This window comes from Chondrus crispus, genomic scaffold (genome assembly GCF_000350225.1).
Source record: "Chondrus crispus Stackhouse genomic scaffold, scaffold_200, whole genome shotgun sequence".
In the NCBI taxonomy this organism is placed as follows: domain Eukaryota; phylum Rhodophyta; class Florideophyceae; order Gigartinales; family Gigartinaceae; genus Chondrus; species Chondrus crispus.
The window spans coordinates 47553-108500 of NW_005179073.1; the positions used below are offsets into that span (position 1 = coordinate 47553).

Consider the following 60948-nt stretch of genomic DNA (forward strand, 5'->3'; position numbering starts at 1 on the left):
GTCAACAGGCATGCAGTCAAAAGTATCTTACAAGCGACGCAGCGATCCCACCCATCGATTGGCACTGCCAGCAGTTTGCCGCCCTCGCCTTCGACACGCTGGTCCCAGCGCTCCCAGGAGCAAGCTCCGCCGGCACTAAACTTTATGCTTACCCTTGAAATCCTTGCCCGCAAAAAGCTCACCGCAGCCACTGCGCATGTCTGAGGTACAGAGAATAGTAATAAAACAAATGCACGACGTTTGCGTGTATCAGTCATTTCTGACACACTCCTCGAGACATGGTCCGCAAAAGAACACATCACTTTATCCCGCGTCCTCCCGGGCTGTGCAGTCGTCTGTTGACGCTTTGATGCAGTCACTGACGAGATGCAATCACAGAAAGTGTTCCATAGCGGACAGCCATGCCGGGGGGTTTTAGTTCTGAAGCTTAATTGAGACACTTGGCTAAATACAGGCCCTTTGCTGCATCCCATTTGTGGGCTACGTGTACCCAAGGGTAGTGTCTTTTGCAGTTGGCGCAATAATCCCTGGTCGTTGCATGCGGATTTTGCATGAGGGCTTCAATGAGAAAAGAAAGCTAAAACTCTGTTCCAAGTAAATTAATTACCTGTTGTGCACAAGCACTGGATGCACGCCCTCCCTTGCTCAAAGTAGCATGCAGGCATGGAGGATATGCACATATCCGAGGACGCGGACAAAGAGGCTGATAATATACGGCAGTTGGGGTATGAATCTTGTGCTTATCAACCGGGTAAAATGGAATTGATTGAAATATCTGAATCCGGGGAGCATAAATGCAACAATGTGCGATAAAATAAAGGAAGCAAGCACAAATATGAGGCACTGCAGAGCCCAGTATTATGCACTGCTCTGCCTGTACAGTATCTTGCACAAGACCGTGATAAGTGATATCGCATCCGGCACAAGACGCAGATATATGATATCGCCTGGCGCACAAGACGGTGATATACAATATCAGACTACATGAACGGCAAACAGTGTCAAAAGGAGACCTTCTTTCTTCATTCCCTACGGGGCCCGGGAAGGGGAGGACGGGGATGCTCAGGGATGCGGCGGCGGCGCGGACGGGGGCGTCGTCGCGGAGGTGGGAGTTGACGAGGACGGCGGCGACGCGGGCGTCGGAGAGGTAGAACTGGAAGTGATCGGCGGTGTAGGCGGGGTCAAGCGGGGCGGCGACGAGGTTGGCGGACGTGCAAGCGAGGAAGGAGAGGACGAAGTGGGAGGAGTTGGGGATGACGATGGCGACGACGGACTGCGGGGCCAGCCAGGCGACGAGGGTGCGCGAGAAGGTAGCGATGCGCGAGCGCAGGGTGCAGTGGGAGAGGCCTTGGGGCGTCGAGGCGCAGGGCGGCGCCAGAAAAGTTAGGAGGGCGGGCGTGGAGGTGGTGAGGGGGACGTCGCGCAGGGTTTGGGGCGCCGGGGGGGTGTAGGGGGACATGATGGGATGGAGAGGGAGGGATCGTGGAAAGGGCGGCGACGACGGAGGGGGAATGACACGTATCGATTCAATGAGTTTTGCAAATCAAAACTGTGGCCCAGGAGATGTACTTTAATTCTGGATTGCAATATGATAAGGAGATATAAGTATTAAATTCCAGGTCCGGATGATAAATGCGTTATCACCCGGCCACGTCAGGGCCTCCTTTAAGACAGCATGGACAGCCATGTTTGGATGTATATGTTTGCGATTTTCAAAATATTACATGTCCAATAATTTAATGTATTGTGTCAGCGCGCCGTGATCCGTAAATTGGCTCAAGGGGTGCATCATACCGGGCTATCGATAGGGAAGCGAACGGTCTTTCTGAGCAGTGATGCAGGGAAGTGGCTGCAAAAAAGCCGCAAATCTCATTATCTTACAGTGCCTGGTTCGATATAGTGCCGTTTTCGGCCCACTGACAGAGGGAGGCACTATATCGCGATCCCCGTGTCCTGGCATTCAGGGACGTCAATAAAATGATTAAATTGAATTTTAATGTATGCTAAATTGGATCAATATTGAATTCAATCGCACTTATGCGGTAGGTGACAGCCAATGGTGTGCTCTCGTATGGCACGTTGGTAGCGACAGATTCCATTATTTTAACTTTGTGTGCGCCATCATACTGTTAAGAAAAGTATTAAATGGACCAATCAGGTGCACGCTGACGTCCATACATGTCCAAACATGCCCGTCCATGCTGTCTTAAAGGAGGCCCTCAGTGTGATAACGCTCGAGAGCAGTTATCACACCGACTATAATATTGAGCACTCGGCTATGCCTCGTGCTCATATCATAGCTCTCGAGCAGCTGATAACTCGAGAGCAGTTATCACACCGACTATAATATTGAGCACTCGGCTATGCCTCGTGCTCATATCATAGCTCTCGAGCGTTATCACACCTCGTAGCCGGGTGATAACTCCTATGTGTGCTCTCAGTCCAACGGCTCTATCTCGGGGCATGCGATATTTTGTCATGCTACAGTACAAGTATGTAGCCGCCACGCAGCGTAAACCTTAGAAACCCTAGTCTAGCCCCTGACGTCGCACGCCATCGATGCTCAGCGACTGTGTGCAGGACGACGTGTTCGGAAGCAAGGAGGACAGACTGCCCGCGCCCTACATGGCAAGACATTCACATATGCGGTTCTTTATTTCTGAACCCAGGTTAATATATAGACCAAGGTTAATTGCTGTGATCAGGTGTAGTTTGCATTACCCTTCGATACCCTAGGGTAAAGTCTTTACGTATCGGAGGATATCGCATGAAGACTGTCATGAAAGCCATACGTGCACACGTAGCACACGCATGACAGCGCAATTAGATCATCTTTATTCACCGCCGTATCACTGATCCCTCCCATTCCCTTATAAGGTAGAGACACGATAGGCATCAGTAAACGGACGGTATCGATCTTGCACCACAAAGACATGTCATTGTGTGGAGGAGATTGGAGCGCAGCGCTAGGGTGCGACAGCGATGCTCACGCCCGACTCTCCACCTCTCCACCTCTCCACCTCTCCTCTCGTTCGAGGCATGCGCATCGCGCCGAAAGCCCCCGCGATCTTAACACCGCTGCTGTGCGTTTGTTACACGTTACACGTTCGTCCCTCTCCCATCCATTTCTACGCTACAGCCTTACTACATCTGTAGCTAACGCCCACAACCGCGTCCACCACACCATTGACATTGACGTCGTCCTCACTGTTCATGCCCCCCCCCCCCCCCCCCCCCCACTGCCGTGTCCTCAACAGGTTACTCAACCTCTGCCACCATACCATTCCAAGTGCCAGTTCAGTCCGTGAGCCGGCAAATTGCCTCAGTTGTACGTTTCTGCACCATCATCAAAGAGACGCCCACTTTTTTCCCCCTGCGAGTCAAAGAAGAGCCTTGCTTTCACGCACGAAAACCATCGCCCTTGGCGTTGGAAAATCCCCCACGCCGCAATTATACTTCTTCGGAAACTACAATTGTGCAGGGCGTGCCAACGTCTGAATTTACTGGCAAAAACTGTTATTCACCTCTTTCACGCCACCGCTCTCACTCAACAATCACATACTCCTCACTGTTGATGCGCTCGAAGTCACGTGCAAGGCTCTTCATGTCAGTATTGCTGATGACAAGCACAAGAGCAATGTCCCGCATGCTTGTAGGCGCGCTCAGGCGCTTGCCCGGTACCGCCCTCCAAGACACAGAGGATATGGTTGAATCCAACTTGGGAATTTGCATTCTTTTCACTACCCCGGCCTTGGGCGGATGTATCGAATACGCTGCGTAGCGCCTCATCTCGGTGCTCTTGAATTTGTGCAGTGGAGTCTTATGTCCCATTTGCATGAGTAGACTGGTCTCCTCGAGTGCAACGCCGGAACACTCCTCGATAACCTTACCCACAGCGCCTCCTGCAGCACGAGCAGCGACTTCCATGAGCACCGGCTGCGCGGTGCCACTCTCCAAAAAGAAATCAATGTTGAAAACGCCATAGTCCTCGCAGTAGTCCCGCAGCTGATACAGCACGGCTTCCGAAAATTCCTCAAGCTTGGCGTACAGGGCGTCCGTCGGGGGCACGATAATGTTTCCAAGCTGGTGGCCTTGTAGGTATTCGTCGTTGGGGCGGTTGTGACGCATGGCGAAGAAAAGGCTGCTTCGTCCATCCACACGGACAACGCTTGTGTTGAACAGCTCTCCCGCAATGCGCTCGTCAATCTCAAAAATCGAGTCCGAGCATGCGTTTGCCTCGCACCACTGCAAAAGTTGGACGCTCCCATCCAGGCGCCAGGTTTTCTCGCTGCCCGCACCGACCACGGGCTTGATGAAGAGCTTGTGTCCTACAGTATCCATTACTTCTCGGACATATCCGTCCGGGTCAGAGCGAAATTTCTCAGGACTGAATACCACGTAGTTGGGGATGCGCACGGGTCCATTCTGTCCAATGGCCTTCTTGGTGGCATTCTTATCGAAGAAGGGCAGCATACAATGAGAACCAGCCCCAGGGATTCCCAAGGCATCGCGGACTTGTCCAGACAACAGGATTGAGTACTCATCGTTGGTTGCAATTCGGCATTTGTCCGGACGAAGTGCGCATGAGGAAAGGATTTCACTGACTGTTGCGACAAGAGGTTTCAGCGCGTACGAGTCGACGACACGGATCAAATCAAAATGGATAAACTCATGGGCAGGGACCTTTGCCACCCCACGCCGACTAGAAATCAAGACTAAGTTATGCTTCATGAATCGAATCTTTTCAATTTGCGCCCTGAAAGGCAGCATGTCGTGCAGTAGAAACGTAGTTGGACGGCTGGCGTCCAGCTTTTGTGAGATATTGTCAACATGGGGCGTATCATGAAACATTTCTTGCACAAGACTGACGACCTTTTCAGCACAACCCCAAGACAGGGTGACGCCAGCACCACCATGGCCGTAGTTGAGTACAACGTTGGTGCTGGGGATGCGTTCGAGAAGAACGTTCGTGCTTGTAAACGGATAAAGGCCAGTGCGAACATTTTCCTTGGGATCAAGCTCAAGGGGCCTGAGAGCTGGAAGAAGATCAAGACAACCCTTGTACATCTGATCTACGATTGGGTCATCGAGGGAGAGATCACGGTCCCACTGATTCGGCTGAGCCAGTCCTCCGAGAACGACGTGGTCCTTTCCTCGCGGAACAATGAACACGATGTCTTGTTCTGAACTGGAGCCCTCCTCGTGGCTGATGCAGTGAGCCGCCCTAGCAGCTCCGTTAGGTTGTTTAACCCAAACAAGGGCTCCCCGCAGAGGATACATGTGAGTGTCACCAACGATGTCGATGGCCCCAAGACCAGGAGATACGACGATAGCGTCGGCCTTGTAGCGCTTGCGGAGTGTGTCCTCCTCTAGAAGCACATGACTGTCGATGCGCTCTTGCAACAATATGCAGCCCTTATCCCTAGCCTGCTGCTGTAACCACGGCATGTATTTGTCCGTGTCAACCATGGGCGCCATGTGTTTGTAGCAGTCCTTGATGTTGTTTTCCACGAATTGTGGATCAACGCCCTCTGGGACGATGTGCATACCTCTTGCAAAGCCATCAACCTTGTCCTTGAGCTCGTTCATCTTCTCGAGATTGAAGCAACACTTGTCCACAGAAAAACGAAAGTAGAAGAAGACATCTTGCAGGTAGACACCGCATTCACCCTCTCCATAAGTTGAATGCAACTCTTTGAACTTGTCGTAGCTGACCATACACCAGTGCTTGGAGGATGATAGCGAGCGAGGGTCTCCATGCTGACCGCAAACAGCTGGGGGCCATTCCCAGAGAGCGCCCGCTACGTTCGATGTGATGTTTTCGTAGTGCTCAGCAACTACGGTTACGTCAAAACCTGCTTCACGCAGACCGATGGCGGAGGTGATCCCGACGACTCCGCCGCCAATCACCAACACGCGATGGGGCCTTTCGTTGCGGGATTGATGCGTTGTATTCGGGTGGGTCAACGTCATCCTGTGGGTCCGTTTTGGGTATGGATGCCTGCAGCGCAAGAGGCAGGGACATTTCCCTGGCTCTCTACAGTATTGGGCGACTCCGAAAAACATAAAAACACATTTTGTGTATGCGCAAATCCGCCGATTTTGATTGAGTCGGAGGTGTTTGTGCATACACAAACCGCCGATTTGCTCTTCGTTCCCCTCCCGATGTAATTGTTTGTGCACAGACACAAACGCACATCCGCACCCACCTATACCACCCTATATCATACCATGTGCTCAAATATTTCTCTGCGATCTGTCCGATCAACCCATCCCACCCCTCGGCAACCTCATTCCTATTTCGATCTGGCCTCCCTCCACACTTTCCCTCCGTCGTATCAGCCGCTGTCCAACCCCGCAGCCCAACGTCTACATGGCTCATGTTGCCGACTCCGACGAGGAGCCAGCACCCGATATTTGTCCCCAAGCCGGCGGCTCCTTCGTCCCAGCAACAACCCCTCCTACCACTAGCAAATGGAGATGTAGAGGGGTGTTACAATGCACTCCTTGTTATCCGCCTGTCTCGTCGTCTTCGCCCTTCCGTGTTGAGGCGGTGACGAAAAGTGATGGTGCGTTGCCTTTTTGCGCGTTGCAACAGCAAAACAAGGAGGAGATTTCTCATTTGGGTATCATAGGATAGGGCGTGAAGGGGGTACCGCAATCCGTCCGCCGACGTGCTGACACCTCACTGAGGGTGAATTGGCATTAAATGTGTCTTACACAAATTTTTGTTCACATGCATTTCCGTGCCAAGGCACAAAATACGACACACATACACAAGGAAATTTGTGTGTACACAATTTATGTTTTTCGGAGTCGCCCATTTGTGTGCATCAGTACCAGATGCTGTACCCTTCCCCGAGGGGGCAATTTGGTAATTATTTTGACGGAGCCTAACCCTGTGCTCCTTTTTTGTGACGGCTATTTTTTGCCCCAGTCGGGTTATTTTCTTCCTGCTTCGGTCTTGTTGAGCGCTACGTCCCGAGAGTAGGTTCGTTGAACGCAGAATTGTGTTGTCGTTAAGAAGATATACGTTTTGTCTCCAGGAGACCCGTACTTTTCGAGTAGTGTCCTCCCGAAAAGTGTGGGGTGGTCCTATTTTGTGATCGGGGCATAAACTTCACAAAATTCACACAAACGTCTCAAAGTTCTCACAAGTTTTGTGAATCTCGCTTTGTTTTTGTGAATCTCACTTTATTTTTGTGACGTCAACATCTCGAAGTGCTCTTTGTTGACTGTTTTGTGATTCACACACAAATTGTTTTATGACTCTCACACCATTGTCTCACAATCATCTCCAACATCAACAAACCATCACAAACCCATCTAAAAACCATAGCTGATAGCCTTGTTCTTCAGACATTTTACGGCCTTCACTCTCGGGCTTGTAACGCCTGCCTGTAGCCGGCGGTGCCCGACTGCGCAACTACTATATTGGTTTTACATTGCTGGATAGACGCAATCGTAGGACATTGCTGGATAGACGCAATCGTAGGACATTGATGGATAGACGCAATCGTAGGACATTGCTAAATTGAGCGCCTCTTACCTTGTAGGTATTACAGTCCGTACTCTTACATTCTCGCGAGCTCGTGGGGTTTGGATAAGCCCGTGACAGTGAACCCCTCTGTCTCGCGGACTCGTGGAGTGTAGACAGGTCTGCGACAGTGAACCTCCCTCTGTCTCACGAACCCTTGGAGTTTAGATAAACCCGCGACATGGAACCTCTCTTTCAAAAAAAGGACATCGAACAGGAACAGAAAAAGGAAAACAATAGAAACATCGAGTGACAAAGTAACGCATAGGCTAGAGGCCAGTCTTAGCCCGCGTAGTCGCAACGACGGAGAAAAGGAGAAGCAAATAGTAAAGGCAACAGAGCCAGAGAAACGTCGCAAGACAGATGCCGACAACGTCGCCGAAGTCAGAGGCTTGTCTTGACCCGCGGTGTCGCACCGTGGAAGGAAATCCGTTCTCAAAAGATTCTTGACTGTTTACTGTCACTGCCCGGCGCCGTCGCTTAAATAGGCGAGGTCGCGGGGTCTTGGACATTGTCCATCCTACTGTACTACTGTACTATATTCTGTAATGCACTGTACTATGCCATTACTACTGTACCTTGTCATATACAACCTTCCGGGCTGTAATGTACACAGTATGTCATCGGCCTGTAATGCTCACGTGTAGTTCGTCCGCCTGTAAGGCACACGTGTAGTCCATCCGTCTGTAAGGCACACTTGTAGTCCATCCGCCTGTAATGAACCCGCGGCGGTGGGTGCTGTACAAATTACAAATCCTGGCTGTGATACCACACAAAACTCCTTCAAGGCTGCGTTGGAGGTACTGTCGATGCGCGCTCAGTACTTCCGGGATCTGACGGATCAAGGGGTTGAGATGGCAAGACAGATGTCCTTTTTCGTCGAACAGGGACAGGATGCGGTGTCCTCCGAATCTTACCGTGTGAAACCAGATATCCTGATTGGATCAGTGATCGGGTTTCTGTAAATGAAGGTACACGTGCGAATCGACTTGCACTCAAGAACATGTCGACGTACCTGAATACGCAGGAACTTTCGCTATGGAGACGAAAGGGCATATGCGGCAGCGGCAATGCAATATGGGCGAATGCAATCCTCTGCTCGGAGGAAAGGTAGCAACCTTGACCAGCTCTATCAGCGGGATAAATAGAGTGACAGCATGCAAGCAATGAACATAGCGAGAAGCTCGAGCTCTGCTTCAATTAGCAATGCACCGGAAGTAGCAAGTGCAACGCGCAGTAATATGGCATAGACGGTAGATGCGGCAGCAAAGAGACGCGAGAAATCAGTACTTAAGCAGCGAACTAACGTAGTAACAAAAAGATAGCGGCAGCAGCCCAGCGTTCATGCTGATTACTTTGCCACCTAGTTCCTGCCTTTATCGCAGCCCCATATCAGTATCCCTACATCAGCCACGTCAGTCTGATCCTTGATCCAAATATAGCCAATGATCCCATAGTTATGCGCCCAGTCCTACAAACTGCACAAATATCGATGCTCAACCCCCCGGACTTATCGGAAGGCACCGACAAGTACCAATGGCGGACGGATGTAAAAACATGGGCGCAAATTGTTAAACTATAGGCAAAAGGAGGCGACAATCGAGCGAAAGGAATGCTAAACGCGTTGGGTCTAACCCTTTGTTTGTCATTAAAACGTGATCAACGCAGCATAATTGACCACGCACCCCAAAACCACACGATCTCACTAAACTTAGTTGATGAAGAAATTGCGGAAAACATGGCCGACGCAGTGAAGACTCAATTCAAACTCGTAGAAGAAATTGTTCAGTTAGTCGCTAAAGACTCACCTACAGATAGCATCAGACGACTGGTGAAGATTTCACAGAGTATCCATCAGTGTACACGTAGAAGAGGCGAGAAACCTGATGTCTTCGCGAAAAAGTTCCAAGGTATTGCAAAGAAATATCTGAATATGTGCAACACTTCCCAAAGCGTTAACGAGAGCCAAAACTTCGCGATTCTATTGCTCGAGAACGCAAACCTCCTATCAGCTACATTCAACAACATTGTCACTCAACTTATCACCAAGTCCGCATCGAAAAATGACTCAAATTTTACATCTAATGTCCTCATACCTGCGATGACTCTCGATGCGTTTGCGTCTCAAGCCACTACCACCACTGCAGCGATCACAACATGGGAGAGATGTTCAGACAAAGATTCCGAAAACGGCCATTTGCAGATTATTATCGATAATACCAAACGCTTGGTACACAAGATAAAAACAGCGACAGATAATGCTCACAAAGCTTGGGAAACCCACAACAGTAACACATGCCAGCATTATTCAATTAGTCTAGATGACGCGGTGGAAGCATTTTGCGATATTAAAGCCGATGAAGATACACCGGACCATAAAAGAAAATTGGACGGCGAAGTCGATCGAAGAGGATCCATGATGACCAAGCGTAGGGACCGAGATGAAATTGATTCACATCCACAACGCAAGCGGTTCGCTTCATACAACGCCCCAGGGACCGGAAAGAAAAGGGAGAGCAAATGTATATCATGCAGGAAAATCGGCCACTGGAAAGGAGATTTCATTTGTGAGAATCACCCAATGCATCACCGATGGAAAGGCAACAGGAATGAGAAAAGGGTTAGCTTCGAAGATAATCAGGACCAAAATCTTAAGAATGATACGTATTTTCAGTAAAGGGATCGCTCACGCTCCAGATCGACCCCAACCCCATCATTGATGAAGGAGCCCCATCCTCCACCGGAGGTATCCTAAACGCTACTACATTATGTGACCTTCTCGGCATCCATTTCGTCCTGGAAGCACCACGTGAAAAATACGAACACGGCTGGGGACAGGATTGTCATGACGCTCGCCCCATCATCGCAACGTGGACCTTGACCTTTATGGATCGAAATGGCAATCCAATAGCTCTTTCGTTTGACCTCAGCCACGGGGAATCGCCCTTAATAATAGGCTTGGACATCACACAATACGCGAACATAATCAACTGCGAAAGACCATCTCGATCAAACGACCGACGGATACAAAAATCCTTACACTTCTCACGTATATGACATGGGAAGGAACTGTGGCATAACGGCGGTTCGCGATTAGATTTAGATCAGATCAATACGAATCACACCCGCGCACACGTGTACCCCCACGTGTACAGAGGACGCGGGACCACACGCGTACACGTGTAGAAGGCGCGTACCACCGCGCGCACAGTACGCGTCTCACACGTGTGCTGTCAGCCCCGACGGCTGACAGCATTACAGCGTGGGACGACCCGTGCTACAGTAAGTTACTACAGCATACCGGTACTGTAGTATTATGATAGACGCATTGTATACATTAAATACGAGCGCGACCGGCGGCGGGGTAGGTGGACAAGCACGGACTTGTCCACGACCTACCGCCTAGGTCTGTCTTCCAGCTTAACTAACGAGCGCGATCCGCCTTCGCGCGCGTTAACCGGGACAAAGCGGGTAGGGGACAGCCGCGTACGCGAGCGAGCCTAGATCCGCCTCCGCCCGTCAGCGCTGGTACGTTACCCAACGCTGCTCCGGGGCGTCGAGGCGTAGATCGGCCCGCGCGTACGCTCGTCCCCGACCGTCCCGCTCTACCACGCTACCAGGGCCCGCTTCCCTGTCTCGTTAGCTGTGTGTTCTCCCCGTCTTCTCGCCCCTCGTACGGGGTCTACGTCGAGCTAAGTATACACCCCTCTCCGTTGGGGGGTGATATACTGCAGTGGTCTCCCGACCTAGAAGGCCACGCGATTATCGCGAGAAGAATATCGTTCGAATCCGCGTCCGCGCGCGTCGAAATGGAAGAAGGAACCGCCAACTCGATTCAGACGGAACCGGCGAATATGGAGTCAACCGCGCGCCGCGCCTCCGAGTCAGGCGCGCTGCGCGCCCCCTTCGGCGGCGGCGCCGCAGTTCCTACCGACCGCGAACCGTGGCCTGGGTTTTCAGAAGGACGGGCTCGCGCGATGTATGACAGGATCGCGGAATACATCGAGGACGTCCGGACCTCGCTTCGAATTGACGTCTCGGACGCGATATATACGCGCTGTATGGAAGAGCTACGCTCGCTTCGCGAAGGAAGGTTTGACCGCGTCTCCCAATCTTTAGAGAACCTCCGAGCACTAGTCGACCAGCTACAGAGTCGGCTAGCGCTCGTCGAGGATTCGCGTCTCGATTCCCCTGTCGAGGACAGGGAAGGCCGCCCTGAGAGGTTGGCCTCATCAAGACGACCTGACGCACAACCCTTCCCGTCGGCGGAGCAAATACACGCGTTTGCCCATATGGCCGCGGAACTCAACTCGACGCGGAGACGCGCTCGCGAGGTGGAACAGAACCCGACCAACAGGTCGCCCGGAGCCCCTACGAGGGGGCCCGGTGCCACTGTTCCCCCGATCGCGTCAGACGCGCCAGAGTTCCGACCGACGGGTGCCGGATCCAGTCGGTACGCGGATGGCCCAAGACCACCAATGGACGCGAATGTCGCGTCCGAAACCCAAGCCCTCCCGTAGGTCGCCGGAGACATACGGGGGATGAAACGCGTACCGTACGCGGACGACCAGGACCGTGGAGGAGCCGCCCGCGGATCAAGAGAACCGATTCTCTCTTTCGATCCTCGCTGGGGCGGCTACCAGCCGGTGGACCTCACCGCGCATCCCGGTCCGGTCGATATCCGAACGCTGCCCGTCACCCCTTTCGGGACGTTGGGACCCGCGGCACCCGGGGTTGAGCCCGTCCATACCATGATACAGGGTTCCAGCGATGTCGCAAACTACCGCATGTATCGGTTGGACAATACGTCGAGGCTCGCTACCTCGGGAGACGCGGGACGGATCCCGAAGTACGTCCAGCGCTGTCGTGGGATTCGACCCACGATGCGCAGCTTCGACGGCACTGACGCGATTCAGTTACTACCGTTCTTGAAGGATATACGTATCACCTTCAACGCGCAACACCTAACCGAAGGTGTTGCCGTCCGCGTCTTCGCGCATTTTCTTGAACGCGACGCGGAAAGATTGTATACGAGTTACACCATGCGCGGACTACGCGCTGGCCAGCTTCACGACGACGTAAGCTGGCCTGGTCTCGTCAACCAGTTCATCAAACGCTACCTCACGGACGACGTGTTAGGTGAATCGTATGATACATTCGCGACCGCGCGACAGCAACCCCACGAGACGGAGAACGCGTACGCGGATCGATTGGAGTCCGCCGCGTTCCGATGCACCGGAGTGTTCACCGAACAAGCACTCGCGCATTATTTCGTGCGCGGACTAGCCCCGGCGACCCGAGCCGCCGTGGCTGAGACGGTGCAACGACTGCCCGGATCGCAGAAGACAGACGTCTCAAGCATCCGCCGTATAGCGACGGCGGAAGGTACTACCTTCCGCGCGCGTCACGGCCTACCCCTGCCGGATCCGAAACCGGCAGGGAGAGCGGGTCGACCATCGAGGTCGAACGCGACAAGTTCACCAGCGATAGCCCTCCATATTGGAGAAGCTGAGTGGCAGGCCGACCCTTTCCTCATCGCGCGAGGCATGGAGCAAGGAGGAGGTCGACCTCCCACACCGGCGTCAACGCGGTCGAACGGAAGCTTCGCCACCGCGTTCGCGCATACTCCGCGCCTGCCAAGTGGTACGGACCACAAGGTGCAGGAGCTGGACATTTCGCGTCAAGGAGGGGATCGCATATCGGCAAGCGTCCCCAAGTTAACCGAAGAGGAGACGCGTCACGCGGCATCTTTCGCATCCACAGACGGTAGCGCGTACGTCTGTTGGCTATGCCGTACGTACGGGCATGCCATGTACGCGTGTCCATTCCTGTCGCCCGAGCAACGGATGTTCACTGCGTACAGGAATTACAAGTACCAGATGGAGACGCGTCCTGGGATGCGCAACGTCCTCCAGCAATCGGTTCGCGAGGACCGATTTCCGCGTCAAGGGTACCCGAGTCGAGCGGGTGCGGGCGCCCGCTTCCCGCCCCGCGGTAGCGGGTACCGTCGTAACGAACTCGACCAACGCGGGAGACGCGACTTCCGCCAGGCGGACACGCGATATCCGCGTCAAGACGGAAGGGGAGACCGGGACCGTTCCCGACTCCCGCCGGGGGTACAGAACGCGATAATGTACCTCCAGGACTGGGCAGAGGATACGCATGCCCTGCCCAGGGGGGAACGCGAAGGAGATCCGGCACCCGCGGCCCCGCAAATTCTGCAACGTCCGGACGTGATGAATCAAGGCCTCGAAGTATCCGAATACTTCGACGAAGCCGCGAGAAACAGGGGTTTCCGGTAGATCGGTTTCTAGTGCAAAGATCGTTCTTTTCTTTAGTTATGTTATAAGCCCACCAAAACGTTACAAAACTATTCCGCAGTCGTTGAAGACACTAGACAATAAGTTATGGGAGCTCCTTAGGGGTTCTGCAAGTATCTTAGCGTCTTCTGCTTGCATTTTGACCCTGGGAGGTCTCTTGGTGCTCTTGTAGCCCTCCCCGTGACTGTCACGCCATCACGGTACCCGATAAATATTTTATATATTCGTTGGTCTCAAGCTCAGAAACTTGCACTTGGAGTCCGTGACGAAGAGTACCACCCCAGCTCGGAGCCTCACTAAATCCGCCACGCCTCCCACACGCACACCCGCCGGTCATTGTTCGCCGTTGCCATCAGATTCCCCCCGCGACGTTGACTCCCGCGCACGTCACCTTGCCTCTATGCAACCGCCAGCACACCCCCTTTTTGCCGGCCTCCTGCGAGTCCACGGGCCACAATTAGCCCGCACTATCACCGATGTACAACCCGTTTCCGTCGCCCGCCAAGCTGTACGCCATCTTAGAATTGCGCTGCCCATGCCATCCCTCTGAGTTCATTTTGAGCACCTCCTCCCCGCCTCTGACGCCCTCGTTCCGCTTCTCCTGCTGTGCGGCGATCGCGACCAGCTCCAGCGCGAGCCATTGCACGACACTGTCCGCCGCGCAACTGTACACCTCGTCCCTTGTGCGCACGAACGCAAAGGTGGTGAGGTTGCTGTAGTGCACGTAGGCGGCGCTGCGGCCGGCAGCACGCGTGCGGGGAGTCGCCGAGGCGGACATCGCTGACGCCTCACAAGCCCATGATGCCGGCCTTGTTTCCCGTGCCGATGTGGGTGCCGGCCGGGTGCCACTCGGCGGCCGTGATCCGCTTCTGGTGGACGTGGCGTACGCAGCGCGCGACACGGGCGTCGAACTGGCGGCCGCGCAGCGCGACGCTATGTCCATGAAGTTCATTCCTATCACTCCTTTTCGCTTCTTCTATCTCGAACTTGCCTTCTCTTATTGATTCAGAGAGTGCTTTACTTCCTCTATCTTGGCATCAAGCTGCTTCTCTGTCGCATGCTGTGCACACCCAGAGTCTTAACAATCACTGTCGTCAGAGTTTTCCATCATTAATTCGCTGGAGTGTCCAAGGAGGAGCTCCGGAAGCTCCTCTTTAGACACTCCAACGACTTCCAGCTGATCTTGAAGAACTTCTCCTCATTCCTCACAACCTGCACATCGCTCCCCACGCCCCCATTCCTAAGCATCATCTGGATTTCCTTCTCACGCTCCTCAAACATCTTGAAGCCCTCCTCTACAGCGCTCATATTCGTCCTATCCGTCTCTGCAGTTCCCTTCGCAAAGTTGAACACCTCCTTCTCGCAATTCTTGCCAACTACCCCCGCCCCCTTGGCGCTGACCTTCTGCGACGCGAGCTTATACGCCTGCTCGCGTTGCAGCTTGCCTTTGACAAGCTCGGGCAGCGGCAGGGCCAGGGCCTTCTCCCGCCCTCAATCATGCGCGGGAGCTTCTTCCTGAGCTGCGCTAGCCCCGTCATGCGGTCCCCATCCCTCGCCACCGCGTCTCCGCCGCCCGGCACATGCAGCATGTGCTCCATCATGTCGCCCTGTCCTGCCCGTCGCAGTGCGGCACGGGCAGCGGCCTCTCCTCGCCCGCCGACACCACTTGGCACGCCAGCCGTTGCACTGCGCGAGAGCATTGCGCAATGGGACGTGCCGTGGGCAAGGGGTGGCGGCGTCGGCAGGGCGTTGCTCCCCTGCCGAAGATTTTTCCAGCCTTCTCTCGGCATCATTGCTGTAGGGCTTATTCTCGATAGATTCCAGCGAAGGCTGCAGATTGGTCTTGACATTAGGCGCGAAAGCCTGGTATGCCCCGGACCTTAGTCAGCCACTGCGCGGAGCGCATGCTTCTGCTGCTTGTCGTAGCAGTATTCCACGGCGGTCCGCATTCGGACTTCGGCGTCGGTTCCCATGCCGCGCTCCAGCTCTGATTCAGAGTCCCAACGCGGTTATGTGCGGCGCGGAAGAAGCTCTCGCAATCGCAATGCAATTAGCAAGTCAAAGTCCTCTGCTGCAATGAGGCGTAATGCGCTTGCGAATGAAGCAGTGTGCTGGAAAGACCGGTGGAGTGCTGCGCACAGCGATGTGGCCAGATCATTCCATTTCAGCAGTCGAGGGGCCTCCGTCGTTCCTTTTGCGCCGGCAAAACTCAAGTTCACAGGAAACGACTTCTCATCGGACTCGTGGCCGATCGAAATGCGCTTGACGACCGAGATTCTGATAGTGGATCGAGCAGCAAGAACAAGCCTGTTTTTCAGTACCATGGGATCGTAGTCTGTCGTTCATACATGTGCAGTGTAACCACAGCGTCGCCGGACTTACTTAATAGTGTGCTTGGTACTCCGCATGCGCCGTCTTCACCGTATGCCAATAGGCGCGCAAGATCTTTGGATGGCAGCAAGCACACCCTTGTTGCTGCGTATCTTCTCGGAGTGAAATCTAGAGACGCTGACCACAGTCCGGAGCGCGATGTTTTCCATCTCCCACAACGCAACAAAATAGAGGTGTGGGAAGACTACTGTGAACAGGAGAGGGCGCTTGGTCGCCTCCCATGCGGTTACATGCACTTCGTGCGGACCTGGAAGGAGGTTGCACCTGAGATCAAGGCGAGACGACTGCACGGGTTTGCTAGGTGTGATACATGCGTCGAGTTTGACGAAGATTTGGATGGACCTCTGACCGCCGAGCAAAGAGAGGATACGCTGCGGAGACGGTCCGAGCATATCCAGTTCGTACGTGCAAGTCGTGCCATGTAATACGCGACAAGAGACGAAGCGCAGCTCCGCCGTGACAGGACGATTTCCTTGATTGTAGACGGCGCTGATCAAGTGAAGTACGCATTGCCACATTTTGCGAGCAAATCTAAGGCTTCTTCAATTGGGCTGGGTATTCCCATACATCTCATTGGTGTACTGAACCACGGAGGGAAGTCAGCTGGTGCCGGAGCATTTTTGTTCACTGCGGAGGACTACAATATAACTGGATCCAACCTTGTAGTCGAGGTGATTCACAGAGTTATTACGTCCGAGAGTAACCGATTACAAGCCTTGGATCTCATATTACCGCCCGTGCTCTTTGTTCAACTCGACAACTGCACCCGCAAGAACAAAAACTCGTTCACTCATGGGTATTTTGAGCTGCTTGTCGTTCGAGGAGTATTCAAAAAAGTGGTGGCACGTTATCTGCCTAAAGGTCACACTCATGATTACATTGATCAGATGTTTTCTAGGACTGGGGCAGGCATCCGTGATAAGAACATATGCACTATTCCTGAATTACATGCCGCGCTTCGGGAGAGCTTCACTCCGCAGCCGATCATATCACATATAAACTCAACTATCAACACGAAAGCTCTGTTCGAGGTTAATAGACTTCTTCGACCGTCCTCAGAGCTCAGTGGATTTACTGTGTACCACGAGTTCTCATTCACAGTTGACGCAGCAGGTGCCTCTACGTGTGAGGTCAAGCTTTGGCCAATTTCGCAGAGTTCCGTGTCTCTACTGTCTTCTGGGCTGCCCGGGGTTTCTGCGCCCAGGCTTAAGTTTAGACCTACGAAAAATGACAATTCCTCCTCTTGTACGCAAGAAGAGCACTACAGAAGACGTGCACAGGATGACGCGACGCATTCAGGCAGTTGAACGTCGGATCGGTTCCCAGGCGAGCATGGAAGCTCTTAGAACTCTCATCGCAAGACTGACACTTGGTGGCGAAGTTCCATGCGCTTGGAACCTAAGCACTTGTCCAGAGATGAACGGGCATTACACACGCGATGCGGTATACATGAGAGAACGGCTGCCTGATGGGCGATGCAGAGAGTCGCTCTCGCCAGGCTCTGAAGATGAGGAGCCTGACTTCGACATGGATGAGATACCGATCGCGGGCGTGGAGTACAATGTGGGAGATCTTGTTGTGGTCCGACCGCACGTCACCCAGCTCAAGTTCGGGAGATTCTGGATTGGAGCGATAGTGAAGCGGAAAAAGACCAATCCTGTTCCTGGGCAAGAGCAACGCATCGCGGTGTTGTGGGTCCAATGGATGGAACCCGAAAATGGAGTCGCAGAGCTGACAGCTAAATTTCGCCCTGCGGTTGGCGATGCTGACGAAATCTATGTCGATTCCGTTCTCTGCAAATTTCCTAAGCTTCTTCGGAGCGGGCAGCTCCCAGTGAAAGTACAAAAAGAAATATCGAGGACGTTAGTCACGTGTGAATCTCGAGATGCTGGTGGCTAGATCAGCAAGCGAGGATAGAAAGTATTCGGCAGCGCGCTCATGGATTAAAAATGACGGACCAAGGCTTTCGCGGAGATTTAGTGCAGTTTATGAATATTCAGACTCTGCACACGGCGTTATAACGCCGTCGATAGCGGTTTTTTGATTTGCGGATGGTAGTTACAACGGTTTGTGGGAGGAAGAGACGGATTGCTATGACGAAAATGGTGCCCGGAGCTCCGAAGTTGACTATGAGTTGGAGAGAAATAAAAAGGGAGATTTCATGTCGTTATCTTCAAATCCAGTTCCATGTTGTTGTTATATGCACACCTCGCTCAGCACATTAGTCCTGCTTGAACTGTCTCCATGCGTCAACATCTGTCAGTTCACGGCAAACTATAAACGGGTGACAGAGATGTTTTATATCCCCAGCAATCGCATACAAACTTCCCGTGAGAGGGAACGAACAAATACCCCTATGAATAATACATGGAATCCTGCTTAGGTAGGCCATATCAGTCCTCATCTTCAAACTCAAACTCAGCTGGGTTGGAAAGCCTCACTTGGACGTCTGGAAACCTTTTCTTCAGCGCCATTCGCCTCGCTACGAGGGCATCCATCAGCAATCTCAAAACGATCAAACGCCTCTAAATCATCTTGAGACTCCAGTTCCGGTACAACCTCGGACTCGACAACTACAATTGCATAAGGGTCCACGCCCACATCATCCCAGTCCCTTTCTCGACTGACCTTAGTCAACTTTCTCCTCCAGGTGGCCGGTGCAAAGCGGCCGTCGAGGTGTATAAAATGCTGCGATAGGACGATAATCAGGAGGCAGATGCGGTTACGTACTGGGAAATGAGTAGCAACATCTTGGCGAACCGGTTGAACATTCAGGAGTGGAGCATTGTCAAGGAGGTTTAAGATAAGTTGAGAGAGGCGGTTGTCGCGAACGGAGATGTCGGGAGATCGATCAAGTGCAGCAACGCACGTCAGGATCGCGGCGCAGAATGGAGGAAGGCGAGGCGGAAAAACTGGTCGCCAAGCTCATGCGAATGTGTGGGTGCTCGGGGACGCCGTCACGGGCAAATCACGCATTGGAAGGCGACCAGGGAATGACGATGGCGGCGGAAACGCACCAAGTGCGGAGACGGGGACGGAAGGCTTGGAAATTGAATATGAAAAGTAAAGAGGGGCTAGGAAGGGGGAAGGGTGAAAGATTAAATATATGGCTCCCAGAGTTCTGTGTACAATGCTCCACTCCAACTTTCTCGAACTCAACATTCACATTTTTTGGCTCGCGAGGATCCCTCCCAGACGCATGAGCCGAATCCTGTCCACTGTTTACATTTCTTCGCTCGGAATCCACGCTGCCGTTGTCTCGATTGACGAAGACTGAACCCACTGTCAGCAAGCACCCGATAATGTTTATTCAGGTCATAAGAGGTCCAAATATATTTGTTGGCAGAAGGAAATCGTAAAACTTCGGAAAAAAACACTGTCATAACTCTCAGATCGCTGTAAGTAAGGGTATGATATCCCGAAATGTCGATATTCTTTGCCTTGGCTAATATTTTTGCCTCTTCCAAACACCGAGTATCGTTTATTCGTTCTTTGCTGACAGTGTTATGGGGATAGGGATATGAGCTGATGAACACGTCAACTTCTCTACGTGGCGACGGTCACGTGGTGATCAGCGTCGGCTAGGCTGTGCTGGCCTGCTTCGCATGAAGCAGGCCAACTCAGCCTAGCCGAGTCATCTCACTGTGCTGATGGCACTGGATCCTTTACAACATCGAGTGAGGACGCATCGCGCAGCAGCTCGCTTGCAGAGGACTACGATCAGAAGCAATTTGCTAGATTTATCGCACATCTGCTCGAAGTCGGCGAAATGGAAAGCCCGCCGGCCGGTGATGGTCATGAGGCCGAGAGCGCAATGTCTTTCGCCGACATGTTTGACGGCTTCGTGCACGTTGACCCGGCGAGGTGTGTGCCCGGTGCGCGCATTCGCGCTGTCTCTAAATCTCGTGTACGTGCGCTCGCCCACAGCATCTCAACTCTGTCTTTTGTGTCAGCTTCCGCGGCCCTGACTGTGTACAAGGCGCTGCCGTCGGATCTCGTTCAAGCCGGCAAGGCCGTTGACGACCCAACCGCCGAGCGCGCAATCCAAGAGGGGGAAAAGACGGGAAATGTGTGGTATGGTGTGTGCGATGGCGCCGCGTTGCTCGAAGCCCTGGTTATGCTGGCAGAGGAGGCTCCCACTGCACAAGATCGCAAGGACTTCAAGGAGATGCGGCCACAAGCCCGACTGCTCCGAACGTGCAGCAGGCATTCCATGGTTATGCTGGGCACGATGCTTAATGCCGCGTCATCCAATCGCGTGAAGCTCACCTACGCGGATATGCTTGTGGCTGGCAAGCACCTTCTCGACCAAGTCAGAGCTGTAGATGGAGAGTTACACCTCGTGCGACGGGCCATGGACATGTATCATTCTCTTGCCAGTAATGGCCGCAGAAAGGATGCAGCAGCCTATGCCCGCGTTTCGGACAATTCCAAGTTTGCCTCTTCTCCCGCTCAGGGATTTGAATCTGAGAACACATTTCGGCAGCGCCTGCAGATTGCACGGAAGTTTCATTGGCCGGCGCTCTACCTCATGCAGAGCGTGATGACGGAGATCGGATACGAAAATCTCTGGACGTCTTCAAACACGAAGGCAACTGGGATTCACAAGCTGACTAGCCTACAACAAAAGAGATTGATTACGCGCGTGAAATTTCTCAAGAAAGATACCGGGGCGGTGACAAAATCACAGGTGGATGCTGCTAGCTTTGCCATGACCGTAACGTCTACGCATATTTCTCCGCTACTCGGCTATCTGGGCTACAATGTCTACGTAAACGATGATGCTGGCCTCGAGGCAGTGGACGAGAACTGTACCGTACCAGAAAAAACCCCGACGGGTGAATTTCGCCGCGAGCTGCTGCATATGGTGAAAACTGGCGCGGCAAACAAATTGATTGCAGAGCAGATTTCAGACCAGGGAACAGCTGCTGACACCTCCCACATGATCCCGCCCGCACTCCTGCAGGCGGCACGGGTGGGGGGGAGGACAGCGCGACAAGATGCCGCGTAGCTGAGGGAAGGACTAACGTCGCTCAGGTGTCTCGAAACGGGGTCGCAGAAAAAAATGAAATGGGCGACAGCGAAACCGGTGGTCCTGCACCGGTTCAGCCAGAATTATCTGATGGGGAAGGCCCCCTTTCTGATTACGATGTTCAGTGTGCTCCACATACGCCGGGATTACCCAATGATTCAAACACTCCAGGCTCACCCACGGCTCTACAGATGCCCCTACCGAAAAGGAAGCAGGTGCTCAACATCGAAGCATCCGCTGTAGCCAGAGAAAAGCTCTCTTGCATGAATATCGAAATGTTCCGCGAGTCGTTCGAATTATTCTCATCAAAATCGTACTTTGGAGATCATGTTCGAGGCAGAGCAATGCTCGTCATTGTCGATCTACCCTATAATATTGGCGTATCAAAGGGCACTAGAGACTTTATTAGCGCGGAAGATGTGAAGCGAGTCGTAACTCATGCAGCAGAGGCCTGTGCAACGCGTGGGAATATACTGCTTTTCTGTTCATGGCAGACCTATGTCCTAATTGTGACAACGCTACAGAACATGGGCTCGAGTTGTCCGGTTTACTTCAACATAATACCAATTACCATCGAAAGGGAAGTAGTGCTTCGGCGACGAGCGCCAGGGAAGATGATGAGACCGGATAACGGACAGGAACTGGTTCTTGTGCTCTACAAAAGCATCGATCGATTTACGCATTTAGACCAGCCCTATTCATATCTTAAACATACGACGCGAGCTCGAACAGTGAATATTATCGACCATGTCCGTCCCTTTTCGGGTAAGTTCCTGTGGAACTCCTATTTTGAGGGATACCTCGATACTCAGACCTCTGGGCTCCGTGCGCCGCACGGCTCGCGGCGCCGTAAGCAAATTCGTCCTGAGCAGAAGTCGATAGACCTCCTGAAAGACTTGGGTCTTGCGTACTGCAAGCCCGGCGGGCTCTGGTACGACTGCGTGTGCGGAACAGGTACAGCCGGGATTGCTGCGCTTGAACTCGGATCTCCTGCTGTAATGACGGACATTGACTTCGACTGTATTGACGCATCCGCACCGCTGCTTTTGCAGCTTCTAGAGAAACGTAAGATGGTGCAAGGAGCAAAGAAACATCTCCAGCGTCGCAAAAACACGTTGCCGGAGTCTTCCTCCGACGAAGGACCTGACAAAGCCGAGGTCTCATTCCATTTAGGATCCGTTTCTGAACAAGAGAGCCACGCTGGTGATGACGACATGATAAATGCTAGCGAAATCGATGCAAATGTTGAGCCAGGCAGCGGTGGAGGAGCAAGGAGCGCAATTCGTGATGGCTGCGATATAATAAAAATCGGCAAAGACCACGAAACGGAAGAGGCGGAGCCGCCTACGAAGAAGCAAAAGATGGAGATTGCCGGCGGCGATGCTGACACGGATGAGCAACTTCTGCAGCTACTTGATCAAATGTCTTCGAGCAGCAATTTGCCATTGATGCGCAAGAGGAGGGGTCGGAGGATGACAGCTGCCAGAGGGTTTAGATGCGCAGCAGCCTCCATCTGCGCAGTTCTCAGTGATGATGAGCTGACGTTTGACATGAAATGCGGGAACATGGCGTGCGCGAGTGATGCGAATGGCGGTGGACGTCTGCATGATATGTGTGCAGGGAAGGTATGGATGAGCACTGCGGCAAAGAAGCTGGATTTGTGGAGCGAGCCAGCGAATGGCGAGCCGGGATACTGCTCCCTCACATGCTGGAAGATGGTAGCGAGATCAGCCCGCATGTAAAAGTTTCTTCCTGGCCTCTTTAGGTAGTGCAGGATGTTTTTTGTCTGAAGTCCTTGACATCTGTCAATGGTCCGCCTTGACAACGAAGAATAAATCACGACTTAGTGCAATCAGTAAGCACAGCTCTGCTGTCAATTTTCTCAGCTCTCAGTTAGGTCCCTACTGCGTTGCAGCAGAATAGTAAGAAGACGTGCAAGAGGAGCGGAACGGGGACAACACCGACGACCTCGGTAGTAGATTACAAGCAAGAAACGAGGTTCAAAAATGAAAACGACGAGGAAGCAAAGACAACGACGCACAGGAAGGAAACAAAAGCGGATGTCAGACGCGATGATGCTGAGGAGGAGAGTGAGATGACGACATGGTACGGATGAATCTAGTGGCAAAGGCATTTTTCGGAGCAGGGGGTACTGACAAGCCAGACTTTCATGCGATGAAGGAGGGTGAAATCGGACGGACTTTCCCCTAAGGCTGTGGACTTGGGCGCAGAAGTGCTGCCAGGGTGGGGCAGCTGGGAGGGGGTCAGGATGAAGAAGCGTCGCAAGGACGGGCAGGCTGAAAGCGCGTTTGGGCGGGCCTCTCGCGAGCGCTTGGCCACGGGTCGCTCGAAGGCGCTCTGCGCTAGCGCGGACTGGGACCTGTCGCGCGTGATCCTGGACGAGCGGCAGATCAACCAGGCGACGCAGTTGAAGCTGGCTTCGGGCCCGTTTCCGTTCACGTCCGGGGCGCAGTGGCCGCGCGACGCGACCGCGCCCGTGTGCTGCGACCTGCCCACAGTGCGGGCTTTCCAGGAGCAGGTCACCGGGCGCATCAAGGAGATGGCCACTATTTCTTCCAAGCCTATCAGCCTCTCAAGCGGGCTTGCCGCCGTCCTGCAAGACCGCAAGCGCAAGATCGAGGCGAGCAGTGGGGTTTTAGCGCGGCATCAGCAGAGTTGTGTCACGTCCACGCGCTGGATTCGATCCGCCGCTTTGATCCGACCGCATCCCACCCAATCGTTGCCCGCGTTGTGCGTTGTGTCACCCTCTAATTTACTCCGCTGTTCCGTACGATAGGCCGGCCCCCGTCAATTCATTCACCTCCCCCCAGCCTGCCAACATTTATTATTATACGCACCGTGCTCTATCCCCAGCCCAGCTCCCCTGGCCCTCTCCCCATTCGCAGTGTCTCACCCTCCCATCACAATATGAAGCCCTCTTCTTCAAAGCTCATCGGCAAGGTGAGCTCCATGCGCAATTTGAACAAGCTCGAGTACAAGTTGGGGTTCGACCTCCACATCGAGTCCGTGGACAAGATTATAGCGTCAAGTGATGTTGTCGTTACCTGGGAACGGAGAGCCAAGGTTATGTTAATGAAGGCTGCAAAAATTGACAGGTCTTCTCGCATCGCTCATTTCGGAGGCGAAGTTCTTTCACAAGAAGTCACTCTCTTCAAGAAGAAGGAGGGCTCCAACTTCGAAGACAAAGTCTACAGGCTTGCCGTTCGTCAGAACTCTCAGCGTGGTAAGATTATCGGCAAGATTAAGCTCCTTTTTGCCGATTATGTTGAGATTCCGTCATACTCGAAGCGCGTGGGCGCCCCGCTTTCCTGTGGTGGCCGTATCGCCATGCGCGTCGTTTCTACGTTTCTCGCAGAGGCAAAAAATAGGAAACCATCTCGCGGCACAGCCCTCTTCGGCTCTTACGATCCGGGATCAGATGACCATTCATCTACGGTCGGAGATGACGACGAAGGTCGGAGATGACGACGAAGGTCGGAAATCGATGCCGGTGATTCTCTAGACAACATCGGTGTTGACGATGCTACCTTTAACGTGCAACCACCGCAACCTAAATCGCAGCAATACTTGAGAAACCCCTCGAATCTTAATCGTCAAGGGAATACACGCGCTCCTGGAGATCCTGTACAGAAGTCAAAGATACAACGCAAGCCATCTGCATCACCGAGAACCGTGTTTTCAGGGACTGACTCGTCACTTGGAACCTCATACAGCAGTCGTTTTAGAAGTACTGAGACGGACGTCGGTGCCATTAACACGGCAGGACCATCACGGGTTGAGTGTGACAAGCTGCGTAGGGAAAATCGAGCGCTCAGGCGACAGAAAGATGAACTTCTTCAAGACAAGGAATCGCTTGAACGGGAGCTAGAGGACAGCCGGTATGGAGAAGACGCAGAATCTCTTAAAAACTGATGGCAGAAAACACAGCTCTGAGACGAGATGTAGGGGATCTGGAGGTAAAGCTTTCAAGGGAGCCCGTCTATTCAGATGTCGTGCGTGATTTGCGAAAGGCAAAAATGGCACTCTCTATTCTAACTTTGGAGAAAGATGAGTTTCACCAGCAATTGAGAAAGCTGAGGAGGGGTTAAGAAGTGACAGGACGGTGTTCCTGTCAGTGAGCAGTCAGGAAGTCGGTCGGGGAGTACTGCCACTGCAGATGCGACTTATTTGGCACCATGAAAGGGGGCCTTCATGCTTGGTAGATATAACTTGAAGATGGTTGTGGTTCGGATGACTACTAGTTCGACTTATGTGTGTAGCACGTCAAATACAGCATTCCAGACATATATAAACGTGGAAATGACTTTTTGAACAACGAGAAAACGTTGCATCATCTTCGTATATTGTGGGAGGGCAAAGACGACCAGGATTGCCCCCGAAGTAATATCTACCTACGGTACATAGGCAAATCTCGCTCCGAGTCTATATAAATACATACACAACATCTAACTCTCGAGGGCAAAAAACCTTACTAGCTGCTTCCGCCACCGCCACCACCAGCACTGCTGCCATCTCCAAAAGCGAAATAACTGCCATCAGCCCCCGACTGCCGCGCCTCAGCGACAGCAGCCGTATCCAACTGCGTCAATTCAGGACTTGTAGTCATGGGCGTTTGATCGCGTCGATGTGAATTCCAGTCGTTCATCATGTCGAGTGTGATAAAATCGCTGTAAAAATGATGAGCCCTTCGCATGCGAAAGTTATACTCCGGTTCATAAACATCTCCGCCACTGGGTTGACCGTTATTCGTTCAGGCCTCGACTGTTTTCGGCTCCAGGACCGCTCTGTCGAGATAGGGAAGTGGCGCAGGTGGGTGCAGATACGATCGGTGACGACAGCGATGAGGGAAATGTGGATATGGCATCCGGTAATGGAATGGAAGAGGCAATAAAGACGACGACCGGACAAGAGACTAGCAAAGACGACGTCCAGTACGTAAGGTTCGCGCTGCAATGTACAGTATTTAGTTGAAATTTTCATATTAAATATACACTTACCGGCTACCGTGATGGCGTGACAGTCACGGAGAGGGCTACAAGAGCACCAAGAGACCTCCCTGGGTCAAAATGCAAGCAGAAGACGCTAAAATACTTGCAGAACCCCTAAGGGGCTCCCATTACTTATTGTCTAGTGTTTTCAATGACTGCAGAATGATTAAGCAACTTTTGGTGGGCTTATAACATAACTAAAGAAAAGAACGATCTTTGCACTAGAAACCGATCTACCAGAAACCCCTGTTGATGGTGCGCATACAAAATTCTCACTTTTGGTCCGCCTAGATTCGTCGCCCAATGCCAGCCGTTCAAGTATGGACGGCGGCGGTCCGGAGCGTCCTTATTGGACGAAATGGCTTTCGCCACCTCATGGCCAAAGGCCCTATGCTATGCCTATCTTGGCCCCGTCCTTGGGAAGACATATTCCGTTCAACTGAACAACATCACATACTTTTTGATGTAGAACTACTTCCGGACCCTTGCACCCTCTTCCTATGGCTTCGTCAAACATACACTAAAGACTTCACAACACTTATGTTCATTGATCAATTAGCTTGTATGCTCACTCACGCAGTACAACTTCTGCAGTTGAAAAAGCGACACACAATTGTGCACACTTCCCACAGAACACAGGGCACATAACACTCAGAACACTTTCCTCCACGTGGCCATAACGTAGCAGCTACTCTTTTGACAAGAAAACCAGTAAACTCCCAAAAACTTTGCAGGAACAACGGAGAAGGTAAATCAGGCAGGACGGAATTACACACATCTGGTGGAAAATAAAAACAATCCAAAATAAAGAAACTGTTAGACGTAAAACGCAGTGGATATTGAAACATACCGATTAGTTGGAGTGTGTACCGTCCCTTAGAGTAGCTCTTTCAGTGCCTTAAAACTTCTCAAGACGAATTAGGTCAACCATTTGACCTAATGTCTGAGGTGACATTATCTTTGTCAATAAATCTGCAGGTTAATTCTCAGAGCTCACATGAGTTAGCTGAACAACAGAATTCTCAATAAGTTCACGGACATGGTGAATCTTTAAGTCGATGTGCTTGTTCTTTGCAGAGACTTGAGAATTCGTAGCGAGAGATTGAGCTGCAGTACTATCAATCATGACATTACTTGCGATAAACGCATCCTTATCATTCCATTGCGCTGCATGAGCGAATTCCCAGAACAGCTTTCGAATCCATGATAGTTTCTTAGTGCAAAACGGGAGAGCAATGTACTCGGCTTCAGCTGAGGACAAGGAGATAACTGTTTGACGTTTGCTTCTCCAATAAACTGGTGCTTCGTTGATGGCGAAAATGAATCCAGTTGTTGACCTCCTCGTGTCTTTGCATCCTCCCCAATCGGCATCAACGCAAGCAACAATAGAGTCTGGGTTGAAGTTGCAATTGCGTCGGAACTGTAGCCCATAGTCCAATGTACCAGACACATATCTCAAGACAGGTTTCAAGTACGACATGGGTGGGGGGGTGGGTGCATGTAAGTGGCGGGCTAAGACAGATATCGGGAATGAAAGGTCTGGACGGGTGCAAACTGCCAAATAGTTGAGACCGCCGATGATTGTGCAGTACTGAGAGTGCTCCTTTCGCGACAGCAAGTGTTCACCTGGATGTGCAGGGAGCAAGTCTGCATTCAAAGGCAGAGTAGTCCAGACCGAGTTGGCTTGATCAAGTCCGTCAGTCAGTAGGAGAGACTCAGCATAGCGCGTCTGATGGACCTTGATGTGGTCGGGTTCTTTGGAGATCTGCCATCCAATGAAGGAAGAAAGGGTACCGAACAACTTGACGTTGAACTGAGCCGACAATCTTTCCTTGAACCATGACATCAAGTGCGTGCTATTGGAGGCAAATGCTATGTCATCTACCACAATAGCGACAATGACAAACTCGTTTCCTTTGCGGAAGAAGTAGAGTCGAGGGTCGTATCGCGAGGTGTTGAACTTCCAAGAGTTCAGACAAGTCTCTATTAGAGAACCCCATATCTTTCCGGCTTGTTTGGTTCCATACATGGAACCTTGTACTTCAGAAACATGACCAGGCTTCATTTGAAGCCCGACTTGAATCCGTGGGCTGTTCCATAATAATTGGAATGTCAAGTTTGCCGTAGAGATAGGCATCAGAAATGTCTGCGCTTTCAAGCTCTAGGTTGTGACTACTTGCGAACGCCAGCAAGATGCGAAGCGTTTCGTGTGTGGCCACTGGAGCGTAGGTGTTGTCTGGATCGTAGTCAGTGAATGGCTTTTGCTGATCACCACGTACACAGCACCGAGCTTTGTGAAGGACGTTCCCGACGTCGTTAAGCGGCTTGAGTCTGAATACCCAAGTGAATGGGACTGGATGCGTATCAACAGTCCGAGGGATAAGTATCCATGTTCGACGTTCGACAAGAGCATCGAACTCTCTGTCAATGGCGGCAGCCCAGTTTGGGTCTTCACAGGCGCGTGAGAAAGAACGCGGAAGAAGCGGGTCGCGCATGATTTTCTTCGACACAAACACTGTAGGGTGATGTGTTAAGGCTGCAGTGAGTACAGATATCAACTGCTCTTCCCCATCGTATTCGCCTTCAATACCGGGAGCCGGCTCTTCGTCTGGAAATGTTGGTTGTCCAAAGGCGTCGAGTTCCATTTCACGGGAGATACCATCCATCAATGTCGACATACTCGGTAGATGCTCCGAGTTGTCATGATGGAAGTCTTGTTCACGCGTGATGATTATCTTCTGCGTGGACGGAACGAAGATGCGAAATAGAGTGACTTCACTTTCCATACCCACGAAGTGTCTAAACACGGTGCGAGGAAGAAGCTTCTTCTGGCGAGTGGTTTTCGGTTTATAGATGAACGCATATCCTTTTTGCCCAAACTCCGGAACCATTGTGAAGTCGATCCGAGTTTTGGGGTTCCAAGCCATGATGGGAATGTTACCCTTGATGCGCTCCGAAGGGGAGCGATTGCGGAGCCAGTTGCCATGGTTTATGGCTTCTCCCCATAGTTTGAGAGGTAGGTTACTGGCGAAGAGAAGAACTCTTGCCCTTGCCCAGTGTTCTTGGATAAGTCGTTCTGCATATCCGTTGCTCTCAGAAGCGTAGGCAGGAGAGTAGTCAAGCTTGATACCGTAATTGTGACTGAACTCCTTGACCTCTTCCCCTTTGTTCTCCCCAGCCCGATCCAGCTTAATGTTCTGAAGCCGAAGCTGATCGTTAAACTCAGTTTGTGAGCGGTTGCGGTACCATTCGAGATGTCTATATGTCTCATTCTATGTCATGAGCATGAAGACATCAGACTTACCGTTGTAGTCGTCTAGTATTGCAAGTTTGTAGGAGTTCCCAGCGACACTTGGAGTCACAGGACCCGAAATGTCAATGTGAATCAACTCCAGTGGCTGTTTTGTGATGAATCCACTTTTAGACAAAGGAGCACGATGAGCTTTCCCTTTTAAGCAAGAGACGCAATCGAGTTGCTGAAAGATGGACTTTTCAAAGAACGGAACAGATTTGACTGCATGAGAAAGCTTGATGTAGCGGTTAATGCCAAGGTGGCCAGTATTCCCATGCCACTCCAGGGCAGGATTCTTGTTGACGTTCATAGCGACTGTTGTCAAAGACCTGCTTGATTTTGAATTGTTCATATCGAGAGTGTACAATCCATTCTTCTTCTGAGTTTCCCACAAAATCTTCCAAGTGCCTTTCTCCATTAGGAAACATGCGTTGTGTGGACGGATGTCGTCGGTAAACGCAACAATGAAGTTAGAACTTAAGAGCCCGACTGAGAGAATGTTGGAAGACAAGTGAGGGGCATGGTAAGCTTCGATTACCATGCCACCGCCAAGAGGGATTGACACTTCTCCTTGGCCAACTAGTCTTGACACACCAGATGCAGCCATGACATCTTGTGAAATACGTGAGTAGTTGATGAACGATTTTCGAGAATGGAAGCAATGATGCGTAGCGCCGGAGTCAATGTGCGCGCAGGACTTCTTCGTGCAAGATACTTCAGCAATTTGGCTTCGGAAGTCGAAGTCATTGGTTTGTAGTTGCACCATGAATCCTCTTGGGACTTCGTCGTCCGCTTGAGCGAAGCGAGTAGAGGGGAGAGGACCTCCCTGGCTTCGGTGGTTGTTTCTAGCTCCCCAACCGCGAGTAAGAGGGTCAGCATTGTTGCAGATGGTACCAAGAGGAGGAAGAGCGTCCGGATGTTGCGTGCCGAAGTGCACATTTCTATTGGGACGCGACGAGGGACGTCCTTGAGGCGCTTGTCCACTTCCTGCCCCCTCGTCCCTTAGTCGGTCCCAACAGTCATTGTAAAAGTGACCCGGACGTTTGCAGTAGTCACAAGTGCGCTTGTCGACTCGCCCTGCGAAGGTTCCTCTTTGTCCAACACGTCTACCCCTGGGACTTCTTCCTCGACCTCTACCTCTTGAACCACGACCGTCTCTTTGCGCGAAGTTGGCCTTAGGCTAAGAAGAGCTATTGTCACTCGGCTGCTGCATGTTTTGAGGATTACTTCGACGTGCGATTTCGGTTTGCACAGGATTGACAATCTTGTCGAAGTTGAGGTCCTGTAGACTAGAGACCATAGCGAGAGGCGCAAACGAAGAAGGCAAAGAGCGGATCAACTTGGAAGTTTTCTCCGACTCAGAGAGCTCAGCATCATACGTAGCTAGCTCCCTAATGGTTGTTAAAAACGAAGCGACATGCTTGTCCCAGTTACCATTGTCTTTTAAGATTAAGGTGTCCAACTTTTGTTTGATGTTTTGCACCACTTGAGCGTTTGACATACTGAAGATACGCTCAAGCTCTTTCCACAGATCAGGGGCCGTCTTTTCATCGTCGTCCACAAACAAGCGTGTTTGGGACGCGACGGCGTCTCCAAGGCAAAGAATGATATTGCCTTTTGCACGCGCAGCTCGCATCATCCAGTCCTGGATTGCATCACTCGATTATGCACCACGGCCGGTGGGCTTCCGTTTCAGTTCAACTAGAAGTGGATCGTTGTGCTGAAGATAAGCCTTCATCTTCCTGCGCCACTGGATGAAGTCAGACGGGACTTTAAGCTTTGGCACTTTGCTCAGAGAGTCACCGCCTTCACCATTATTTGACATTATGACAGGTTGACCGAAAGTTGCACAGAAGTGCAAACAGTAGTAGGTGACAAGAGGGGTGCGAAAATCAAATCTGAGAGAGAATCAGCACCACAAAAAGCGAAAACAAAGATGCACACAAAAAGAAGAAATTGCTGATCAATGTTTTCAACTGTAGCCTTGAGAAAGTTTGGTGTGATGCGTGGAGTCCGAATTGTGCAAGATGATCTTCAATTTTTCGTTGTCGAAGTTGAACGTGATGACAAATGTGTATAACCTTTGCCTGTGTTGCCGAAAAGCAATTCTGACGGCAAAGACGACGACAACAACTGAAAGTTGAAAATGGGAACCCAGATCGATGCCAAAGTAAATTCGCTTTGACTGTAGGTCGAGAAACACCGGGTCTCCCGGAGACCAAAGTAAACACACAGCAACCACCCACAACGGCAAAACCCTGCAAGTAACAGTAACTCCAACAAAAACTTGACTAGACTTTGACTAGACTTGACTAGATTTCCAAACTTCATTTCCAACTTGAACTTGAGATGATTTTGAGAAAAATGTGCACGAGCAAACGTATTGTAGAGCAGTACTGAGGCGCCGCTTAATCCTGAAGACTACTCTTAGGTCCACACCACGAGCTGGGATGTACCGTGGTCCGCAGACACTTATATCAGCTGCACCCACAGCTCGTGGAAGCGGTAGGTGAGTAGTAGACCGACTCCACAAGTTGACTCGGCGAACTGGGATGCGCCACCCGATCCCGGACCCGCGGGCGCGCTCTAGGTTCGAGGGTGGCGCCGTAGTCCACTGCGGCGTTCGCACGCGTGGTTGAGAGGTGGTGGTCGATGCGCAGATAGGGTAAGTGGAGTAAAGGAGAAAGGAGGGAAGCGCGTGTCGGTGGTGGTCTGAAGGGCGCAGTGAGATTGTCCCTCACCGCGATGCTACCATGAACGAGGTGAGCAATAAACGTGATCGAGAGTTGGTTCCTCTCCTGTGTGAGGGGACGAGCTGCCCCTGGTTGTGGGATAACTCCTCTCCGCCCTGGGTTGGGTGAGAGGCGGAGGCTTTAGCGAGGGAGCACGCGGCGCGGACGCGACGCGCCAATTGAACCGATCGGACGAGCTCGCAAAAAGGGAGTGGCTCACTGGCCGGTTACGCGCAGTCGCCCCGTGGTGCGTAAACGGGAGCGACCGGTAACGGGTTAGAAGCCAGCGCGCGCGGCGGACAACCGAAACGGACGTACGTAGGCGCAAAAGGGACGGGGGCGAGCTTGCCCCCGTTTACTGGTGGGGACGGGTGCCAGGTCTTAACCCCGCAGGGGGACGCCTCGGACACCTGTCCCAGTACAGTAGTACAGTACCTGCCGCCTAGTGCGTGCCGGGTACTGTACACAATTAAAAAACTAGCGCCATAATTGCTACTACCGCACGGACGCTGCTACTACACGTGTGCACTACTGTACACGCGTGTTGCTTACAGACTACCGCACGGACGACACGTGTGCTAACGCACACGCGTAACACGCGTAGACTACCGCTCGGACGACACGTGCACTACTGTACACGTACGCCAGATTACGACCGCTCGGCATGCGCGCGCGCTCGCTACACGTGGGCACAGCCGCCCACGTGTATACCGTATACGGCCGTCCGATGACCTCCGCGCGCTCGCGCCGGTCATTATACTACACCGGTCACACAACTTTATGTCATCCAGTCCGAGACTGGTGGGCGCGATACCACGCGGCCGTCGAGTGTAGATTACTACTTAACAGTTAAATCTACGATGGTGCGCATACAAAATTCTCACTTTTGGTCCGACTAGATTCGTCGCCCAATGCCAGCCGTTCAAGTACAAGGGGGTGCCCCCACTTTTTGCACAAGACCCCCACCAGTTGAACAACTCGAAAAATATCAGATTTTAAAACAAATAAACAAAAGCATTGCTGTTATTGCATGTCAAAGATGTGACGGAGACAAAAAAGGCCCATAATTGGGCGGGGAATCCAAATCAAACGTTTTGCCGCGCTTTTTCGATATCTGCGTACTCGAAAACACTTAATTCGATGTGTTCTGCTCCATATAAGTGCAAATTGAAGCCTTGGTGACCTTCCCAGACTCTCCAGACTGTGTTAGAAACCGGGTGTCAACTCACAATGGGTAGTGTCAAACGAATGTCGAAGCACGAGAGATGCTTTCAAAAGGCTCTTGCCGCAGTTGACAAGGGTGTGGATAGACGTTGTGCTTCGTTAATTGCGCGTATGCCGTTATCCACGTTTCAGTACCGCCTAATGCACAAGGACAGGAAGCCAATCAGCCGAACGTACCTCACCGCTGACGAAGAAAATGTCATTGTGGACCTCGTTAACAGGTACTCTGCCCGTGGCTTTCCTCTCAGCAATGAGGATGTTGGTGATGCAGTCGAGATTCTCGTCGCGTCGTTTCCCGCAGATCGCCGAGCAAAACTACTCTTCGTAAACAACAGACCTGGAAAAAAGTTCTTCCGCAATTTTCGTGCTCGCCATAGCGATCGCATCCGCTTCAGACGCTGTTCGAAGGAGGAGGAGTTGCGTTGGAGCGCAGGCAACGCAGGTGTCCTCACATCCCATTTAATTGAGGTGCACAAGCTCATCGCAGACAACAGGATAGATTCATGTCAAATTGCCAATCTTGACGAGACTGGCATATCCCCCAACCGTGATAGTTTGAAATCCAGCCACAAGAAGGCATACGTAACAAGATCTTCTAAACTGGGGTGCTCTGTTCAGCGTTCTCGTGAGTTCCGAAACATTGAAAGGTTAACAATTATGCCAGTAGTATTTGCGAGTGGTTGCGTTGGAAGGCCTTTGTTTGTCGTAAAAGGCAAGTCGCTTAATTATCGTGTGACAAAGTCTGCAGCAGGAGAGCGAGTGGAGACAATTGCAGATTGTCTCTCAACCGGTAGCGTTATCACTTGTCGTGAAGACATTGCAGGCGTGGACTCTCAAAATTTTTATGAATGCGTGCGTGTGTTTGTGGATTACAACAAATTAAGATTGAGCAGTAGCAAGATACTTTTATTGCTTGACGGTTACAGGAGCCACATGAGGTACAGGACAATGCAGTTTTTTTACGATGCTGGAGTCATCGTGTACGCTTTGCCGGCGCACACTAGCGGTATTACACAACCGTTGGATGTTTCTGTGTTCGTCGCATTTAAAAACAAGCTTCGAGATCTTGTTGAGAGCCTATCAAGTCACACGAAGGACAATGTCTACGACCGGTTTTATTTTCTGATGCTTGTAAAACAGGCATACAGCATGACTTTTACGAGAAGCACCATTGCCTCTGGTTTCGCGAAGGCAGATGTATAACCTGCCAACCTCTCGCACGTCTTCAGTGTGTCGCGGCCAAGGTCTTTTTGCCACCCAAAATGAATTGATCTCGGCAGTAGATATTGAGAAAATATTGGAAGATAAGCGGGAGAGGCGGAGGAAGAATATCGGTTTGCAGCCTGTGGTGTTAAGGAACGGGTTCCTGGATACTACATTTGGCTTATGTATCACGTCTGAAGAAGCTTTAAAAAATGCCAAGGCAAAGGATGCGGTGGACAAAGCCAGAAAGGCAGAGCTAGCAAGAAAGGAGGCCGAGAAAGCAGAGCGCGAAGCCATCGCTTGTGAAAGATTAAGGCGAGAGCGACTACGTTTCGAACGCAAAGCAATGAATTTTCGGGTTCTTGTTTATGGAGTGGAAGGCAAGCTGCCACGGCCGATGTTGGAGCGCCGCATGGTGGCGAAACGTCGGACAGCAGAAAGAAACAATCGCCGTTGTGTGGAGGCTGTGAATCAGTTGATGGGTTAACTGTTGCCGCAGTGGGGATCGAAATTCAAATAAAAATTTGCATGTTTTTTGCAGTAGCCAATAAATTGGCTGTTCAGATTAGGGGGGCCTCAGAACTGGGAACTTGTTGTTCATTTTCACATTCGCTTCTTTTCGCATTGAGACCATTGTTTCTCCATACCGGTTTTGAGGCTTGACAATCTGTCGCCACGCTTCAAGAAAATTCAAATCTTGTTCAAAACGGACGTCTAAAAGATATTATTTTTTTAAAATCTTTGATTTGTTCAACTTGTGGGGCTAAAAGGAGGGTGCTCTAAATGTCGGACAAAAACCTCAATATTAAAAGGAAAAAGTACTTGTAATTGTCAAGCAATCACCATTTTTTATGCCTTGCGACGGGAACACTCTCAGCCATTCGTCTACTGGTCCCAGTACCAGGACTTGGCGAAAACAAGCACGGACAAAGACGAGGAGTGAGATTGAAGCGCGCGGACACTTTTGCACCCCAACCGCGCACAAAGATCGGACATCGAAGCAAATTAAAAAAAAATAGAAAAGTATGCCTGTTTTGTATTTTTGGGTTGTTACACTCTTATACGTAGCAAGCTGTGAGCAATCGATTGAGATATTTTTTCTTTAATTTCAACCACGTCGTTCTGAGATACGGCGCACTGTCTGGCGCCGTTACGCGCGGCCGTGCACCTTGGCCCGTGTCGGAGATAATTTTCAAAATATTTTGCATGTCCGATCTTTTTGTCACTGTCCGACAATTGCAGCACCCCCCCCTTTACAGAGTAAAGTCTCGATAAGCTGCGTACCTGATATGATGAACTGTCTCGGTACAGTGAACCGAAGGACTATGAGGGAAGCGCCACCCCGCTTTTTTGGCCCAGAATCGACGTTTTCGTATTTCTAACGTGAACTAGACTCTATAGAATGAACTACGCGATACCATGAACATACAAAAACATGAAAACCCCAGAGTTCACTTTATCGAGGCCGAAATGCGCACTAGGAACGAACCATCAACGACTACAGAAGCCATCCATACGACTTTGCCTCAGATTCGAACGCTGAAGCCTCCTTACGCGGCTTTGTTCCTCATACAGAAGTGACTTGATGCTCGAAGGCAGCCCCGATTGAACCAGATTCGCGTCCGTCATAATACAACTGAGTTCGTTAGATAGAGCTTCTAATGTTCCGCGATACCGAGCAAGCGACGGTTTGCGCCCTGTCTGGTCTTTCGCTGGCACAGTAGAGCGATCGTCCTCACTATCTGAATCACCGTTAAATTTATCTTGCTCAATGCCAGTAAATGCCCCAAAATCCCCTAATCCAAGATCAATGGCTTGACCGAGAGCTGACTCTTCTGATATAGACTCTGGATGTGGCAGAATTAAAAGAAAAGGAAGGATGGATCACAATGTGAAGTGGTCCAGATATGGAATTGCGCCCGTCGACCTTGCCCCTCGACCTTGCCCATCGATGGACAGAGTGAAGGAAAGTGAGTTTGTGTTCCTGTGACCGTATCATCGGCATTGGTGGAGACGCTCTAAGAGCGTCTCCACCGGTGTGGTCCAAATCATACTGTACCCGTAAAAAGGGTACACGTGTACACGAGCAGTTCCGCCGCCGTGAACTGCCTCGGTAAGGCGAACTCAATGGGCTGCTCGGAAGCGCCACATTTCGGTTCACGATATCGAGACTTTACTCTGTACCCCCTTGTATGGACGGCGGCGGTCCGGAGCGTTCTTAAAACCATGCAAAATCCCGGTTGGTGATGAAGCACAAGTTGGTGATTAAGCACGCAACAGTTACTTTCAGCGATGCCCAATTGAACGGGGTGGTTACTATAGTTTCCACACGACCGTCAATTTGACCCCATATGAAGTCAGGCGTGGCTTTGTATGAGGCCACTTTTTTTGCAAAAATATATACATTAAATCGAACCTTTGTAAAGTCAGTTTGTACCTTTTCTTTAACGTATATGCCCTCGGCGATAACATCTTGCAAAACATTAGGATGGCAGTGGTCAATACACAGAGAGACTAAGAATGTAATGAAATTTCAATGATCAGTTAACTTTTTAAACAGGCGATTTGGTTTCGAAGATATCAACATATAACGTTTTGAGGTTGGTCAAAATGGCTCCTTTTTTGGGCATTCTAAAAATGGCTGGAAAAGACGTGCAGATCTGACCAAACTCCACCCTTCCGCAACGCAGAAGTCAACTGCGATGACGAGAGTATCTTTTTCCATCTTGTTGAGCTAGCACAAGTCGAGAAAAGTAAGTTGAAAAGTGACCTCATATGAGGTCATTTGTCACCTAGACACTATGGAGATTCCAACTCTAAAACTCGATTTGCACTGCGTTAGTCGTTTCTTCCACGGTTGTTGTACTGGCGCACAAGGTTGAGTCCAGAAGTGGCCTCTGTGGTTTGCGTGAGGCTACTGGTCCCATGCGTACTATTGTCTAGACGACATGTGACCTCATCATACGAGGCTACTTTTCAACTTATTTTTTCTCGACTTGTGCTTGCTCAGCGACAAAGAAGCCTGTTTCACCAACCTCAAAACGTTTTGTGTTGATATCTTCAAAACCAAACGGCATGATTAAATGTTAACCGGGTGGAGGAGATGCGCACTCATTCATTCGCTCAGAGTTGAGGACATCAGCACGCCACACCCTGAACTTTCGCGTGAAGGTCTTGTAATTCCTGGCGTTATATATTACGCCTGCAAATCTACCGTATCACGTCTTCGCGCCGTATCACGTCTTCACGCATCCGGGAACTTCTATCTTCACAGTCACAATGGGTAAAGCGAAGAAGGCTCTGGACGATTTCATCGACAACATCCCTGACAGTAAGCTCACGGGAATACATCAGGGCGCGGGCACTCTTCACACGGACACGGACTTTCGTCTGGATTTACAGGGGGCAAGTTTGTTCTCAGGATGAAATGACTTTCACTCTCGTCTGTTCGGCCCATACTATTTCTACGGGATTCTAAAACTAACAATTAATTTCATCGTGCTGTATCACAGATGACTTCTGGGACTCCAAAGATGTACAACCTTCAGATTCAGATTAACCGTGGTACACAGCTCAGCACCCTGAAGAAGTTCAGCCCTGGCACGGTCTCGACTGTTCTCGCTCCTATCGATCCAGCGATGTCTGCTGCCGATATCAAAGCGTCCTTCAGGCGTAATGCTAAGATTTGAAGAAACCTCCATTTCTAGACCTTTAGTTTCATTATCCGCAGCCTGCAAGTAACCCAAAGTGCGCTGTTCCCTGTTCTACCAGTGACCGACACTGTTTCACTTGTAACGGCTTGTTTGTGTCTCGAGGTCGGGGTGTGTGCATCATTCATTCGTCTTCCACCCCTCAATCACATTTCCTGTGTACTCAATCTAGACTGAGTAAACACATTTCGCTGTTGGGAAATTTCCTTGGAAGCTTTGGCCGTATCAGGTTTGCTTCGACAAGGATTTCGCGCATTTCGGGTCTTCAAAGGAGACAGCGTGTGTTCTTCTCCACTTATGCGCTATAGTCGGGAGATACTGTTCCTGCGGGAAACGAGTCGTCATCCCCCGGGCCTATCATTTTTGACGCTTTCTCAAGCAGGAAAACTGCAAACTTTAGCCTCTCAGAATTGTTCTTTTCGTGCTTCACATGCGATAGGAGCATAGAACGACAAGGCCTGGGATGCTCCCTATGCTGAAGCGATGCTAATCTCAGCTATATCCGCACCAAATAGCCCGCTCCTCACATGCGATGAACATGGGATTCGTAGTTAGACGAAACATCGTAAATTCATGTCGCTCATCGACAGGAACATTTTCAAGACCTATTCCAGGAGTATCTTCTGTAAACTCGGGACGTCTTCCCCGGCCTCCACGCCATCTAGCCACTTGGAGATACGCTTGATACAAAATTCATTATCGATGCAATTCACTGCCATCTCGAAGTCTGCCTTTCTCAAATTTAAGTCAGACGAATAAATCGCAAACCAAGCAGGCTCGATATTCTTGACCTCATTCAAAAACTCGTTCCGCAGTTCAGTCTGCTCGTACTCAAGAAGATCTTCCGGGTACGACTCGTCGATCTCGCCGTCCTCGTTCAGCCCGTTTTCGTCTATAGCGTATTCGATTCTATTTGGCATCTCCATTCGTTCTCCTCCCCGAAGAAAGTATGGAATTTGACATACCCTCCATAACGGTAATGCAGACACGCATTCCCAGTCAATAATTGCAGTAAGATTCCCGTCCTCATCAACCATGATGTTCTGTTGAGAGAGGTCATCATGGAAGAGAGCTGTTTCTTCCACTTCATGGTTTAGGTTGAATGTAAAAATTGAATGGAGAAGCGAAGCAAGTCTTTGCTCTAGTATTGCGACCTGCTCTGCCGTATCAATATCATCTTCATCTCTCGACGCTTCAATAATGTCCTTGCTTTCGTGACGGTGCACAAGCAACCGGGCGTGTAGCCAACTTCGGCTTGAGCGAAATGGACCTCGGGGGAATTCTTGGGTTGTGCGATCATCCCAAAAGAATTCATTCGACACAATTCGACCGACTCGAAATTTTGTCTGGTCAACAGCGTCATCTCGGGACGTGTCGGAGTGATAAAGGTTCCCTATGCCTTGGATTCGGGCACGGAATAGCTGGACAACATAAAGTGCAATACGCTTTACCAAAGCCCGCTTCTTTTCTAGCGGTAGTGATTTCCAGTGTTGCCTTAGCGGTTTTCCAGGCATGTGCTCTAAGAGCATCCATTCGACACGAAGAGCATTGTCGTTTGAAGCGTCAAATGCAATGACAGTGGGGACGGGGGCATCTGTGTTTTGCTGGATGAAGTCGAGGGTTGCTGCCTCGCTTTGTGTCTTACGACGGGGATCAACTGGAAGTGTGACTCGCATAATATACTCGGCATCATCATGTTGTACTTTGTACACCTTATTGAATCCCCCCTGAGCCAAAACTGTGACGATGCAAGCTTGGGATTGACCAAGTTCGTCTTTTACGATATCCTTGATCGCATCAATTGAAGGTTCTTGAGTCCATCTGGGCTCGGCGCCAATATGGTCTTTCCCCACTCAAGTCCATACGGCGCGTGTGTGGTGGCATGAGATCGGGAGATCACGGCGGTGAGGCCTGCAGAGGGCCTAATTGACACTGAAGAGCGGACTTAACCGAATTGACCTGGTAGTGCTACAGTAGTAAGGAACGGCCTGGTTGCTGCGACGGGGAGGTGGGCGAATGCACAGTAGCGAGGGTACAGTACCAAGGTACCGTTGGTAGTACATACTGTAGCCAATCTGAGGCTGCAGTGGACAGGGCTGTCCAGCGCATGAAACAGATGTGCGAGTCGACAATTCTCTGTTTAGCTAGACGTATTGTATTTCCGGTGGTCGCCAGCTCACTATGAGCGCTTGTCGAAAGGTGTGGGAGGGTGGGCTGGGGAGTTCGTGTCTTGTGTCTATCCGACCGTTGTCCTCATATGAAGTCACGTTTCGACATTCTTTTCTTGCCTTACGCTTTCTCGACAAGAAGGAGAAAGATCCCCTCGCCACCCTACTCGACTTTTGACATGTGGAAGGAAAGAGGTTAGTGAGAACTTCATGTTCTTGTAGTTCGTCTTTAGAAATATCTGGAAAAGAAGCTTTCTCAAACCACCTTAAACTCGCATGTCATAAAACTTGGAAATGAAAAACGCCACTTTCAAGAAGGTGACTGGGAACACAATCTGCACCACATTCCTGGGTGAGAAGTAATAAGAGATACTGTAAGACAACGGAAAGCTGCAATGAAACTGAAAAAAAAAACCGTAATTGTAATTAGACTGAAATTTTTAGAAAACATAAAAGCACTTCGAGTCACACTTGACAATGTAGACGAAATTCATATACTGTATGTACAGAAAATCAAGACACCACCCTTGTACCCAAACCAATACTGTACAGAAATCAATGTAATATTTCAATAGTGCACTGGTATGTGCATCTGCCGGATGTAGCACTATTCGGGAGATGTCGACCGCACCTCTAATGCAATCTCACAGGGCCAATTGCCCACTGTGACCTTACCGTAACTGGCGGGACGTGAGTTGGGTTGACCACACGCCAGGCCTGCTCAAAGATGGCACGGACGGTCCTTGGACGGTCTTGTGCGAGTCATTGCGGCATAACACCCACCCAACTCACACGACATCCAACGCGAGCCAAAGTCGGGGCGTTCCTTCCAAGCCTGACCAAAGCACCCCCACACGTCATGCCACATCGCGGTCATCGTGGTATTGTTCGAAGCTTTCAACGTATCGCGGTCACATTACGCCCTCCGAACAAACGCTTGCTAGTCCGAAGGTAGCCCCACCACTAGCCTTGAATATAGTGTGCCTGAGAGTTGAGAACACTCCGTTCCCTCGACACCGGCTTTAGGAGCCACGTTCTAGTATCAGGGGATTCCGTTCAGCGCGGAGGACGAAGCTTCATGCTCCCTATCTGGCCATTCGATTCGAAAAAGCCTTCGAGAATCACGCAGCCAGAGGAAAGTACCTTGAGCACAGGTGCACAACCCCTTCACAACAACCTTTCTCTGCGAAAGACTTAGTATTCGTTTACTGCTCTCCCCCGTCGCAAGATGCACATAGTAAATAACACCATCACCACGAGTTACGACGGCTCGCTCACCATTCCCGTCTGTCGCAAACGCAAAAAATGTCCCCGAAAACGTGCAAAACTCCCTCCCCCTCCACTGCGCACTCGTCAACTTCCAAACACAACTCGCCTTGTTCTTACAAAACGTGTATCTTATAAGCAACCCGCTCCACCATGCGACGATAATGTCTCCATCCCTCGTGAACCGTATTTGCGTGAGACGGTCACATAAGTCGATGCGATCTGGCACACCAATCACAACAGAAGCATCCGCATCCAAGCTACCCCACAAAGCGATCTGGCCTGCCATGGAACCTACAGCGACGGCGCCTCTCTCAGAGACATCGACGGCGACACAAGGGTGGCTGTCGGATCCGAGTAGGAGTTGTAGGGCAGTTGCCTTTCGACTGGCAAGGCGGGACACGAAAACGCCGTCGAATCCAGCGACGGCGGCCATGGCTGTGCCATCTAACAGTCGAGTGACGGATAGATCTGTGGGTTCGACGTGAAGTCGGGTCGGGCAGGACACGGTGATTTTTGCAGAGGCGTCTGTGAATATTAGGAATTGGTTGAGAATGGTGGCGAAGAGGTCCTGGGTGCCGGCGGCGTGGGCTTTGACGGGGAGATGGGACGCGGGGAAGGCGAAGGCGGAGTCTGGTGTGGAGAGATGATAGGAAGTGGCGGCCAGTTGGGAGACGTTGGAAGAAGTTGGAGTGGAAGCAAGGGCGTTGCGCATGCCGACGGCGGGAGCGGGAGGGTCTGGTAGGCCCATCACAAAAGGTCAGAAGGTCGGTCGTGGGTAACGGCTGAGAGCAGCTGGTCTACATGACCGGGATGGAGGCAGTTGGAATGCGAGAGAAATGTGGGCTGGTGCGAGTGGTATGTTTTACATTGGCGATGGTGGCACGCCAGGAAATGATTTTGAATCAAAACTCCGGATGAGCACTGCTGTATGACGCACAACTAGAATGAGAAAAGCGTGCCCTTGGCTGCTCTATGGTAGATGCAACTACTAATCGTTCGACTAAGTGGACGAAGCTGCCGGGAATAGACACGCAGAGTTGCCGCAGCGCTCAACGCTTCAGGACTCGACAACGGATGCGTTTCCCCCCTGGAAGACCGCGTCCCGTGACGAATGCACACCTCCATCTCTACCGGGGGAAAATAAAAACGGACAGATGAGAAGACTATCGCCGCCCTGCGTGGATGGCGGCCATTTGCTGCTTGTGTGAGATCTTCTTTTTGGAATGCTTGACGGTCCTCTCCGCGGCGGCGGCAAGGCGGTCGAGAACGGGCAAGGTTTGCGGGCGAGCGGAGGTAAATGAGGGGAAAGGGGTGTTGGCGGCAAAGCCGGCAAGGCTGATATGTGGGGTAGACATGCTGAGAAAGAGAAATGGGGAGTTGGGGTTGGAGGAGGAAGCGGGAGGAAGAAAGCGGGAGGAGGAAGGCGGGAGGAGGAAGGCGGGGGACGACGATGGGCAGGACATATAAATACAGAGCGGGCATCGGGCGGCGGGTGAAAGGTCAATCAGGATAGAATGCGTAACCAATGGACTGAGAGTTGGAGATACGCCACCCGGAGATGGGAGCTGGATGCGAGCGTTGTCACCACAAGAGCAAATGTGGTACGGTAAATGTTGTCTGGGAAGGCGGATGGATGGAGGGGTGCGCGACATCCCGCCATTCCAAAGCACTGCGACAAATGCACCTTATCTCGGTCCAATCATCGCTGCCCGCAACCATCGCTGCCCGCACTTGCGAGCACATCAGTCTTCGCCTGAAGACCCATAAACGTACCCTTGCAGCAGACTCTACAATATCTGCTATTGCTCTCGATGCTCTCGATATGCAGTCTGTCGAGGTGCAAGTACTGTAATATTCACATTTACATGCTGACCAACTCACAGCCTCAAGCCACTTTGTCACTACCCATGCCCTCGCTTCTACCCCCCTTGCCCGCAGCCATATCTTCCACAAATGCCACTCTCCGAACCCCGCTCCCATCCCAGTGCCGTGCAAGTCAGCCCCGCTGTGTCCTTGATGTCGTAAACTTTAAAATGATCCTACATCCCGCCATTCCGAAGAACTGCGACCAATTCACCATATCTTGGTCCAATCATCGCTGCCCGCAATCATCGCTGTCCGCAATCATCGCTGTCCGCAATCATCGCTGTCGATGTGGTGATGGTTGAGGTATGATAAGGGAAAGATACTAAGGATGCAGTACCAAGGGTACTGAAATACAGTTGGCACTCCCGTGCATTATTTAGGTCGGTGGCGACGGCCGCTCTGTGACCTCGCACCGGTGGTCGGAATATAGCAAAGTCAAGAGTCGTTCTCTACTTTGCTCGCCCCTCGGCGTTCGGCCGAGGTCCCGGCGCTGGTGGAATTTTCAAATAGTCGCCGGAAGACCGCTTCTGGCACAAGCGCAAATATTTCAATCACAGCACTCTACAGCTTTTAACGGAGTAAGCAGTATTCAATGTTCAAAGCTGTTTCAAGAAAGATCTAGGGCATCATGTCTGGAACGGGAGAGAATGTCAGATGGGTCGTTCAAGGTATAGATCCTACCTGGGTCAACGTCATCAAGTTCATAGTGATAAACATTATATTATTACCTATTGCGGAGTTGGCCATTGCAACGGGGTTCAGGCGTTGGGCATCGTTCCATATCCTCTCAGGGAAGTCTCTATACTGGAAAGAGAGCAAGATGGGGCTACTTGGCTTACACGGGAAGCATTTTAGCAAGTTGAGCGCCTTGACGTTGGCAACCTTAGCTATCGCCGTCAACTCAGCAGCGTTTTTATTGGAGTTTGGGGTGTCTTTCTCTGAGGTCAGGGGTACGTCGTACACGAACGTCTCCAGCATCAATAGGAGTATTGACTTGACTGTAATGACGACTAACAGGGAGGTATTTTCGTCTGTACAACACGTCAATTCTGAGTTATTCGACATCACCCGAAACACATTAGAAGATTACCAGTTGACCTACACGGATGACAAGTCATCAAGAAAAGTCAGCCGTCTGACTGAGGAGGACTACATCATTGAAGCGAGATCCAAATTGGCAACCTTAATCGCAGACGAGACAGTGCTGTCTAAGTTTCTACAGTCGCACAGATCAGACGCGGCTAGGACCCCGAAATTATTAGATGAATTTATTCGTGCCAGGAGTAAAGAGGGAGTGGGCTTCAAGGAGAGGAAGCAAGTGCGATCCACAGTATCGCGTGAGTGGTGCGTTTCTAGGGACGGCAGTGCGCGCAAGTGTGTTAGTAAGAACCTGAGGAACGTGGTGGCTGATACAACGCATGCTAGAGTACCAATTGGGGGACTTTCAGGCGTGCAGAATACAATACCTCTACCGGCCGTCGCAGGGTTGGCGATACACAGGAGGGAAGATTTTGAACAAGTGTCGGTAATAGAGCGAGCATATACTAGGCCGGCACAGGCAGGCGGAGACTGTAAGTCACCAGGCCAGCGTTGTGGGTATGACTACGTGAATAGTCTAGCGTATTTACCGATGTGGTATACTGAAGATGGGTTTTGTCATGAGCCATGGCTAGACAATCATCTAGGAGTCTGCTACCAAATAGCCTCAGACCAAGCGGGAAAAAACTCTTTACATGTATACTTCGCAGAACTGAATACTGGGAGTACCTTCAACGAAAGTTTCGGGAAGATGAGCGGGGCTTCGTTTCCTGGACTCGCAGAGTATGGCGTGTCACACTGGGTAGGGGACATACTGAGTATGCGGTTAGACGACGAGTCCTCAACTATGCCCATCGGTGAAGTAGTCAGTAACTTCCGCCTTTTAGCTGTGACGTACAGGTTTAAGTTCTACAAAGCACTCGGAGCTAATTTAGTGGCAGTTGACGGAGATGCTATGACTATTATGGCGCATGTTTACGCAACAATGGCGATGAGAGGCGGTCTGTTAGATCCGAATATCACCGTCAGAGCGGAGACATACTCCCATGATGAGAGAATACCTATAACTACGGTCCAGAACTATGTCGTGTGGGTGTGTGCCGCGATAATGGGTCTTGCATCCAGTTACCTAGCCTTAGATAAGCTAGTCGCCAAATTGGTTGCTGACGTGGTATGGGACTCTGAGGCAGTTAACACATCTAGCCGAGGCTCCTGGCTTAAGTGTGTCTTCTCTTTACGTGTAGGAGACGATTTTGATTACGCAGTGAGGAAGTTTAATGACGACCAGTATGGCACGGGGTTCTGCCATAATCCAAAGGAGACTAGCCTCAGATTAGGACTGGACAGCAATGGGGGTCAGATCAGGCATCTTGGTTTCAGCGAGGGGAGAGAGAAAGACAGTGACGTGCCTGCCTTTCGGACACACCAGTTGCTTAAAGGAAAACCGCCAATTCGCGACGCATCCCCTGGAGTGGACGGTGATTTAGACGCAGGCCTCAACAGTGTGTTTACTGTTGATAGGGGGGCAGACGTCACAGTATATCGTCTGGAGTCCAGGTTCTTGAAGAGGACCACACGTGCGAGAGAGTCATTAGTTTACGGCCGACGCTGCCGCTCACCGCTCCGTCACAAGTGCAGTTCGTAGCAGTCCTCACCCAACGCGTGGACAAGCTCCGCTGGTTTTTCTCAAGGATCAGATTGTTGGAAGCTGGGATACTCAAGCAAGAAGAAGGCAAAAATGTGAATGCTGAAAACAAGTCCCTGGATCCTCCGACCTGCGCGGCAGGCGTAGCCCCACAGCAATAGCTTGGGGCTGGAGGTGGGGAAGCAGAGTAGGCGCGTTTGCAGCCCGCGTGGTTGCCCCCGCGTGGTTGCCGGCAAAATGCGCGCTTTTAGGCTGTTAGAGGCTTGCAGTGGACAAGGTTCGTGTAGAGAAACACATGTGCTTGTCAGTCGTCAACACTCGTGTGTACTCACAACGGACACACGTGTGCGAGATGGGATACGTTGACACAGATAACACGTGTGTAAGCTCGTTGCTGATAATGTGGAAGAAGCAGACAGCATTTCGGAGAGCTGACAGAAAATAATGCAGACAGCGAGCGCAACTCTTAGCCCTGTGCTCAAAATCTGGGAGAACTTTTGACTTGCAAAAATAGAAAATCTTTCCCCTGTCATTTTGTTTCAAACCAATATCGGTTTGGAGCTGCGCGCTCGAATACCCCAGTGGATATGCAGCTACAAACGAAGCGCCTGGTATTGCAGACGGGGAGGGATGAAGTTATGGTCACCTAAACTTTTTTTGGGAGAAAAAGTGGGAGAAACTCTCCCAACGACCGTGGGAGAGTTCTCCCAATTCTGGGAGAACTCTCCCAATTCTAGGATCCTTCTCCCTAGTTTGCAAGATATGTACAATGAAATGCGCATTGTCCGTCACCCCTTTCGTGCTCTAACCGTTACAATTCTGATGCTCATTTATTCACGTAGACATTCTTGCTTTCTCCTTGAGCTTAGCCAACTCCGCAGGACTAATTTCGGCTTTCGGGAGCTTCCTTTCCGTATGCCATATATCCCAACACGAGCGGCAGATTGGCTGCGAGCACAACACGCACCACTGTCGCATCTTAGATCCACCTTTCTTTTGGAAACGCTTCTGCCTGTACATTATAGTATGAGTAAACGAACACAAACTACAATACGCAGCCTTCCCTTTGATTGCCTGATGCTCTTCAGAACCGTTTAGACGCCTTACTGAATCCTCCCTTCTATTGTACTTTTCTACAACATCCGTTGTGTACATGTGCTTCATGTTGGCATGCGTTCCAGCCTGAAAATTGCCCTGGTTCCCTGTTGAGTATCTATTTCTGTTAGAGACCATTTGGCAGAGGGTCGTGTTGGAGTCTCGCCTCTCCGACTCCATGTTAACATATTCCCGTGCGAGACACCTCGCAAATGACCCAAATGTTGCACAAGATGTTACACGATGACGTGTTTTCTTATATCCTTCTTTCGTAGTAGCATGCTCTTCTGAAGCCAATAAATACCCTTTTGTGCGTGCGATAGCTATGCGATGAACAATTGCAGCGTTACAAACCTGCCCACAAATCAGTCTCCCAATTATACTAACGATCGGGTTCTCGCTCGAGTTAGTGTAGGCCAAGCTTTTCAGTGCCCGACTGAATTCATCTACACCCCCCTTCAAGGCGTTCCAATAAACCAATAATGTAGGACGTATCATTCTACTGGGCGGTAACGGCCCGTTAGCATCTACGAGCCTTTTATAGGCCCTACACAAATTATAATGCGAGGCCAATGAATACAGATCAGGGGAGTGGCTTCCACTTAGTAAAAGGTCGTATTCAGAAGGTATGTGAGAGGCATGTTTGCCCACCCAGTCAAAGGCACTTAATCGCACCGCATCCATCCAAAAGGAATAAGAGGAAGTCGCCACATCTGCAAACTCTATGAGGGCTGCATATAGTATTTCCCCAACTCCATTGTGGCTGCCTTTTGCAACAATATATAAAACCCTCCTCAGTGACGTTACTAAACAATGGTGAATACATTGAAACCTGTACCCCGTGGTATCCACTAATTCCTTGAAATGAGCTGCAGCAGATTCAGAGTTCCCTACATCTTCTATAGAAACGAATGGGCTGTAGGCGTCCCTCCTCCTTTTCGCCTTCTCAATTGTATTGGGAGATGCCATAGTTTTCACTTCTATGGCAGCACAAACAGCATTCCCATCATCATCTGTTAGCCCTATCAGCCCATCAGGGCTATCTGCGAGCATTGGGTTGGATTTTGACGCAACAAGGCCAACACTTCGGACGTAGTCCGCTCTATATTGGGTACCGAATAAAGGAAGCAGTTTCTGATGCGCAACTGAAGCATCGAAAACACAGTGTTTTTCAATAAAAGCTGGTATGGCCCTTAGAACCTGTATTTCATTGACCGTGCCCTCCTTCATACCAGCCGTTGATACTAATGGCTTCATCGCCCAGGAGTCGAGTGAGGTCTTATAAAGGTTTGTGCGGAGAATAGCAGCATTTCCTCTATATATATCTTCTTGATTAGAAGATGGACCTTGCGTTGCTGGCACACCAATTCCATTTCGGAACTGTGCCTGGTACCTTTTCACAGCATCAATGAGTTGTGGCTTTCTCATCGTTCTCTTTTCCCTTTTGCCAACAGTTAATAAAAGTGAAATTATATTGTCTTTGCGGAGATTTTGTACTGCAGTCGAAGACATAGCAAGGAAGGCGTTAAGATCTTCTGAAGTTACCACAACACTATCGTTCTGTTTCCGGATCCCAGTTATTCTCTGGATTCTGTCCCACTTATCGTCAAGCTGCTCCTTCACTTCGCAAGGTTCAAGGCTGAGCGGCTGCGTCATTGGAGTGAGGCGTTTGCCGCCTAAAATGTGGCTCATTCCTGAGAGACTAACATTGTAGTCACGAGATATAGCAGCAAAAAAGTTGCTGCCAGTGCGAGATGTGAACTTGAATGCTCTTGCCAAAAACCACGCAGGATCTTCCGACTGCATGACCGTCAAATGCCGTAGATTGGAAAGTGTTGAACGACTTTCAGTACTGTAGCACTGTACTGGAGCCCTCTTTCACGTAAATTGTATCTATCTGCCATGTGCTCGTCGCTTCGACGGTCGTAGATGACCTGTATCTGTTCGACTTGTTCAGATGTAAAGGAAGTCCTGTAACCTTCCTTCGATACCATACAAAATTTATGGGCACCGAAGCGGCTTACATCATTGCTATATACAGCGGCGATGCGACCTGAGTAACTTTCCCGATAAACCGAGGCCTCCACACTTCGACCTTGACTTCCAAGTGGCTTTTTTATTGCACTGTACACAGCTCGGCATCCCCGCTCCGACACAGCCATACCGTTGTGTTTTTGTGAAATCGGCCCGTCTCCGAAAACGAAAGGGAAGTTCAACGACCTCTTGTGGGTCCCTAACCCAGTAGCACAGAGCACTTCGTTGATAAATCTAATTGTTTCAACTTGATTGTATCCCCGGTCTGCTGCGAACAATGCATCTACCATCGGCCTGATTGACCCAGCTGTGGGTACACCTTGTAACAACTGCACCAGCCTGTGCCAAACATCAATGATTTTTTCATTAGGGCGTGAGTAGTGACTGGCTATAAAAGTATGCGTTAAAGCTGAGCATACAGCATTATTCACCGGTCCCAGAGCTTTCTTCGGGTTGTTTATCTGTGCTAGGTTGGTGAGATGCAAGACCGACCTAGAGCTTAGACGGTTATGGTCATCGTCCAATGAGTATATAGTTACACCCTCCACGTTGACAAGCACCCTGTTAATAGCGGCTAGTTCGGCTTCCATTTCCGTTATGAGAAAATTGCCTACAGTAGGCTTGTTGAACCAACCGAAGGCATTAGCATCAAAACGCTGCCGGTTTTCTTTAGTGCAAGACAACGCACTCCATACCTCTTTGTACCTCTGCCCTGTAATGCCCATTTAGTAAAAGAAAGCTTCATTTTCCGGTGCAGTGATGGTAGCTGCACAGCTGTTGTACGACGCCGCCAATACGTGATGATGACCCCTTTCAGCTCAAATGTTTCAACTCGTCTTTTTTTCTTCCAGTTAAGCACTTCATTGATATGCGCACGTAGCTTTTCGAGGATGGATAGCGGAATGAAGCAATCGAATACATCAATACGGCGGAGGTTGCTCGCATCCACAGCTTTATCACGCAGCACACTTGCATTTGCAATTACGTTGTCAAGGATTTCATTTGATTCCAGAATATATTTTGGGCAGAGTTCACGATCAACGACGTCGATATCAAGCTCTATTGTTTCAAAAGGGGTCGCGTAGTCCCAATCTGGAAGCTCGGTAGCTTCTGGCACATCGCGTGACAAGTTTTCAACATGTGTCGTATCCTGTGTTTGCATGGGAAACTCCAAGTCCGTACCAGGCGGTGCATTGATACACTCAGAAGCATAGTCGTTGAAAAGAGCGGAGAAGTGGTCCTGTATTACGGTAGTAGTACCTGAAACATGATTGCTAATAGACCGCGTGGGATTACGTTCGCATCCTAGAGCGACCAGCTCAGAGTCAGACACAAAAATACTGTTGTCATCTGAACTTTCAGATAGCTCATCAACAGGATCATCACATTCTAGCTGCGCTTGCTCTTGAGAAAACGGCAAATCGGTAGAAGATAAAGAGTCAAAGTTGGCCGGGTTTTGCATTGGGGATATCGGTCTGTTCTGTTCAGCACGGCGAGGCCACGCTCCAATGTGACGTGGAACATAATGGGGTGGTACAGGAGAAAGGGAAGCACTACGTTGGGGCGAAGTGCAGACACGTTGTTCTGCAACTTTGGCATGGATCGGCGACAGGGGACCGGGCGAGAAGGGATCTTCGCTGAAGAGATCGGCATCGATGCTATCATCAACTGACAACATTACATTCCGCTCGCTCATTTCGTATTGTACACGACAATGTGGACAACAGTAGTACTGAGGCGTCGGTGAACAGTAAGGCAGGGTGTTACCTGGAGGATCATGAAATTTTTAAGGGAGAGAGTGGTGCGGATGCCTTGTTAAAGAAGGTGGGTGAGCTGTGGTGTGCGTGAGAGAGAGTGGGAGAGAGTGGGAGAGAGTGGGAGAGAGCGGAAGAGAGCGGGAGAGAGCGAGAGAGAGCGAGAGAGAGTGGGAGAGAGTGGGAGAACTGGGAGAACTGGGAGAACTGGGAGAACTGGGAGAACTGGGAGAAGTTTGGGTGACAAATGGGAGACTCTCCCTGGTGACTTGGGAGAACTTCTCTCAAATGTTCTCCCGGCGCCGGGAGAACATCAAAATTCTCCCAAATTCTCCCAAATTTTCACTCACGCTGGGAGAAGAATTTTCGGCCCCGTCCCTTCGTTTCAGACAGCTTCTGGAGGGTCTCAAGTCTGAATCCGCGCGCTGATCCCTTCGCTGTTCCAGCTTTAAGAAATTACCGACGGTCAGAATCGCGACCAACACTTTCTCAAAGCTTTTCGACTGTAGGACTATCTCTTGAACAATCTCGTTGAGATCGGCGGCACGCCCAAGCAAGTCTGCATCTTCCACGCTATACTTTTCTTCATATCACTCCAGAGCTTGGTCGGAAAAGTCGTCTATGGAGACACCCTCAGGTGGTTCCAGGTATTCGAAGAATAGGTCGACACCGAAGTCATCAATTGTCTCAAACTCTGTCGCGAGGGGTGGGGCCATTCGACATCCTGAAAGCGCACGAAGTGATACGGAGGTTGGAGGAAGCCTGTGTGACCTGTAGTTGTAAAAGGTGGTTTGGTGTCGTCGGAAATAGGGACCCAGTGCTCGAATACAAGAACGGTATCGCCTGAAATGACCTCGTTGGTGGCCAATGAAGCATAACCTGTACCAATCATGGCATCGTTTCCCAGACCATTGTCCTCTTGCAGAATAGTGGTGCACTCTTTGGTCTGGTTCCGACCTGCTTGAAATATGCGTACAATGGGAATCCAGGGCTGGTCATCAATCTTGACAGTTCCCTGGACGAGAATCTTTGCTATTTGTATGGGGCGGTTGTTGGGGAGGACGGGGCGGATTCGCATCATTGTGAAGAATCGTAAATATTGTTACAAGGTGGGAACGCTTGTGATATCTTGCTCCATTTGACGCTCTGAGCACATCCCTGACTTCTTGACGAGATTCATGAAATGATCAAGGGCGTCGACACCATTCTTGTAGATACTGAAGTAGGTCAGGTAGGCGCGGGCGACAAGGGCAACGGCAGTGAGAGGCCGATAGCGGTCGGAGACTGCGTTGCAAGCGATGATGATAACAATGTTTTGGGAGCCCATCTCCAACCCCTGCGCGAGCCATTGGTAGGGTGCACAGACAATCTCAAAGACGGAGGACAAGGAAGGGGCGAGATAGTACGGACCGAGATGGCTGGTGGTGGTAACGACGACGCCGGGGAGGATATCGGTCATCCATGGCTCCTGACCTTGGGCACCGACGTCGAGGACGAGAGCGCGTCGGGTTTCGCCATACTTCTTGTACGCCTGCTGCAGAGCGACTTTCCAATCTGAGACAAAGGTGTCCTCCTCGTAGAGAGCAATTAAGACGCCATCGGAAAGCTCTACGATTTTGCGCGGCCTCGGCTTCTTATAAAAGGTGACTACTGTGCTGGGTACGAATTTCCCATTCCCTCCGTCCAAAAACCTTTCCTTGTATATTCGTTTATTTTTGGGGCGCGTGCAGTGCAGTGTCATGAGCGAACACACAGCCGCTCACAGCATAACATGCATCAATGTCTGGTAAATACCCGGAGGGTGTTCAACATTCTCCAAATGGGTCTAGTGCTTCCCTAGTAAGGCGCTGGACAACATCCGGAATCTTACCGGTCGTGTTCAAGTCTGGAAAGTAAACGAGAACTGCCGCAGAGGGTATATCACTCTGTGATTGATCGTTTTGTTTCATCGGGGCGTAACGCCCAGTGTAGCATAAGCTTCCTCCTTTCTGTCCCTGTACAAGTTCGAACCACCGCACAGTTAAAACGATATTGTTGCTATTTGCATTCTCAACATGTTCAATTCTTCCCAACCAAAATGGTGTCACTTCGGTCACGTTTGATCCGCAATTCACAGTCACCATGCTGCCCCTATCATATGAGCACGTGTCCTCCAGTGCCAATTCGGTTTCCGAATCATCATGTGATGCCTCAACTTCGCCGCAATCATCGCAAAAAGAAGCAAAATGCTGGAAGTCCCACTCTGGCGGGGCGGACTCCTTGCTTTCCATTGAGTCTATTTCAGAAAGAAGTGATAAAACATTTTCTCTGCATCCAATTCTATTCTCTGTCACATTTATGCGCTTGCGATACGCGCTGATGTCAACTTTGGAGGGCTTATTTGTTTGTATGACTGGTGCTTTTCTCATATCTGGAACAAAATGGAGGAAAGAACCAATGAATCCTTCGGTTCTATCAAGTTTTTGAAGCGCTTCCCTCTTTTCCACCATTTTGTCCCCGACCAGGCAGGTAACATGAGCACCACCTCCTTCGAGCTCATGAGAATCATCCCGCTCGAAGACAAACTTTCTGAATGCGAGCATGTTGTTGATTCTCGACGCAACTGCACTTTGTTTATCACAAGCATCTGAAAAATTGTTCATCCCAGAGACGCGGTTAGCATGTATGTTGTTTTGTACTGACGCGGAGTTTCCCCCTTGACTTTCAACAATGTGCCTGTGAAGTTCCGAAACACAGGCTGTATTCCTATCCCGCATGAAGACAGAAATTCGACTGAATCGGCGGTCAATGTCCTCATGTGTGTGCCCAACCGGTAAAAAGTTAACAACAATGCGGTTGAAGAGCCCTTTATGCACCATGTAATCACAAAATGCAAAAAAGAAGCGATTCTTGTTGTCTTTTGATGTATTATCCAGCTGAACATTCAGCTCTTTCGGAAAACAACTCATACCTTGAGCTCTTTTTGCATCTCGCAACAGAAAAAGTGAGCGACATAGCGCATCAATTGTCTGATTCGCACCTGAGGGGATGTTGTCGGCTGACGTGAAAAAACAAACGAAATGCTGTCCAGAAAGTGCCCCGTGATAGCAAACACCAGTGACCTTCTGCTTTAGAGGCTTCCCCGTATCTCTTTTTGTCGTCGTGTAGAAGCGCGGTAGGCCAAACTTCGCCTGGTCGGCCCCGTCAATAATTACAGAAAGAATTTCCTGGGGCCTTTCAATTGCGTTTGACTGAATGAGTCTATATTGTGCTCGCTCAGAGTGGATTTGCTTCAGATGTGCGCGGAATCCTTTCTTAAGTTTTTCTCTACATTTTTCATATCCTGTTTTCCTAGCAATTGACAGCAGACTCTCCTTAAAGCTTGTGCACGTGTCACAAACGGAAAAGCCGTGTCTTCGTCTACACTTGATATGTGAGGCATACCGTTTCCAAGTTTCGTAAAAGTGAGAAGAAGAGCACGCTCGACGGCCATACATCCCTTCATTTTCTCGAAACAGCGTGTAAACCAGGTATTTATTTCCATGTGGGAGGTGCCGCTCGATGCTGTGCGGCATTTCATCTCCAAGATCGTCAGCCAGGGCTCGCAGGAATGAAATCACCGAGGATTTTTTAGTTGAGCTCCCATCCGATCCCCCCATTCTCCCGGGGAGGCAGGAAGCGTTCGCTGAAGGTAGTTGCATGACATTGGAAATCATGGTCCTTGACACGTCCAGAGTGTCAATCACCATTCTCCAACAAACCTGCCAGCCGTCACAGTAGAAGTATCGCCGTGAGCGCTGTGGATCCAGAACGATTAGATCGACGAGGCGTGCCTTTCTTTCATCACGAGAAATTGACAGGAAATTCTCTCGCATTGACCTACACTTCTCTGTACCGACTTCGAAGACGCAAAGACGCTTGCAACAGCGTTTTGGCATCCAATTGTTGATATTCATGATGGATTGGCGTCGTTTCTTCTGTAATCGCGACTTCAATGATTTACGGTTGAGCGCGATTGGAACTTCTGATAGGGGAGGAGGATCGTCTAAGGTCGTCATGATATCGCTGTATGGGAAGGTTCAACGCTTCAGGTAGTAATGACGCACCTGCAAGTATGGACTGTGTGCAAGCACGCACTGCGGTGTGGGATCAAGAATGTGCAGCCGAACGACTACATATCCCGTACTGGTATTCGGCTGGAAGCCAAAAGTCAGCAGCCCGGATCACTGTGGTCTGTTTTCAAAATAGTAGATGTCAGGAAACTATATCAGATTCCTCTGCTGTGCTTTTAATTTTTTTCTGAAGGTTACACTTCGAAGTGTTTATCAAAGTCCTTTTCTACGCCTGTCAAATGCCTTGACAGTGACAAATATTTGCCTTTACCAAGCAAGTATTGCGATTCCTACGCAAAACATTTCGTCAAAAGACGCGAAATCATGGTAGAGCAACAGGAATTTGTTCAAGTGGGTGACTGATATCTATATCATCTGCCTTACCCCTAACCTTCCCGAAACTCTCACATTCGATCGACCTGTTCAAATGTTTGAACTCAATGTTCAAATCTTCGGAATGAGCGGTGATTCTCTCATTCGCCTACGATGGTTTTTGTGCCTACACAAAACAACATTCTAAACAATTGCCCCGTACCCGAAGCCTTTGCTGAAGTCACAAGACTGGCGGCATTGGCTTTTACGATAGCCAAATCCTACAACTAAAGCGAGGCAGAAAGTCCTGCAGTCATGAAGGTTTCAGGAAGTGAGGTTACGAGTGATACTGTGACTGAATACGTCGATCCGCGTAAAATTGTCAATCTCTGGTACTCCAGGCCAATTCTTCCTCGAGATGAAGATATTGTCAGAGAAGGGTTTCTGCAAAATGGATACATCAGCAGTTATCTCATATCATGTCGAGTGGCTACTGTTCCTGAAATACAGCTACTCTTTGAGAGAGAGCCACATTGCTACACGCCTGAAAAGGCATCAGAAGTGGCACGAGCAGTGATAAGAGAAGAGACAGATGGACGCGCTGGAGGGTATCGCTTTTGTTATGATGGACACATCCGCAAAAGAGTAGCGGTACAGCTAATGGAGGACGGGGTTTTGATGAAGTATTTCAAGTTGAAAGGTGAATTGGTAATGTCGATGCCAGCCCAAGATGAGATTGCGTATGGACTTTCGAGAAATGCTCTTCACTCTTTCTGTGTCCCGCTCTCTTTCCTCGCAACGCTCCTACGCTGCCACGAATACGACGTTGAACTGAATGCCTGGTTGAGCCAAAGGCGGCAAAAATGTTTATCAGCGACCGAAGTTACCCGTCGCCTGGTGTCAAGTACTGCAAGAGGGGTTCCGGATGACAAAGTTATGAGCAAACAGACTGAAACAAAGCGCCAAATCTTGGGAGTTGCTCGCAAGCTTCCCATTTCTACAGTTGACTACTTACGGGATTTCATGTGCAATGATGATGGAGGCTTGCAAGTTGCGTTCACATTGGCAAATTTGCGAGCAATTCCCAAAAGAGTGACGGCAGAGGAATATTTAATGTTGGTGAAACGATTTATCAGGTATTATCAAGATTGCTTGCCTTCTCCGAAGCCGCTTCTCCCCAAAGATGTTTCGACACAGTTGGTGCAGTTACGCCAAGCAATTCAAGAGCTTGAAAAATTCAAAACCCTTTGTGATTACGACGAAATCCCGAATGAGATGACCACAATTGCAGAAAGAATGACGTGTACGCAGCTGCTGGATATCCAAATGCAGGAACATGCGTTCAGCAAGCACCTTATACAACCACTTGAAACTGCTTGCAGAAATCTGGTGCCAAATGGGACTAACCATTTGGAAATCGCCCGAAAAAGATTGCAACAAATACCTCAAGAGAACAGTGAGCACTCAGATACACATAAACATCCTGCGATTGATTCAGACACTGAACTATCATCTCCAGGTACTTCAGAGAATGGAAGCTCAAAAGACGGTGAAGAGGAGGGCTCTGCGGCCAAAGCATCCCTCTTATCGCACAGTCAATACTCAGGCGGGCCCTGTGAACGGCACAATGAGAGACCAGTTTGTGGCATAACGGCGGTTCGCGATTAGATTTAGATCAGATCAATACGAACCACACACGGGCACACGTGTACCCCCACGTGTACGGGGGACACGCGACCACACGCGTACACGTGTAGGAGGGGCGTACCACCGCACGTACAGTACGAGTCTCACACGTGTGCTGTCAGCCCCGACGGCTGACAGCATTACAGCGCGGGGCGACCCGCGCTACAGTAGGTTACTACAGCGCACCAGTACTGTAGTATTATGATAGACGCGTTGTATACAATAAATACGAGCGCGACCGGCGGCGGGGGAGGGGGACAAGCACGGACTTGTCCACGACCTACCGCCTAGGTCCGTCTTCCAGCTTAACTAACGAGCGCGATCCGCCTTCGCGCGCGTTAACCGGGACAAAGCGGGTAGGGGACAGCTGCGTACGCGAACGAGCCTAGATCCGCCTCCGCCCGTCAGCGCTGGTACGTTACCCAGCGCTGCTCCGGGCGTCGAGGCGTAGATCGGCCCGCGCGTACGCTCGTCCCCGACCGTCCCGCTCTACCACGCTACCAGGGCCCGCTTCCCTGTCTCGTTAGCTGTGTGTTCTCCCCGTCTTCTCGCCCCTCGTACGGGTCTACGTCGAGCTAAGTATACACCCCTCTCCGTTGGGGGGTGTTATACTACAGTGGTCTCCCGACCTAGAAGACCCCGGAGTACGTTCTCCGAGAAGACCTCTTAGGCCCTCCGCGTCCGAACGCGTTGAGATGAGCCAGGAGTACGAGCCCTCGATCCGCTCCGAAGCGGCGGATCCGAGTCCGGACGCTGTGCGATCCCCATCCGCCCCGTCGGGCGACGGCGACGCAGGTCCTCGTGACCGCGAACCGTCGCTCGGATCCTCCGAGGAAAGAGCGGCGGCGATGTTCGAACGCATAGCCGAATACATCGAGGAAGTCCGTACTTCCCTTCGGATCGATGTATCGGACCATGTATACACTCGATGTATGGCCGAGCTCCGCTCCCTGCGTGAAGGGAGGTTCGATAGAGTGACGCAGTCCTTAGAGAATCTCCGAGCACTTATCGACGAGTTACACTCGCGGATAGTGCTCGTCGAAGACTCGCGTCTCGTATCGCCCGGACCATCCGGGCAAGGTCGTCCCGAGGGGCCGACCCCTACGAGACGACCTGAGGACCGATCCTCCCCGTCCGCGGAACAGTTGGGTGCGTTCGCGCACCTCTCCGCCGAGCTCAACGCCACGCGTCGGCGTGCTCGTGACATGGAACGGACCATGGCTGCAAGGCTGCCCGGTGCCCCCACGAGAGGGCCCGGTGGTACCGTACCTCCGAGCGCCGTCGCTCCGGACCGCTGGGGACCGGCTGGTGCCGACACCAGCCGAACCGCGGAAGGCAACCGCCTTCCGACTGGCGCGAATTACGCGTCTGAGACCCAAGCATTGCCGCCTATCCCCGGAAGTAGGCGGCAGATGGAACGCGTATCGTATCGCGACGACCCTGACCGTGGAGGAACCGCCCGCGGATCCGGAGTACCGACGTACTCTGTCGATCCCCGCTGGGGCGGCTACCCGCCGGCGAACTACGCCGAGCATCCAGGTCCGGTAGACGTCCGTACGCTACCCGTAACCCCCTTCGGCACGCTGGGTCCCGTCGAACCCGGACTCGACCCGGTACATACGATGATCCAAGAGTTCAGCGCCGTCGCTGACTATCGTATGTACCGGCTGGATAACACCTCGAGGCTCGTTACCTCGGGTGACGCGGGACGGATCGCGAAGTACGTTCAACGCTGCCGTGGGATCCGACCTACGATGAGGAGCTTTGACGGTACGGACCCGATCCAGCTCCTACCGTTCTTGAAGGATGTCCGAATAACCTTCAACTCGCAACACCTTACCGAAGGTGTTGCGGTACGAGTCCTCGCGCACTTCCTAGAGCGCGACGCGGAGCGCCTGTATACGAGTTACACAATGCGTGGCCTCCGCGCCGGCCAGCTACACGACGACGTGAGCTGGCCGGGGCTCGTGAACCAGTTCCTGAAACGCTACCTAACCGACGACGTGTTAGGTGAAGCGTACGACGCTGTCGCCACGGCGCGACAGCAATCTCATGAAACGGAGAGCACGTTCGCGGACCGGCTTGAAACTGCCGCGTTCCGGTGCACGGCGGTGTTCTCCGAACAGTCCCTTGCGCACTACTTCGTGCGGGGACTGGCACCGGCGACCCGTGCCGCAGTTTCCGAAACCGTACAGCGGCTGCCGAGCCGCCAGAAGACCGATCTTCCAACCATCCGCCGTATCGCCACGGCGGAAGGCACGACGTACCGCGCTCGGCGCGGTTTACCCCTGCCGGATACGAAACCGGCAGGGAGGGCTGGCAGGACTACGAAGTCCGCCGCCACAAGTTCGCCCGCCTCGACCCTCCACATCGGGGAGGATGAGTGGCAGGCCGACCCTGTCCTCATTACGCAAGGAAGAGGACCCGTGGGGGGACGACCCCCCTCACCGATGTCGACCGGGACGACATCCAGTTACGCGACCGCCTTCGCGGCCACTCCAAGAGTGGCAAGGGGTACGGATCCCCGGGTCGCAGAGCTCGACATCTCGAGTCGAGATGCAGGAGCCGAAGCCCCTCGCGTACCCCTCCTCACCGATGAGGAGGCGCGGCACGCAGCGACCTTCGCCTCAACGGATGGCAGCGCGTACGTGTGCTGGCTATGCCGTACGTACGGACACGCCATGTACGCGTGCCCGTTCTTGTCGCCGGAACAACGAATGTTCACGGCGTACAGAAACTACCGCTACCAGATGGAGACGCGCCCCGGCGCGCGTAATCTCCTCCGGCAGTCGGTCGGCGAGGGCCGCCCCCGGCGTCAAGGTTTCCCGAATCGTTCGGGTGGGGGCACACGCTTCGCCCACCGCGGAGGCGGGTATCGTCGTAACGAACTCGATCGTCGTGATCGACCGGATTACCGCCCGTCGGACACAAGGTATCCCCGTCAAGGGGGGAGAGGGGACCGAGACCGTTCTCGGTTACCCCAACAGGTACAAAACGCGATCATGTACCTGCAGGATTGGGTAGAGGACCCGTATTCTCTACCCACGGAGGGGCGCGAAGGAGACCCGACTCGCCTCGTCCCCCATATCCTGCGACGACCGGACGTCACAGGCCAAGGTCAGGAAATACCCGAATACTTCGCTGACGTCGCGCGGCCGCGGTGGGGGAATCGTCCCGACCCACGCGGCCAAGGACCCGAAGAAGACCTGGCCACCGATGGCCAGGAAGGTAGCTCAGATAGCACCGGTAGTTCGAAAAAAGGGTAAAGACGGTTACGTACACGCGGTCGCGTGAGCCGTCTTATCCCTACGAACTAGACCAGACCGCGCGTGCTGGCCAAGGACACGGGGGGTATTGTCCGATAATACATCCCCCGTGTGCGGGAGCGAGCACGGGAACTCCTGCGGCGCCAATGCAGGAGAACGGGAGCGTCGAGGCCTCCGTAAGCCCGACGCTGGAGGAGAGCACCGCCGGGACACCGTCAACCCCGGTGATGCTGAGCGAACACGAGGGAAGTAATGAAGACCGAAAGGAGCCCGT

At 51.3% G+C, this 60948-nt stretch overlaps 9 protein-coding genes; 4 read left to right on the forward strand and 5 right to left on the reverse strand.

Annotated features, from left to right (window-relative positions):
• Positions 1 to 2000: 2000 nt before the first annotated feature.
• Positions 2001 to 2210, forward strand: CHC_T00003783001 (hypothetical protein). The gene has a single exon (XM_005714955.1). The coding sequence runs from the start codon at positions 2001 to 2003 to the stop codon at positions 2208 to 2210; it is 210 nt and encodes a 69-aa protein (XP_005715012.1).
• Positions 2211 to 2639: 429 nt separating this feature from the next.
• CHC_T00003784001 (hypothetical protein) lies at positions 2640 to 2866 on the reverse strand. XM_005714956.1 is given in 2 exon segments: positions 2640 to 2746; positions 2747 to 2866. The coding sequence occupies 1 exon segment, from the start codon at positions 2864 to 2866 to the stop codon at positions 2747 to 2749; it is 120 nt and encodes a 39-aa protein (XP_005715013.1). The 3' UTR covers positions 2640 to 2746.
• A 677-nt stretch (positions 2867 to 3543) lies between these two features.
• On the reverse strand, positions 3544 to 5973 carry CHC_T00003785001 (hypothetical protein). The gene has a single exon (XM_005714957.1). It carries the CDS (start codon positions 5971 to 5973, stop codon positions 3544 to 3546), a length of 2430 nt encoding a protein of 809 aa, XP_005715014.1.
• Positions 5974 to 6703: 730 nt separating this feature from the next.
• Positions 6704 to 6824, reverse strand: CHC_T00003786001 (hypothetical protein). XM_005714958.1 is given in 2 exon segments: positions 6704 to 6716; positions 6717 to 6824. 1 exon segment carries the CDS (start codon positions 6822 to 6824, stop codon positions 6717 to 6719), a length of 108 nt encoding a protein of 35 aa, XP_005715015.1. The 3' UTR covers positions 6704 to 6716.
• A 29335-nt stretch (positions 6825 to 36159) lies between these two features.
• CHC_T00003787001 (hypothetical protein) lies at positions 36160 to 36321 on the forward strand. Its single transcript, XM_005714959.1, has one exon. The coding sequence runs from the start codon at positions 36160 to 36162 to the stop codon at positions 36319 to 36321; it is 162 nt and encodes a 53-aa protein (XP_005715016.1).
• A 1688-nt stretch (positions 36322 to 38009) lies between these two features.
• CHC_T00003788001 (hypothetical protein) lies at positions 38010 to 38950 on the forward strand. XM_005714960.1 is given in 4 exon segments: positions 38010 to 38019; positions 38020 to 38145; positions 38253 to 38429; positions 38430 to 38950. 2 exon segments carry the CDS (start codon positions 38020 to 38022, stop codon positions 38427 to 38429), a joined length of 303 nt encoding a protein of 100 aa, XP_005715017.1. The 5' UTR covers positions 38010 to 38019; the 3' UTR covers positions 38430 to 38950.
• A 105-nt stretch (positions 38951 to 39055) lies between these two features.
• On the reverse strand, positions 39056 to 40126 carry CHC_T00003789001 (hypothetical protein). Its single transcript, XM_005714961.1, has 2 exons — positions 39438 to 40126; positions 39056 to 39359 (listed from the first exon to the last, which is right to left on the reverse strand). Exons 1-2 carry the CDS (start codon positions 40124 to 40126, stop codon positions 39056 to 39058), a joined length of 993 nt encoding a protein of 330 aa, XP_005715018.1.
• Positions 40127 to 41660: 1534 nt separating this feature from the next.
• CHC_T00003790001 (hypothetical protein) lies at positions 41661 to 42173 on the reverse strand. Its single transcript, XM_005714962.1, has one exon. It carries the CDS (start codon positions 42171 to 42173, stop codon positions 41661 to 41663), a length of 513 nt encoding a protein of 170 aa, XP_005715019.1.
• A 2583-nt stretch (positions 42174 to 44756) lies between these two features.
• CHC_T00003791001 (hypothetical protein) lies at positions 44757 to 46436 on the forward strand. The gene has a single exon (XM_005714963.1). It carries the CDS (start codon positions 44757 to 44759, stop codon positions 46434 to 46436), a length of 1680 nt encoding a protein of 559 aa, XP_005715020.1.
• Positions 46437 to 60948: the final 14512 nt, after the last annotated feature.

Coding starts and splice junctions, on each gene's coding strand:
- CHC_T00003791001 (XM_005714963.1), top strand. CDS start 44,757: ATGACGACTAACAGGGAGGTATTTTCGTCTGTACAACACGTCAATTCT.
- CHC_T00003789001 (XM_005714961.1), bottom strand. CDS start 40,126: ATGCGAGTCACACTTCCAGTTGATCCCCGTCGTAAGACACAAAGCGAG. Junction 39,360..39,437: donor ATTATTGACTGGGAATGCGT/GTCTGCATTACC, acceptor GATGCCAAATAG/AATCGAATACGCTATAGACG.
- CHC_T00003783001 (XM_005714955.1), top strand. CDS start 2,001: ATGCTAAATTGGATCAATATTGAATTCAATCGCACTTATGCGGTAGGT.
- CHC_T00003785001 (XM_005714957.1), bottom strand. CDS start 5,973: ATGACGTTGACCCACCCGAATACAACGCATCAATCCCGCAACGAAAGG.
- CHC_T00003784001 (XM_005714956.1), bottom strand. CDS start 2,866: ATGGGAGGGATCAGTGATACGGCGGTGAATAAAGATGATCTAATTGCG.
- CHC_T00003788001 (XM_005714960.1), top strand. CDS start 38,020: ATGGGTAAAGCGAAGAAGGCTCTGGACGATTTCATCGACAACATCCCT. Junction 38,146..38,252: donor TTCGTCTGGATTTACAGGGG/GCAAGTTTGTTC, acceptor GCTGTATCACAG/ATGACTTCTGGGACTCCAAA.
- CHC_T00003787001 (XM_005714959.1), top strand. CDS start 36,160: ATGAACATACAAAAACATGAAAACCCCAGAGTTCACTTTATCGAGGCC.
- CHC_T00003786001 (XM_005714958.1), bottom strand. CDS start 6,824: ATGGGCGACTCCGAAAAACATAAATTGTGTACACACAAATTTCCTTGT.
- CHC_T00003790001 (XM_005714962.1), bottom strand. CDS start 42,173: ATGGCAGGCCAGATCGCTTTGTGGGGTAGCTTGGATGCGGATGCTTCT.